The sequence below is a fragment of the Pectinophora gossypiella genome, chromosome Z, assembly GCF_024362695.1.
Source record: "Pectinophora gossypiella chromosome Z, ilPecGoss1.1, whole genome shotgun sequence".
NCBI lineage: Eukaryota > Metazoa > Arthropoda > Insecta > Lepidoptera > Gelechiidae > Pectinophora > Pectinophora gossypiella.
Genome location: NC_065433.1, coordinates 1,058,966 through 1,111,602, shown reverse-complemented (window position 1 = coordinate 1,111,602; position 52,637 = coordinate 1,058,966). Strand labels below are relative to the sequence as shown.

Here is a 52,637-nt window from a genome sequence, read left to right as displayed (position 1 = left end):
TAAAACTATTAAATCACAATCTTACAATTGCGACCCAAGCAAGCAAGCAAGCAAGCAAGCAAGCAAGCAAGCAAGCAAGCAAGCATTGCATTGCATTGTGGCCCAAGGGCCACCCCCGCCGCACCCTAACCTACTGTTATGCCTTGTAAAAATTATGACAAAACACTATTATTCTAAAAAAGAATTATGGATATCTATTTATTAATCCCAAAAATAAGTTATACCTAACAAACCAGTATTCCTAGATGTTATTATGGGAAAGTAAAACTATTATGCTAAAAAACGTTATGCAAAAAGGATTATGATAATTAAAATTATGACAAAAACATTTATGCATTTTAAGAGAATCCCAAATTAACATTATGCTCACTCTAATAGTTTTATAACTCTATGGTATAGCACGCGAGGTGCGTTTCGTATCACAATTTGACGGTTTCGCTTCGATAAATTATAATCTACCGAAAAATAATACGTTAAATTGTAAGCAATATGATACGATTCATAATTATTCGACAGTTCACAATCTCGCGAGATTCAAATCGATAGATTATAATCTAACGTTATTTACAATTTTACGGTGACATATACACATTATCAATGGCATAGGATGCAATAATTGCTATATAGCAATTATTGCATCCTATGCCCTGTTTATCAAAACTTACAAGCCCTGTATTACAAGAACATTCTTGTAAAAATTTTCATTATTACTAGAATGTGTTTATCAAAACTACACATTTAACTACATGTTACAAGTGTCAATATTTATTTCACAAGTTCACAAGTATATTTTACAATCTCTCTACTTTTTTGTTAAACATAATTTACACGCACTTGTAGCTTGTGAACGTGTAGACTTGTAAGTTTTAAACACGCACTGCTCACGATACAAGCTGACAGAATGATCATCATCATCATATCCATTATCGGGATTTTCACAGTGGCCGCTTATCAAACCTTAACATTTGCCAGGTCCGGTTTTTTACAGAAGCGATTGCCTGTCTGACCTTCCAACTCGCGAAGGGAAAACCAGCCCAATACAGATTAGGTCACATAGTTCCAAAAATGCATTCATCTCGGGAGTGAGGGTTTCCTCACGATGTTTTCATTCACCGCTGAGCACGTGATTATCATTTATGATCCAGACATAAATTCGAAAACAAATTCGATAATCGTTGGTTTAGGCCTGTGCTGGATTCGAACCTGCCACCTCAAAGTGAGAGACAAGCTTTCTACCAACGGGGCTACCGCGGTTCTCAAATCAAATCAAATCAAATATACTTTATTGCACAGAACTAAAAATTTCAACAATCAGACATAACACATGAAAACAGTACAATTTGGGCGGCTTTATTGCTCTAGAGCAATTTCTTCCAGGCAACCACCAAAAGGAAACAAACATTTACAAACAACTTGACCATTACCATTATTACTTTGCTCATGTCCTGGCGTCACCTATTCACATTATTTCTAAGGTATGTTTAGTCTGTTCCTTTTAACGTATTAAATGTGTATGTGCCGCACATATTATGAGGAGCGAAGAAGAGAAAAAAGAACATTATTATAAATCATCATCACCAGCCCATTAACGTCCCCACTACTGGGGCACGGGCCTTCCCTATGGATGGATAGGTATAGGGAGATCGGGTCTTAAACCACTACGCGGGTCCAGTGCGGATTGGTGGTTATTAACGACTGGTAATGCAGCCGGGACCAACGGCTTAACGTGAATTCCGAAGCACGAAGCACTCGAGATGAAAAGTTTTTTAATGTGGTCACCCATCCTATGACCGGCCTTTGCGAAAGTTGCTTAACTTCAACAATCGCAGAATGAGCGCGTTTACCGCTGCGCCAACGAGCTCGTCAATATTATATTATATCATATTATATTATTTTAAATATTATATCAATATCACGTGATTTCCAGGATTTGTGCCCATTTGGCACAAACAACAAATCCTATATGGCAGGTTTAGATCATATACAATTATACATGGTGATAGAAAACAGGCTCGCTCCTTTAAAATAGGACTTACCTAAACATAGCTGGCGAGTTGTGGGCGGATGTGGGGTATATATACCTCTGCCTACCCCATCGGGGATGCTAGCGTGATTTATTTTAAAATAAATAAATTCGATACTTTTATTCTATCATATAACAGCCTTCGTGGTCTAGTGGTTAGAGCGTTAGGCTCACGATCTCGAGGTCCGGGTTCGATTCCCGGGACATTGTCGAAATCACTTTGTGAGACTATCCTTTGTTTGGTAAAGACTTTACAGGCTTGAATCACCTGATTGTTGTGAGAAGTTGCAGTAGTTTTAGGCGGATGAGACGTTCGTTATGTAAAATTGACGATTCAAAGTGTAACTATGTTACCTATTGAATAAAGATATTTTTGAATTTGAATTTGTTTGAAAAAATAAGTTGATTCCGTGGTTCGGAGAGCACGTTAAGCCGTGGGTCCCGGCTATTAGCCGTAAAAATACCTCCACCAACCCGCAGTGGAGCAGTGCGGTGGAGTATGCTCCATACTGCCTCCGATTGATTGAGGGGAGGACTGTGGGGCGTATATAGGCTATTTATGTTTATTTTATCGGGCGTTCGCTACTAAACGAAAAATCTATTTGTATTTTAATCCGACAAAATTTCCGAGTCGAAACTGCTATAAAATTAAACTAATATCGATATACCCGCGTCGATAAATCAGTATTATCGTTCAAGGAATCTGTGGCTACCGAAAATCGCGGGCTATACCACCTTGTTAAAATTTCTGGACGATTTATAATAGGCTCTAATATTTTAATGAAGACCGTTGTACAACTATGCGGCTGGCTGTCTATAATGATTTATATTGTTTCTACTCTTGTATAGAATAAAGAATAACACTTATTTTATAGAACGGTAACTTTCCGCCCCTCACTAATGCGTATCGAGCGCCGAATTCAACCAAAGGCCCCTGACATGATTCATGTAACGACTACGTACTTACATCAGGAAGTAGTAACCGGGACCAACGGCTTAACGTGCCTTCCGAAGCACGGATCGTCTTACTTTCGAACAATCAGGTTATCAGCCTGCGATGCCCTAACCAAACTAGGGATAACAAAGTGATTTTTGTGATAAGTCCCCACCGGGATTCGAACCCAGGACCTCCGGATCGTGAGCCCAACGCTCGACCACTGGTCAACGGAGGTCGTTACCTAGTGAAAAAAGGTATTTTTGAATTTGAATTTAATGGTTTCTTAAGGGTAAAAAAAAAACAATAGTTCACTGTATTGTAAGTCAATATATTAATCATTTCATGTATAAATATGGTCTATAGTACTAGCACTAAACTAATTCTATAATATCCAATTATAATAGCGACTTTGGGTATATTTAAATAAAAATTCCACCGCTTAATTTATCGCTTAGTTTGTTTACTCTGCAATACATACAGGGTGGTGATGTGTTTTGTTATCAAAAACATTGTGAATTACGAATGCATTATGCTTAGCCAAAATGTTTTCTATTCATAGCTTGTGAATTCCATCCGATATTTTTCTGCTGATTTTAGAGTAAGTTTGCCAGTATTGGACCTTAGCAATGTAACAAAGTTTGAAGTTGGCAAGTGCCCCACTTAGTATCACGCCTGCAGGCGACTTTACACTTTTTTGTAGTCTACTCGTCTTGAAAATTTTGAGCAAAAAAGGGCTTTTTTGCTCAAAATTTTATTTTCTATGTAAGAAAAGATCCAATCCCATTCATTCTTCATTCGGAGTAAACTGACCCAGTTTAATGAAACCATTCAGGCGAGTAGACTACTAAAAAAGTGTAAAGTCGCCTGCACGTCAGTGGGCGATTTGCCACCTAACTCTAAATTCCATAAACTCGTTTTGACGTTTCGTAAAAAGTATTATCTAGGTTGTCAGCTATCCTATATTATTCAAGTTGTAAATTTTTCCATAAAGCTTTGCAAGGGAAGTTCGCTAACTTTTCAGTTTAAATTATGCCTATTGTTATTAAAATTCGATGAAACTTATCATACAAGGTACATTTGTGTACAAAACAATTACTAGGTGAGTTTTTAAAGTGCTTTCTGCGGCGTATTTTGTCTTGCCTTTTAGTTACTAATAGGAGCCTCATATACCACCGATTTCTAACACAAAAATGTACGCTAAAGCTTAAAATTATCAAGAACTAATTATTTATGTATTAGATACAATTTTTTCAGGAGTTTAGATGTTTTTTCCAAAAAAATGCACCTTGTACAATCTTCTATTTTGGCACTGAATACAATTAGGTAGTAGTGTGGTAAGTACAAATTATACAAATATTTTGTCCTTGAGACATGAGTTGGTAATGATTATAATTAAGAAAGCTTGATAACTATGGTTCTCCTCAAATTGGATTTACCGACAGTTCATCATATTTCACCAGCAAATTATATCACAAAAAATACATGTTACTCAGAATAAAACCGAAATAGGATAAGTCTATTTATTTATTTTTTGTCGTTATAGCAATATTCGTCGCGGATTTGGCCGGGCACTCTCAGGCCTGTTGTCTTAAATTTTATACCGAGTAAGAGCCCTTAGCGTTCCCAATTTGCCCACTTAGTATCACGCGACAAATGTACATTAAGTCACGTCAATAAAAAAGCGAGGATGTACCGATTAAACGCAGTTCTATCATGACCACTCCGATTCTGGTCAAATGTACGCTGGACAGCCACCTTTCACTGGATATAAGTCGACTTAGCATCATGAACTTACATCATTTCATTATTATTTGAATTTCAATTAACCCGTTCCATTTTACGTACCAACTTGCCTACGTCAGATTTTCATTAAAATTGTATACGTCTTGAAAAAAAATGTATTTAAGGTGCCAATTTTATCAGTCTCTTGACAAGACCCTCGCCAAATTTTAAATTTCTATAAAAAAAATACGATTTTTCATAAAAATATTAAATAAGTACCTTTTACGTACAACTATAACTTATTTTAAATACGAGATAAAATACTACTAGGCATGTAACTGCTACTGAAATAACTGATTTGATATTTCACACCCTATCACTAGACGATATTTACTGTTACTATGTTTGACTAGTATCACTTTATATACAATTCTTATTGATATAACAGCTCGATAAGGAATGGATGAGATTTATACTATTATTAGGTATACTTATTAAAAAATAATAGTGCGCTTATGTACAAAATCATCTTAAACCTACAACACTATTATTAGAAATAGTAGGTAAGTACCTACATAAAATTAGGCATTACAAATAAAAAAGCAAGTTTTTTTAAATTACCAAATACTAAAAATATATACACAATAGTATACACATTGTATACAATTGTTTTATACCTATAAAACAATATATAACTAGGGAGTCATCTGGGGTGTTAGCAAAGTTGAAAGGATCGATCGCGATTCGTGAACGTGTTAAGTCGCACAAATTGAGGTGCCTAGGTATGCATCAACCGTCTCGTAGAGTGTTATTTAATTCGGGTGGACTATACGCTTTCGCGTCGTGATCGAAATGTTCTTGCATCTATAATATAACCCCTCTTGTGTTGACACATACGTAATGGAGAGATATAGAAGGAACCTAAAGATAGAAACTATAAAAAGCTGAGTTATTTAACAAAAACAAAAGCGTTCTGTGGTCATATAAGCCGACAAGGATCTTTTGGCATTTGGCCATAATCGGAAATGCGTTGGCGTAGATACCTAAGCCAACTTACTTGACTTACTAAAATGTCTATTTTAGTTTTGAGTAAGTGCATAATTAGACCTAAGGGTGCTTTTAGTGGGCACCCGGAAAGAACATATTCATATGCGGGACGCGGTATGGCAGTCTTCTTCTTGTCGTGTCTCTCTGTTACTGGAGCTTGGCGATCAGCTCATGGAATGTGTGACGGAAGTACCTACGTACTTACATGAATTTTTACGCATACGGGCCAATCGTGCGTGGTGAACGAATCCGCATGACTCTAAAAGCGTCCTTGGTTCCGATTACATACTTACTAAAATAAGGAGGCTAACCTTAGGTCCGACACTAACACCGCCCTAACCCCGTATCCCATGAAAAATTTTTTTTTACAGTTGATATACAGAGATGATGCACACCAGTACCCTCCTGTTAACGTCATTCAAGTACCTTGACGAGATCCTTGCCGACCTACAAACACTAGCTTCTTCAACATCTACTGTCAGTACATCTCGTTGAAAGCCATGGGGTGAGGATGAGGGGTGTGGACTCTCATCTCATCCATCGGCTGCAGAGACTCCTGAAGCATCATGGAGCCGCCAGGAGGGATGACCCCGGGGATCATGCTGCCGTTCCCAGTGTGCGCAGGATTTCCATTCGGAGTCATCGGTCCGTGGTTCGACTCTTGACGCATTATGTTCCTACGCCATTTTGCTCTGGCGTTCTGGAACCAGACCTGGGAAAAGAGATATAATTGGTGAAGTACATCCATACTAGTACCTCAACTTGTAAGATAAATAGAATCACAGCTATTTCCCATTAGTGTAGGCACAGACCACGGAACTCCAGTTACCACGATCCTGACAGATCACTCTCCACAAGTTTTTTGTTTTGGATATCCATTATTTGATCCAAAGAGCACAGAAAAAAATAGTTACTACCAAGAAGTAACTAAAACAAGAGATAGTTGTAAAATATTATCTATGGCTTCTGTGATGGACTGGGAAAACAGACGTTCAGCTGTTGAGCTTTCCGAGTAATGATGTAGTAGAGACAGACAGACGGATTTTCTTCCAATTTTGTCTTCAGATTACTTCCACCACTCCACTCCACACCACTCAGGAATATCAAACAAATTATAAGTGTTCTGGAACTATTATTTATTGAAAATAATCGTTATTATTTGGCCATAGCATCTCACCTGCAAAACTCGTTTGGACAATCCAGTCTTCTGAGCCAGTTGCTTCAGGTCCTTAGCATCGGGGTTCTGATTGATAGCGAAGTAGGACTTCATTGTCCTGAGCTGATGGTGCTTGAAGCTGGTTCTCATACGTTTGGTGCGTTGGGTGTGGCTGGATACACTGCCTGGTGATGCAACCGACGAGTCATATGCAAGAGACTCCATGGAAGAAGATAGGTCTCCTCGATGCAGAAGTTCTGTGAACAATGAAGAAGATTTATTAAATTAATTGCATGAATTTATGCATAAATTAGCGATAGGCAAAAGTTGTTGGTAAGGCTAGCAGAAGAAGACTTAGAAGGACGTACATAAACCAAATTGGAGATTTCTTTAGAAACAGGTTTAATTAGTACGATCCATTCTGAACTGGCGTGTGTGTATAAAAAGAAGTGTGTCAGGAATCAGGAATGAATTTAATGGAATTACATCAGTCAATCCACACCTTGGTTAGAAATAGGCGTGAGTTTATGTATGTATGTAATTACATGCACCATGCCGATGAGAGTGAATAGGCATCGGCTGAACACTATCAAGTTGGTTTACCGCCAATCTCGATCCTATAAAACTATAGTAAATTCAAAACCGTGTTTTCGTTTTGACGTTTCGATAAAAGTAAGCAAGTATCTCAATTGACTAGGTTACCATCCAGCCCCTTAAGGGTCGTCAGACCAGAGATCTCGGCCCTTCTGTCCGGATCTGTCAAATAAATGATGAAGGCATTAGCAGAACTATAATTATGATCCTACTTATCTAGACTTCTTTGCCATAGGAATAATGATAATCTAGCCTCTGGGTCATTAGACTAGGTCAAACATAAATTATAAAATTCTGATCTAGAAAAAGTAGCCAGTGTTACGCCGGTGTAAATACTAATGAGTAATCAAAAATCAATCTTATTTTTCTTAATGACTTATTTTCGAAATTTAATTTGACTGTTGAACTTTTTCATACAAATTCCATAGAAAATTTTCATTTTAACGTTTCATAAAAAGTATCTCATTTGACTAAGTTGTCAACGATTGTACGGATGCATCGCCGTGACGTCACCACATCCTCACTTTTTCACCCACAGGAAGCTGATTACCTCGAGATGGTACATCCGGAGGCTGTGGTCAGCAAATTGCGTCTTCTCATAGTTTTGTTAGTTTTTGCTAACAACCCTACTTCCTGAATTTTGTGGGGTGGTCAGCTGTGACACATTTCAAGCTTGGAGAAATTGAAATAAATTGAGAAATGGTAGGTACAGCCAAAGCTTACGCCTGGAACTTTTTTTTTTATTCAAAGTAATAATAAACATTTTACAATCATAAACGGTGTCTCATAAACCTTTCGACAGGTTTTTCTGTACACCGCAACGACTCTTACAGGGATATGCAAAACTATGAATCACTCGAAGCGAAGGCTACTTGCAGCCACTTATGGTAGTCTGTTGGGCTCTTCGTCCTTATAGATTCTCAGATATGGATGCAGCTAGCTGTTTGACGAATAGTGTAAGACGAACTAACTAAAGTGTCATGAGCAATATAATGTACCCACTTTAGGACTCTGTCGCACTAACATATTTGACATTTAGTGAGTCTTACAGTTCAATTTGTCAAAAAAGTTAATGTGACATTATTAATGCTCGTGACCGTACGGAGACAAAAGTATTGAAAGAAAGAAAACATTTATTTTCATTGTGGTTTAACGGTACCGTGTTATAACTACTGATACCGTTAAACCACATCATCTCCCTAGCATTATCCGGTTGTTGATATGGACAGGGAGCAAATGTCTGTCTGACCTTCCAACCCGTGAAGGGAAAACCAGCCCAAGACAGCTTAGGTCGCATACCTCCGAAAATGCATTTCTCGGGAATGTGGGATTATAATATATCTGGATACCTAGTTGCCGCCTATTGTACTAATTCTATTTCTCTTTTGTTTTGTTTTTTGTTTTTTCCTGTTTGTGCAATAAAGTATTTGTTATGTTATGTTATGTTAATTTGTTAAAAAAATAATAATAGGAATTCTTTCGATTATCCAATATTTAGTTATCGTTTTTACAAGTTAAACAATAAAAAATATAACCTCAAAATCTAAAATAACAAGCTAACGGAAGTCGAGGATGGAAACAACTGCAACTGACAAATTATAAGAAACACAAGCCATTTGAATCATTACATGGCTGTCAAAACAAATAACACAGTAATGATAGATGTACCAGTAATTGGACATATTTTTCGATCTACAAGATATGGCATAATGGACGACTTACCAATGTCATAAAATAAAATAAAAAATAGGGATGTCCCTCAATACGCCCTTGTACGAATATACCTGACACCAAAATTCTAAGAATGATTTCACGTATAATAAAATGTATTCTCATTCATAATAATCAATTGCTCACTAATACCATTTATGATAAATTTATTTAACAATTTTTTACACTTAACATAACAGCATCATGGCTGTATTCGTGTCTGTGCGTGTGTGTGTATGTGTGTGTGTGTGTGTGTGTGTGTGTGTGTGTGTGTGTGTGTGTGTGTGTGTGTGTGTGTGTGTGTGTGTGTGTGTGTATGTGTTTGTGTATGTGTGTCAGCTGCTTAAGTTCCATGTAATAGAGGCCTATTGCCATTGACCGCTGCTTATTGCTGAAACTTCATTTCTTCATCATGACATCTCCTATAAACAGAGGGGCAGCAATATTGCAATTCGACATTTGCGCATATAAAAATAAGTGCACAATGCACAACTTTTAAGGTGAATTGCTTTTAACCCCCCGGGACATATTTTGGTTAATAATTTTTAATATAAATTCAGTTTTTTTTTTATATAGATTCTCTAAGTTACTAAAGACTGAAAATCGCCAAATATCCGAATTCTAGTGAACATAGGAACATCACTAGTCAAGCTCAGTGGCTTTACATTTTTAATTTATAAAATTCTCACCCCTCCTGGGTGGCTCGTCATCGGCGTGCGCGCACACATCGGTCTAATTATTAAATTCATAATTAAATATACTAGATACCTTGAATGATTTAATGGGGTCTCTTTTGAGTCAATTATTTTTTTCTTTCTGGCTTTGTGGTTTTTAGGCAAACGTTCTACTGATAATCGCATTCGTATAAACAGACATAATTAGGGACCCGTTAATTGTATATAACTATAGCCCGGCAATTATACATATTTAAATACTGTGCTCACACGCCCGCTATGTGCGAGGATCTTTTTCAATCTAGCTTTAAACCTTAAGCTTCGTGTTGCAGGGGTTTAGCTTCGGGCTCAGGGTCAAAATTCATCATCACCAGCCCATTACCGTCCCCACTGCTGGTGCACGGGCCTTCCCTATGGATGGATAGGGACATCGGACCTTAAACCACCACGCGGGCCCAGTGCGGATTGGTGGTTATTAACGACTGCTAATGCAGCCGTCACCAACGGCTTAACGTGCCTTCCAAAGCATGGATCTTTTTACTTTTTGGACAATCAGGTGATCAGCCTGTAATGTTCTAACCAAACAAGGGGTTACAAAGTAATTTTTGTGAAAGTCCCCACTGGGATTCGAACCCGAGACCTTCGGATCGTGAACCCAGCGCTCAAGCACTGGACCACGGAGGTAGTATGATTATGTTATACTTTAGTTACAGGACTCATGCGTTCTTGGAACAGGGTAAAAACAGTTTCTTATAAGGACGTAGTGTAGGTAAAGCGTTTTTTATGTAATATAAGTACTTAAGTAGGTAAATTATATTCTCAAACATATCAACCCGACCGGCTACCATGGGAAAATACATGGCAAATAAAAAAAAGGAAAATCTATCAAACAAAACTGGAGGAATTTTATTTTTATTGACAGAATTAACATGTTACCATCTTTACGTCAAAGGTTTTTTTTTTTGTTTTAAAAAAGCCAGTAATAAAGCATCTGGGTCGTAAAGGCTTCGATATTAACGATTGGTTATAAAAAAATAAAGAAGCAGCGACGGGACCCCTGTTTTATTGCGTTGATAGGCGCCGCTTACTTGTGCCGGCGCAGCATTCGGCGCAAGCGCACTTTGTAAGAGGCGGCGAAAAAATTTGAACTTTAAATTTTCCGATTCAGATTTGGATCTTAAAGTCACAAAATGCTTGGTGAAGGGAAACATAGTAAGGAAACCCATATACGCGACCCAACCTGTAATTGGGCTGGAAGGTCAAACTGGCAGTTGATTTAAAAAAAAACAGACCTTTAAGATCAGAAAAACGAGATGACGTTCGCTGAACACCCTCCCTATCAGTATGGTGTCCCGCATACCAGCAGTGGCTGCCATCAGACAGATTGCCCCGTAGCTTTTTTTTTGTGACGTGGCTTATTGCAGATTTGCCGCAGATGGCATTAACTACTTGGCTGGACAAATTGCATCGCAGCAAGCGCGCAGTCGCAATGCATTCGATGTCGTACTGTGCAGTCATGACTTCAACTTCACGCAGTCGTCTGCAGTCGCATGACATTGAAGTCACGACGCGGTTTACTTCGACTTCACACGACTGCAGCCGGCCGCGTGAAATCGAAGTCATGACTCTGCATTACGAAATCGAACGCACAGTTATGTCATCATCATCATCAGCCCATTAACGTCCCCACTGCTGGGGCACGGGCCTTCCCTATGGATGGACAGGGAGATCCGGCCTTAAACCACCACGCGGGCCCAGTGCGGACCAACGGCTTAACGTGCCTTCCGAAGCACGGAGGAGCTCGAGATGAAAACTTTTTTTTGTGGTCACCCATCCTGTGACCGGCCTTTGCGAAAGTTGCGTTTACCGCTGCGCCACCGAGCTCCTCAGTTCCACAGTTATGTACCTCTATGTTATTTCTGCTTCGGTGTTTTCCGCTACCGCTCGTACCTTACTCGGAGGTCAACAATAAAATTTTGGTAGACCTTGTAAAATGATAGTATAACGTGAGACCAAAGCCTCTGCCAGTGCTCAAATACGACTGAATTTGTTGAAATCGTATAATTGGGTAGTTTCCTAGGTCAAAGATAAATTATGAAATTCAGATTACTAAACAAAGACAGATCTGAAGGTGACAAAAACCGTTGCCTTTTTTCTATTTAACTTGTTTATGAATTTTAATAATGAGGAGCTCGGTGGCGCAGCGGTAAACGCGCTCGGTCTGCGATTGTTGAAGTTAAGCAACTTTCACAAAGGCCGGTCTTAGGATGGGTGACCATAAAAAAAAATATATTTCATCTCGAGCTCCTCCGTGCTTCGGAAGGCACGTTAAGCCGTTGGTCCCGGCTGCATTAGCAGTCGTTAATAACCACCAATCCGCACTGGGTCCGCGTGGTGGTTTAAGGCCCGATCTCCCTATCCATCCATAGGGAAGGCCCGTGCCTCTGCAGTGGGGACGTTAATGGGCTGGTGATGATGATGAATTTTAATAAAGAAAAATGTAATAATAAGTGCGACATTTTGTCACGTTTTCCTATGACGTCACAGGTTGCTTTTTCATACAAATTCCATTAGGCGAGTAGTTAATGCCATCTGCGTCAAACCTACAATAAGTCTAGTCAAAAAAGGCGTTTAGTAAAAAGTAACTGATTTGACGAGTTGGAAACGAAAGAGAAAGATCAATCAACAATGATTTTATTTAAAACCATCGTAAAACAGGTTTAAAGTGCTTTAGTGTTTGGCAGAAGTAACAACATTATTTATTTTTAACCCCCGACGCAAAAACGACGGGGTGTTATAAGTTTGACGTTTCTGTGTCAGTCTGTGGCATCGTAGCTACTAAACGGATGATCCGATTTTAATACGGCTTTTTTTGTTTGAAAGGTATATTAGTGGAGAGTGTTCTTAACTATGTTTGGTGAAAATCGGTTCAGGTCATCAAGGTCATCAGGTCGTTTGTTAGGTGTGATAGGAATGTTACCTACACGCTCAGTTTGCTTGCAAGCATATTATGTGGGATCGGATATTTGAAACACTAATGTCTCCTGGAGCCACTGAGCTGGTCTGTTGTTAGCGTAATTTTTATTCTGGTCGGTAGTTTTTTAAAATTTTTAGTTTTGTATTTTATACCTACCTACCTACTGGTCACTGGTCCAGTGGTTCAGTGGCTCATCGGCTTGCTTCTCAAATGTAGAGCACCAGTTCGAACCCCGTAAATAACGAACTTACACCAATGAGTTATTAATTTTACTAATTACCTCGACCTCGACCATTAGACGGCGATACGGCTCACCAAATATCACGGTGGTCTAACAGAAAGCTCGGTGGGGTGTGGGTACTTACTCTGACTACCCCAATTATGTTATGCTACCTACTAGTTTTCCACCCATGAGTCCTTCCGCGAAGTCTTTAAACATATTATCACGCCTGGATCCCTGACAGGGTGCGCAACGTATAGTATATACACCCACTCAGACATCTACGTTTAATTAACATGTACTAGGGGGGCAGCCTATTGCCATTAACCCGGCACAAATTCTGGAAACCACGTGATATCAATTTACCTTTGATCCAAACATAAATTAAAGTCAGAAAGTCGAATTCAGTGGTTTAGACATCGAGCGGAGATTCGAACCTATGACATTACGATGTTAGTCACTCGTTCTTCGAACTGGGCTATCAAGGGCTTTTTATATGCTTAGAGGTTTATGATATATCTACATATGGACTATTTTTTACTGAATTGTAATTCACAACAGAATGCAAGTTTTCAAAAAGGCGCTTGCGTAGTTTTCACTACGTATAATATGACGATATGTACTCATTTATTTTTGTCCTTACTTGGAAAAGAAAGACAAAAAATAACTAATAACTCCCGTTTTTTCACAGGGTCACACAGGGGGGGGGGGGGTTGATTGGGGGCACAGGGGGGGGAGTAGGGTTTATTCGGGGTTTACAGGGGGGGATGTGAGCAGAAACCTACTTTAAGATTTAGATACCTTTTATTACACAGATTTTAGAAGTCGGTTAAAACTTCCCGATGTGTAGTCCCTACTAAATTCATCTAGCATCTTTACGTCCACCATTCAATCATTCTTCATTATTCTTTAACGTATTAAAGAAATGCTGCCAATGTCTATAACGACAATAGATTCCGATTCAGTTTATCATTACATTGACACTAATACAATTTAAAAAACCTCCCCCATTTAGACAGCTAATTAAAAACTAATGTGTAAAAAAAAACAATAAACGGGACTAAACTCACCTCACCCCAAGATAATAAAAACAAAATACTATCCACTATAAACAATGGTAATCACTTAAATTCTGACCACAGACAAAAAAGTAGTTAAAAAAAAATTGATCGTTTATCTGCGAACAAAAGCACATCACCTGTCTATTAAGAAAAAGAAATGGGGTCAAATACATACGGTCACGCGAGACTTGTGCATGTAATGCCTATTGGGGTAGGCAGAAGAATGAGAACACCAGAAAACAAATTTACATAAACTGCCTATATACGTCCCACTGCTGGGCACAGGCCTCCCCTCAATCAGCCGGAGGGGGTATGGAGCATACTCCACCACGCTGCTCCACTGCGGGTTGGTGGAGGTGTTCTTACGGCTAATGGCCGGGACCAACGGCTTAACGTGCCCTCCGAAGCACGGAATCATCTTACTTTTTCGGACAATCAGGTGATTCAAGCCTGAAAAGTCCTTACCAAACAAAGGACAGTCTCACAAAGTGATTTCGACAACGCCTCCATCGGGAATCCGACCCGGACCTCCAGATCGTGAGCCTAACGCTCTAACCACTAGACCACGGAGGCTGTTAAAAAAAAAACAAATTTAAACAGCAGTAATTGTCGCCAATTCAATACTGAATTATTAGATTCATAACAACAGTGACGAACCGTTTGGTGAGAGCATTCAGCGCTCCCCATTTGTCCGGCCAAGAGTGTCATGTATAGGCTGTTTATGTATGATGATGTTGTCGAGTTATCAGTTATTAATCTATGCTATCCCTCCGGCCTCCGTGGTCCATTGGTTGAGCGTTAGGCTCACGATCCGGAGGTCCCGGGTTCGAATCCCAATGGGAACATATCATAAAAATCACTTTGTGATCCCTAGTTTGGTTAGGACATTACAGGCTGATCACCTGATTGTTCAATGTTTCGGACGGCACGTTAAGCCGTTGGTCCCGGTTACTACTTACTGATGTAAGCAAGTAGTCGTTACATGAGCCTGAGGGGACTTTGGCGGCTCAATAGTAACCCTGACACCAGGGTTGATGAGGTTGGTACTCCCCACACGATAGAAGAAGAAGAGAATCTATGGTCTAGTAATGGTATTTAGTAAATACGATGAGAGCCCTCAGCGCTCCCCATTTGTCCGGCCAAGTAGTTAATGCCATCTGCGCCATATATAAAATAAAACACCAAAAAAAAAGCATTAAATAGTCCCTGACTGCAATTTTACGGAGAACAAATACGCGGGTAGAAAATTCCATTAATATTATTCATCAAGACTTCGAATCTAAAATGGCTGAAAGTTAGGCAAAGCTCTCTGCCCTCCCCGATAGGGACTACGAGCGTAACGTATATACGTACTTAATATTTATGTGGTAAGTAAAATAAGTAAAGTAATCTTTCAGGATTACAAATCGAGTATTTTTATCAGTCGATTTAGACACAATTTTTTCTATTTCCAGATTCTGGCAACACAATTAATAAAATGAAAATACATTGTTTTAAGTTTACGCGGTTATTATCATAATTACAATATAATAACGGGTTCTTGCCGCGTTTAAATGGGGATATGAGACTCCCGATATTTCGACACTGTTGCAAGTGCCATGATCACGGGATGACTGATGAGATTGGAGTGGAGTAGGTAGATCCATAATTTTCTACGGGCAGACATATCTGTCTACCCTCTTTCTTTGCCGCTTGTTTATGTTTTTGATATCGGAATGTTCGGAACCATCTGAACTCGCACCAAACTCACTACGACAAACCGCACTCACTGTGTCCTCACGTTTTTTCACAACATTAGGCCGTTTCAAGCTTTTTACAACACCTACTACTGGATTCCACATGGTCGATAACCCCATTTAAACGCGGTATGAACCCGTTATTATGTGTTTTAATTAAACTGAAAATAATTAAAACTAAAATAACAAAATAATTTAGATATACAATAAAGCAAATTACAGTAAATTATCTTATAATATAGTGTTGTCGCAAGGTTCGTTACTCATGACGGTTTTAGTTTTGGGTCAGGAAATAGTTTTCTAATTAAATAAATAAATTAACACTCCGGTGGCATCAAGTCAGTTGAAATAATTAATGTGGAATCAACATAAATATAAACTTAAGCTCAAGGAAGTGTTAAAGAGGTGACCCATGCACAATCTACAGAGAAGGGTGGAAATAGGGGGGATGGGGGGGGGGGGTTGTCCAGCAGTGTGACACAGCTGCAAAGCGACGCCTTTCAGTAAAAACCAAGCACAGTTTTTGAAAAATTACGTTGTCATTCTGATATGTGATTTTTGTTAAGAGAACCTCGCGATATCGCATACGAGTTGTAATCGAATTTAGCAGTGGCAATATAAAAACGTACTTTTAAATTTACAATTTATCATAATGTCACGGGGAATTTCGGTTCGGGCTCTTAAAAACTCATTACACTTTGAAGGTTTGAATTTTTTATTATATGGAATTTAAACCTGGCGTGCGAGGTTTGGGTGTACACACTATAGACCTCTGCCTACCCCTTCGGGGATACAGGCGTGATGCTAAATGAGCTTTTACCGAGATATTCCGTGTTCGAGACATAAAAGCTAGTTTCCAACAAGTCAAATCAGTTACTTTTTATTAAACGTACACGAAATCGCTATGGAATTTGTATGAAAAAGCGTACTGTGACGTCATAGAAAAACGTGATAAAATTTCGGACTTATTATTACGTTTTTCTTGATTAAAATTCATAAGTTACTTAAATATAAAAAAGAATATGTTTTTCGTTAATTTTAGATCTGTCTTTATAATTCATTTTGCACCTAATACACGATCCAATTGCCACGCGCCCGTACGACATATGGAAAAATTCGAATCGAATAGTCGCCATGTGAACGTAGCCTTACTGTTGTTTTTCGTATTAAACGCACGAGGATTTGAATCGATACATTACATCTCGATAAGGCACGTAACGGAGTCAAGAGAGTTAGTTCGCGTTATGGCCGTCACGCGCGCTTGTCAAGTGGCGCTGTTGTGCCAACAACTTGGCGGGAAAATGCAGTGACAAGTTTTTTTTTTATGCATGAGAAAGCTTGGCTTTGGTACTTGATATATTAAGAGCATATTGTGATGAGTTTGAAAAAGGAATAGGGGCAACAGACGTGAATTTTTTATTTTAATAATTATGTAGATGTTTTTTTTTGCACCAATGACTTATTAAGTTAGTTCGACCATTATAGACGGCGATACGGCTCACCACATATCACACTGGTCTAACAGAAGCTCGGAAGATGATCGTCTCAAAGGTACATCAATCGCAAGATGAACTTGAAGACCTCTCTTAGTTCATATTGCGATGGACGTGCCTCTGACTACCCCAATTGGGATATAGTCGTGAGCTTAGGACATGTGCCAGAAATTTGTACCCAAAGTCTTCCGGTTAAATACCGAAAGCTCTGACTTTGAAAGCCGAAACTAAAACACCTAAATCGTTTCAAACTGATTTCATATGGTTATCGATTTCTTTATCTAAAATATGTACCTATCTATTAGTATTTATTATTTTATACTACATGTTGCACTGTCCCGCACCAAATTGTAATAATGTTTCCTATCCACTGGTTGCCTGGAAGAAATTGCTGCTTAGCAATAAGGACGCCAGATTGTACTGTATCTATCATCATCTGTGTTAATTTGTTTTGCATATTGTGTGCAATAAAGTATATTTGATTTGATTTGATTTGATTTTGATCTATTATCAAATGCGACTAACACGAACATCTGTAAGTTTTTGTATTTAGAACTAGCAAGTATCTAATAATCTACTGATTAAAAAGTTCCGATATATTTAACAAATTACTGCACGTCACCATTGACGATAAAGTACAGCTATTTGGTACGAAACTTTACACAATATAATTTTAAACAATGTACACAACACCATTGATTTGATATGACACTGCGGTTGTAGCCTAATGAAGTGACCAGGCCATTCAGAATCCATGATTAATCGGGTTGAGAGTCACAGAACCTGAATTCACCTCAATGACTACCTCGCATTTCGACGCTATAAAGAATAATCCAGACGGACGACCCTTCCCTGGCGGCCCGGCAGACAAAACCATCTCCGACTCACTCTCACTTTCGAGGCCACGGTGCGCGCGAAAGGGACGCAAGCAGATTTGGTAGCTCGTCGCCTATTCATTAGCAGTGATTACGCGCGGGATGAATTGACATCTGGGCCGGGAAGGCACCCGCTTTCCCTTCTGAGGTGTCTGCTAAGGTTCGCCGCCGTTTGCTCTAGTTCGATGAAATATGTATATTGTCACAAACGAGGCTTGTACGGAATAGTTTGAGTTTACACAGCCGGCTCGGCGGCAGAAATGTTACGTATTTCATTACTCTCCGTTGCATCGACCGGCGAAACTTCGTCCGTCATATTATCGCTAACTTTCGTTGAGGAAAAGAGGGTCTTTTCCTACAAAGCGCTTTTCGAGTGGAAAATAATTAAGGGAAAAAGATTTTTAATTACAGGAAGATTATTTATAAAATTCGCCCAATAATAATTATTTCGTTCGCTGTTACTTTCGCTTAGGCTTATGTTATTTATTGAGTGAAAATAATGAGTTTTTGTTTACTTACCTAGGGCTGTGCTGGCCATCCTCATGGTTTGGACTTGCATGTCTTCAGGGGAGCCTTGCGCCACCTTTCTCTTGCGTGGTCTTCCCTTAGGGCTCGGCCCTCCAGCGTAGTACTGCAATGGCGAATCTCCCTCACTGTTCATGTCTTGGCACCTGGGCATCATTAAAATAAATATTATTTTACGACTGTATTTACAATCGATCAGAGGTATAGCATCATCTGACGAACTAAAAACCCGCATTTTACCGAATTATATTACATCAAAGTAATTTTAGTGGTTAGTGAAAATTCAAAATATGAGATTATTTTTCCTTAGACAAGTACTATGAATATTACGACAGGGGGATATAGCTCATTGTCCAAAGAGACAGTAACTAATTTAGGTAATAAATAATGTAACCATATTGTCCTCGATTCCTACATGCACTCTAAATTTTAAGTTATAAGTACCCGTCATTTTCTTATCCGCCGAGTAGGGACGGATAATTTGACTGTTAATTTTAAAACGGATGAGTGAATGAATAAATAACGCGGAGGAATGAAATAGGCTTCTCGCTGGTAAGCAACCAGTTCGACATGTGCTGACTACTCAATTCCCAATATAAAATTTTTGGGAGGGTTTTTTAAATGTCTGCCTAAAATTGACGTTTGTTCCATAAATGTTACGTCTGTCGATTACGCGTCCCTTTCTTATTCGGTGGATAAGAAAGTGACAGGTATAAAATATAGACTTATGGTGTGCATTGTAACCAGCACAATTACACGTGCGCCTTTAAATACAACCAAATGTTTCGTATAGATATTATGTAGCTAGCTATAATACATCTCCAGCGCAAGAGGCACCCCCTTTAGGGGACGGTTGAGAGGGTGGGTTATATCTACCTTATACATAGGAATATCCCGATATTCTATACCCGGTTCAAATACAAGGTATCTATAAGCCGCGCAAATAACAAACATTTCCCTGTCAAGTGGGTTGCATATCCCCTAGATGTCTAGTTGATTCGCACGGATAATATCATTCTGACTATTTCAGACCCTATATCAATTCGACGATTAGTTAAACAATAATTATGTTATGTAAACAATAATTTAATAAACAAACAAACCTATTTGAAATATAGGATTCAAATATTTAAATTGTTTTTTTTTTTGTTGACGTAGGCGAAATCACTTTGTCAGACTATCCTTTGTTTGGTAAGGACTTTTCAGGCTTGAATCAGTCCTGATTGACCGAAAAAGTAAGATGATTCCGTGCTTCGGAGGGCACGTTAAGCCGTTGATCCTGGCTATTAGCCGTAAATACACCTCCACCAACCCGCATTGGAGCAGTGTGGTGGAGTATGCTCCATACCCCCTCTGGTTGATTGAGGGAAGGCCTGTGCCCAGCAGTGGGACGTATAATATAGGCTGTTAATGTTTATGTTTTTTTTTGTTAGATCTGTCCGTGCCTAAAGCACGTAGATTCTTCCGAATCGACACGCTGTCAGAATTGTTACTTTTATATGGAATTATAAATCTATCACAGAACAGCTAAGGTCGATTCCTGTTTCGTTAATTTGATTTCTGATCTAAGTGAACGGGATACAGGAATCAACAAATTCTTCGCGCTCTAGTTAATATAATATCCTCTATAAATCGTCTGTCTGTGGAATGTTCCAGAACACATTGTTATTTTAATAAGCTGAAGCCTTGTAAGTAGAATGCTAGGAATTCCCTAATAAGGTTGTGGAGGCAAATAGAGGAAGTTGTACATATAAACATAGATAATATATTAATATCTGTTATTGTACTATTACCATCAGTTTCGGGAGCGCCGCTTTGAACCCCGGTACCGAAATTGATCCAATGAGTTATTAATTTATCTAAAGTGCAGTTTTCACTAACACAGTTGGCTCGACCATTACAGACGGCGATACGGCTCACTCGGTAAGGTGTGGGTACTTAGTTCAATTTGCAATGGATCTATCTCTGCCTACGCCAATTGGGATATAGTCGTTATGTATGTCATAGTAATGTCTGTGTAGAAAGGACATTGCGAACTTAGTATTAGAGATGGTCCAAGTTGCCCGGGAAAGAAAATGCGTTTGTTTGGTTCCTGGCACTAATACAGTGTGTCAGAAACCAAACACACGTACCTTTTTTTGACATGATTTATTGTAGATCTGCCGCAGATGGCATTAACTACTTGGCCGGACAAATGGGGAGCGCTGAAGGCTCTCACCCGGTACAACGTTTAAGACAACAGTCCTGAGGGTGCCCAGTTGGGCGCGAACCTCGGCTCAGAGCGTCGTCTGAGAGGAAAAATATTTGAAAGAATGAATCGACCCTAGTGGGTCGATAGCGATAAGCGCTGATTGAGGGAAATCGTCGACCACCTAGGCGGGGTTTACACACGTGCCTACTCCCATTCCTGGGCAGCATTTAGACCGAAGTTGAGCAATGTCGTTTCTCTTCAAGGGTACTTTGTACTAATAAATTTTTACCTCTAACGGGAAGTACTATTAAAAAGGTATGAAGTACAAAAATAAAACGTTTTTTTTAATTAAAAAGTTTTAGGCCTATACCCAGCAGTGGGCGTCGTACGGCTGATAATGATGAAACAGTTTTAGCTAGGTTTCTTCAGCAACCGCGACAAAGGTGTTTTGGCACGTGGCTGTAATCGGGACTGACACTTCATATTTGACAGTTGTTATAAATAAAGAAAGTATCTATAGTAATAATCACGTAAGCACATTTTCAATAAATCACAATATGATGTGATTTTCTTTAAAAACACTTCGGTTTTATTCAATTTATTAATTACGGGTAAAATTAAAACCACATCTTTTACCTGGATTAAAACTAGCGTGTCTATTACGAGATTTTATAACCACAAGTCACATCCGAATGTGATTTTACAAAATGGTGACGGTGTGGAGATAGTGCCCATCAGCGCTCTCCTGCCAATATCATTCAAGTGACACAAGGTCCTAGTGGACCTAACCTTGTTGATACTTGTCAAAGTCTTACCTATAACCGCTGTTGACGTCTTCGTCGCAGTATTCATCCAAGCACGCGCTGTCGTAGTGTGGCCGACAGTAGACTAGCCCATCTCTCATTCCAAACACATCTCCTTTCGACAGCAGAGTGCCGCACGCGACGCAAGTGAAGCAAGTCAGGTGATATACCATCTCCCTCGCACGCATGACCAGTTCGTTAGCAGTTATCCCGTTCCCGCATCGCGCGCATCGTTTCACGCAGAACAATCTAGAACAATAGAGAGGGAGATGTAGAGCCAGTTGGCTCTTTCGGTGATGACTGTTACTTTAATGTTTATTTTTAAGTTGTAAACAGAAAACACAGCTTAGAATAATGAACATATAACTTTTTATAAATACTTGAGTTCATGCGCGTATTAAATCTGTAAAAAGGAAAAGTAGTAATGTGATATTAACGGTTTAATTAGGGCCGCCCCAAACTAGATTGATACTCTTAAATAAAAAAAAAATCTTCTTAGGATCGATGCACATGGAATTCCTTAGTCTCTGCTTACCCCGGTGAAAGATCGGCGTGAATTTAGGTATGAATTACAATTGACAACATTTCATTTTTACTAAGGTGCCTTAAATCGAAAACCATTTCGAGATATTTCTATGATTTACACAAAACACATTTTTTCAGATTTTTTAATTCAGTAATAATAGAAATATATTGAAAAATCCACGAGGTCAGAAGAGGAAGGCATAATAAGTTCAGACCTTTACATAAAAATTATAAAAAAAGTAAATGTCATACATAACATGACACTTTGTTTGCGACTTGTTTTAAATACGCATGCAAAGGTACATTACAGTATACTGCCTTCATTCTATCAATGGCAGAATCCAATTTTCAAAAAATATTTTTTGTAACTTCTAGTGGAAAAATCTTGAAAAGAAAAAATACGTGTCTTCTATTTAAACAAGTACTTTCGAAATAGCACAAAAAAACCACGGCTTAAAAATTTGAAATGTTGTCAATTACAGGTACCTATCACATAAAAATATTATTATAATTTGTAGGTATTTCAACCTGACTTCGTAAGTTTCGCCAGTAAAGTTTAAAAGATAAAAGAAAGAAACGAAGTTGAAGAAAACTATTTAAAAGGAAAATAAATGCAAAAACTTCCACTTAGCCATAGCGATGTAAATAATCAACTTTGAAATTTAAAAACAGACGTAAACAATTGTAAAGAACAGATAAAAAGTAAAATAATTACGTGCTTACATAACCTTTTTAAGCCGATTACCTGACTTGAATCAATGCTTAAAATTTATACGTTAATAAAAGTCATTTGAAAAAATATGTACTTATTTTACATTTTTTCAATGTTTCCGATGGACTTCAAAGCATTAGGTACGTAATTAGGATTACATCTGCCTATTTCTCCCATTAACACAGGTAGGTGTCGCTACTTTTGAGTGTTCTTAAATTTTGACAGTTCAGTTTGAGTAAACAAACATTAGAAAATCTTATTTATAATCAAAACTGCCTTTTTCCAACTGGCTGCTTCTCTTTCAAATTCAAATTCAAAAATATCTTTATTCAGTAGGTAACATAGTTCCACTTTGAATCGTCAATTTTTACATAGGTAACAAACGTCTCATCCGCCTAAAACTACTGCAGCTTCTCACAACCTGTATAACCGGGGAAAAGAAGCCGCAAGAAAAACCTCGGCACAGGGCCCTAGACGAAACAAAAACTTCGCTCAAAGGACGTGCAATCAGGCCATTAAATTAAAAAAAAATGTGTGGGGAAGCAAAATATTGATGTATGGAACCATGACAAGGGTGAACTAGACATTAGGTACTTGACGCGGTCACCCCTTGAATCGCTGACATTGCACCATAAGGTATAATTGTTTGCTTTCTGTATTGGTATAATTTGCCACATTATTATCGAACCATCAATTATATTATCGGAAATATAATATTTTTCTACGGTGCTTTCTAAGTCAAAGTAACACTGTATGGTTAGCTCTGCTTTTCACACCAGAATGATCAAACTTATATATACTAATTTTAACTTAGCGTTATATAACTGAAGCAAAACAGTTCTAAAACAAAATAAAATACCTAAAAAAATTAAAGACGCTTTCCCTACTTGCCGAGACCATAGAAGTGAAAAAGTTTTACAAAAACTTCAACAAAATTGTGTTTGTATTGTACCCGTAAGGAGGATAAGACATTTGACAGGTACATGTTGTCTTGTCAGGAGTTAAGCAGGGCCGGCGCAAGGTAATCATCATTTAAGGTCAACATTGTTTTAAGTTTACGCGGTTATTATCATACGAGTAATTAAAGCACATAATAACACTCCAATCTCATCAGTCATCCCGTGATCATGGCACTTGCAACAGTGTCGAAATATCGGGAGTCTCATATCCCCATTTAAACGCGGTAAGAACCCGTTATTATGTGCTTTAATTATTTAAGGTCAACTCTAAATAAGTAAAATATTGTAGAAAAGTTCTAAACACTGGCAGGTTTAAAAAAAAATAACTTGGAAAAGAAAAAGGATGTATTGTTCGACGGGAGATTGTTTTTTGTTTTGGATAGAGGATACGAAAAATACGTGGATGTAATTTTGGTTGTTATAGAATTATAAAAAAAATATTGTATGCTGATAAGCGTTTCATTGTAAAAGTGGAGATGTCACTAACACCCTGTATTAGCGCGTGGTGCTTCAAAACGCTGTCGGGTTATACTGCGACTCGGATTGACCGAGTGTACTTGTTTTTAGTGTAAGTATTTTAAACTAGAATAATAATTTTGGTGAGTTTTGTCATTACTAAATGTCATTACTTATTAGAAATATGATGTTCCATCCTTCTTTTTTTGCGTTGAGCTTTTATTCTTGGCAGTTTTTACCACGCACTTCCCCGTGTTGCCAGTTCGGCGTCTATTCGCGCACTGAGGTAAAGTAGCGTCAACGTCGCTTTATTAGCAGTAACTTTGCGACTCACTTTTTGAGCGATGATGAGCGGTAGTTGTATATCAATGATAGAGGCAGATGAGAGTCACCCAAATACGGCCCTGGGCGGCTCTTGACAGGTGTGAGAGCGGGCGGGTGCGCCTGACACACTGACGGACCAACGTGCTGGACTCACCGTAATTGCGACAACACCACACATGGGCTACCTGTCACTACTTTTTAATTGACTTTTCGAAGGGTTCCTTTAGTTCAGGATGGAATGAATTTGAGAATGGATTCTTTTTTTGTAAAAAATGGTAAGATAAGTATTCGGAATCATAATTATAAAATCATCATAAAAATCATATTGTGATCCCCCTAAATTAATCAGAATATTGCAGGCTGATCACCCGAAAATAAGATGATCTGTGCTTCGGAGGCCACGTTATTGAATTGGTCCCGATTTCAAGTAGTCGTTATGTTAGCCTTGTCAGGGGTCCGGGGGTCAGGGAGACGGCCCAATAATAACCCTGAGACCAGGGTTGATGATGTCGATCTGTGGTATTATAACCCAAGAGAACAGAAGGAAGAAGAAGACGTAAAAAGCTTTCTTTTTATATAGAGCGATAATTGGGTTAGTTTTTTAGGTCAGAGATAAATTATGAAATTCCGATTACTAAATAAAGACAGCCTCCGTGGTCTAGTGGTTAGAGCGTTAGGCTCACGATCTGGAGGTCCGGGTTCGATTCCCGATGGGGACATTGTCGAAATCACTTTGTGAGACTGTCCTTTGTTTGGTAAGGACTTTTCAGGCTTGAATCACCTGATTGTCCGAAAAAGTAAGATGATTCCGTGCTTCGGAGGGCACGTTAAGCCGTTGGTCCCGGCTATTAGCCGTAAAAACACCTTCACCAACCCGCATTGGAGCAGCGTGGTGGAGTATGCTCCATACCCCCTCCGGTAGATTGAGGGGAGGCCTGTACCCAGCAGTGGGACGTATATAGGCTGTTTATGTTTTTTTTTTATGTTAAATACACAAAACGTTTTCATTTTTTATCTTACTTGTGAATTTTTATAAAGAACAATGTAACAGTAAGTGCGACATTTTATCACGTTTTTCTATGTCACAGGTTGCTTTTTCACACAAATTCCACAGTAATTGGTGGTTTGATATTTAGTAAAAAGTAACTGATTTGACTAGTTGGAAACTAGCCTATTGCAAGGGTATTTTGGCACGTGGCCATAATAGGAACTGAGGCCGCATTACTACGTAAATTTAATTTTGTTCTATTTCCGATTTAAGACTCTTATTCCTGATATTTGACTAAATAATAAATGGATGAAGACAAATAATTAAACAAAAGAAATGGTTCCGGCCTTCGAAAACAATTTACTTGATTTACAAAGAAAACAAATTCAAGAAATGATACACGAAGAAAAAATTAATTTGACCAGGCTGTATGGCTGTGTTCCTTTGCCTGCTCCTTCTCGGGGCAAACCAAAAAGAAAATGTCGATGGTGCACACCAACTCCCTCCTGACAATGTCATACAAGTGACATAAGATTGTACTGAAGACTAGGCAGCATGGTCTTATGATCTTAGCCTGGCCCTTAAATGGGCAAAAGAAAAAAAATTACATAACATCCACATCGACAAAGTAAATTGAAGACAAGGCTTAGGACTATTTTGATCGTGATTTTCGAATATTATAGTATTTTATGCAACAGTTGTATAAGAAGGGTCAAAAAATGCGAGTGGCGTGAGTTGCGATGTGAGCCTTGGCGAACATCGCAATAAGAGACGCCACGAGCATTTTTTGACCTAGTTATACAACGTTGCATACAATACTTTTTCTACGACGACGTAATTTTAAACGAAACACAAAAATTTTCCAATTTATTTTCCAACGCGCGGGAAAATGGCGGCAAATGTATACTTTTTTTTTATAGTATATCTATGGCACCAAACAAAGTAAAGGTTCCAGTTTCCAGGTCAAAAAAAAAAACATCAACAATGCTTTTTTGGCGACATTATAGTACAGTTACACTTTGTAAACAATGCTTTTATAGGCCATAGAGCGTACACTTTTTCAAAGAGTTTAATTATGTATGTACTTATAATAGACTTTTTGGGTATTTAAATGCCAGATTAAAGTAGAGGAGTAGAAAAAATTACTAAAGTCAAGGCTGTATGGTCCTTAGATCTGTGCCTGCCTTATATAAGGCGAATTTAAACAACAACAACAATCAGTTCCCGTCAGATACATCAATTACAACAACACCGCTTCAAGTCAATAAACTTACATACCTACGTACATAAACTCACGCTTATTTCCCATCGGGTTAAACAGAGACTGAAATTCTATTTGCTTGGGTCCTGACACACGCACGCCTAAATTAATGAACTTAGTAAGAAATAACTATTGAAAAATGTGGTTGATAAAGTAATTAAGTATAAACTGTATTTTAATCATGGAAGCATTTAGTGCATTGCTACCTACTTATATGGTTTCGATTGAAATATCCTACAATTATCAACTAATATTTAACAGTTAGCGCAAGCTATGAAAGACTTAATTTGGATTTGTACAATGTTAAACTCAAATAAAATAAGTCAGGAAACGAATAGTAAATATTAAATAACAACAAATTACAATACAATATTGTACAGACGCTTCGTTAAACCCGAAAGAGGGTACATAAACAATTAAGAGAAATGGTAAATCATGAAAATTCGCGCGCAAACACACACCTTCGCAACGGCAGAGTTTCACTTCGCTGGCATTTTTTTTCCTATAGGTAAAGTAGCAGTGAAACAAGTTGTACTGAAAATTCCGAAAAAAATAAAAATGGCGCCCGTGAACTTTTTGGATTTATTGCGCTAAGCTGTGGATTCTGGGAAAACATACGATTTTGTAACTAATGTTACAGTTCTGAAAATACATCTATCTCTTTTTACACTCAGTTTTAGAGTCGTCAAAAAGTCTACGATTATAAATTTCAGTAGTACAGGAGCCAGTGTTGTGACTTTCTTTAGCATAGTGATGTATGAGTCGATATTGGGCCTAACGTATATTGGAATACTTATTCTTTTGTTTTTTTTTTTTTTGTTTTGGTCAGACAGGCAGTCTGTAAAACTGTACCAGTTGGAAAAACTGGATAACGCTAGGGAGATGGCTGGTCAGTCTCAGAAGCAAGTGCATCGTGGCCATCATTTCAGTGTCTCAGTTATAAAGGAATTGAACATTTTGAGGTAAGTTTTTTTCCACTACATTAGATGAGTTTTTTTTACAGATTTCGACTTTATGTGTTTGTATTTATGATTGGATCATAGATAAATTGATGTCGGGTGGTCTCAAAGTGAGTGCCCGGTTAAAGGCTCACCTTGCTCGTCCCCTATTACATGGGACTTAAGGATAGCCATAACGACCTCCGTGGTCCAGTGGTTGAGCGCTGGATTCACGATCCGGAGGTCCCGGGTTCGATTCCCGGTGGGGACATATCACAACAATTACTTTGTGGCTGATCACCAGTTCGTCCGAAAGTAAGATGATCCGTGCTTCGGAAGGCACGTTAACCCGTTGGTCCCGGTTACTACTTACTGATGCAAGTATGTAATCGTTACATGAGCCATGTCAGGGGTCTTTGGCGGCTCGATAGTAAGTAACCCTGACACCAGGGTTGATGAGGTTGGTACTCCACCTCACAACCCACACGATAGAAGAAGAAGAATAACTGGTGACGAATGGTGAATAATATAGTATTAAGTACATAATATACTTCTGCCTACTCTGGGAATACAGGCATGATGCTATGTTATGATAAGTTAGATTTTTATTTCTTCAAACGACATCTAGGAAGTCTTCAGTGTGCCTCACGACGAACTGCACCATACATTTTGGGGCATCTTTCTTTTGAGATTGAAATTTCTTTCTTGAATGATTATTAGGTACAATTATTGTTTCTCTGAGCTTACTATGAGCTCTGTGCATGATCATGTACAGAATCTAAGTTCTTACTAAATATGGCTTCACTTATAAGTACGTCATGAAACCGTACGAGAAGTGTGACAGTATTTGACACGTTTCATTTAAAATGTAAGCCTGTATAATTATTTCCCTGCTTCATTATGAACGGAAAATGTATAATTTTAAACATATTACATTTCACCTCAGGAGTAAATAATTATTTAATAAAAATACAAGCATTTTAAATATACAACGGACATTTGCGTGGGCTTTTTTGTTTAATTACCTTGAATGAAACTATGAAATACAAAATTATTTAACTGTTTTTAATTCATGAATGGGATTAAGGTCAGTGGGGACCAAACGGACCTTTTCTGGGAAATGAAGGAAAAAAATAAAATGAAATTAGATATTCTCAATACGTTTGGCCATAAAACGGTATTTAATTTAAACAAGTTGTAATTGTATGTAAGTATATTGTTAGATTGTTAAAGAGATTACTTTTATGAGACTTTCGTTTGCCTATTTACATTGGGAGTCCGTACTAATGATACGCTCTTGCCAACCAGCCAACTTGCAGTACGGTTGAATAAGGGGAGGTCTGTGCCCAGCAGTGGGACGTATATAGGTGGACGTTCATCATGTATTGCCAGCGACACCACGATACCGCATCACTGTGGTGTCGAGTACATTTTTTTTAGGTTACCACACCACTGCAGCAGCCACCGTGGTCTAGTGATTGGAGCGTTGGGCTCGCAATCTGGAGGTCCGGGTTCGATTCCCGATGGGGACATTGTCGAAATCACTTTGTGAAACTGTCCTTTGCTTGGTAAGGACATTGCAGGCTTGAATCATCTGATTGTTCAAAAATGTAAGATGATTCCGAAGGCACGCTAAGTCGTTGGTCTCGGGTTTCTAGCCCAAATACCTCCACCAACCCGCAGTGGATCAGCGTGGTGGAGTATGCGCCATACCCCCTCCGGTTGATTAAGGGGAGGCCTGTGCCCAGCAGTGGGACGTGTATAGGCTGTTTATGTTATGTAACCACACCACTGCCGGCTAGTGATGTCTAACGTGTATAAAAACAAATCACGTGTCAAACGCAAAACTATTTCAAAAATATTTTATGTGCAAGGAATAAGTAGTAAGTATATGGCAGTAGTTGACAATCTAATATCAATAAATAAACTTCATTATCGTGGTGTGGTTACCTAAAAAAAAAAACGACACCACAGTGGTGCGGTTTCATGGTGTTTTTCACATGAAGTTCATCAGGGGTGACCGTAGCTCAGACGAGTGCTACCGTTCTATCTAGAACCTACCTACCTAGGCCTGACCTATGAAGGTCATGATGCTAATGGTCGACCTGACCAACTCTGGTATCAGGGTTGTTTAAACAACTAAAAGTTAGGAGTCATAGTGAAATAAGTATCTTAGAGGCCTTTTTATCAGAGCCTACGAGCAGAGAAACATATTTGATTTATGCTTTCATTCACAGCAGCGACGGTCTCTGTGGTCCAGTGATTGAGCGATGTGCTCATGATACAGAGGTCCCGGGTTCGATTCCCGGTGGAGACAAATCACAAAAATCATTTTGTGATCCCTAGTTTGATTAGAACATTTCAGGCAGATTACCTGATTGTCCAAAAAGTAAGATGATCCGTGTTTCGGAAGGCAAGGTAAGGCGTTGGTCCCGGTTACTACATGCTTACTGATGTAAGTATGTAGTCGTTACATGAGTCATGTCAGGGGCCTATGGCGGCTCAGTAATAACCCTGACATCAGGTTGTTGAGTGTGGTAAGTCACATCACAACCCACACGATAGAAGAAGAAGATTCACAACAGCATCACATCTAAATATGATTTTTTAACAGATTTATTCAGTCTTGATCGATGGGGCTGGCATAACAAACTTTGTCAAAAGCCCTTAAATAAAAGAATAAAAAAGAGCACTAACCTGTAGTAATCTTCTTTGCAGTAGATATTCCCGTCGCGGGAGAAGCAGGTCAGCTCCGTGTCGAGGGGCAGGCGGCACTCGCAGCACCGCAAGCAGGCTCCGTGCCACTGCCTATCCACCGCCAGCAGGTAATATCTACGGAACACACAGGAGCATAAACTGAAGCTGTTATAGGGTTCTATAGTACCACGTATTCGCTTTAGCTTCGACCCCATACACAGGTCTCACAAAAGACGGGACTCTATAAGCGAACGGAAACTCTCCGCTCCCCACCAGCGGCTGAGCTAGGTTTACCTCACCCCCCCCTCGAACATAGTTTAGACTTGAATCGTATGGTGTCAGACGTCACACACACAGGCGCGTGTACGATAATGTCAATGTGTAGTGTCTGTGTAAAACAAGGTTGTTTGTAAGAGTTAGTGATTATTTAGAAGATATGAATGCATGGGATTAACTGTCTGAGAACTGATATTAGGCAGCTAAATTACTCAATTGTATACCAATATTTTATGTTTATTTTTATTTTTTTAAAGAACGTCTAGGGCCCTGTGCCGAGGTTTTTCTTGCAGCTTCTTTTCCCCGGCTATACAGGTTGTGAGAAGCTGCAGTAGTTTTAGGCGGATGAGACGTTCGTTATGTAAAATTGACGATTCAAAGTGTAACTATGTTACCTACTGAATAAAGATATTTTTGAATTTTGAATTTGAATTTGAATTTTGAAACGACTGCTAATGCAGGACCGACGGCTTAACGTGCCTTCCGAAGCACGGAGGAGCTCGAGATGAAACTTTTTTTTTTGTGGTCACCCATCCTATGACCGGCCTTTGCGAAAGTTGCTTAACTTCAACAATCGCAGACCGAGCGCGTTTACCGCTGCGCCACCGAGCTCCTCGGATATATCACCTCATCACAATAAATCTCGACAACGCCATCTATATTATTTTTGGCGAACGTAGCCTGGAAAGTCCCTTCTTAGATCTATTAAAGTTCGTGTACATTATCACTAGACTAGAAAGTAAGGTGATCCGTGCTTCGGAAGGCAGGTTAGTCCCGGTTACTACTACAGATGTAAGTACGTAGCGGTTACATGAGTCATGTCAGGGGCCTATGGCAGCTCAATAATAACCCTGACACCAGGGTTGATGGGGTTGGTAATACACCTCACAACCCACACAATAGAAGAAGTAGGTAATATAGTTACACTTTGAATCGTCATTTTTACATAACGAAATCTCATCCGCATAGAACTGCTGCAGCTTCACATAACCTGAATAGCTGAGGAAAAGAAGCTGCCATAAACCATACAAAACCATCCTTATTAATATAATAAAATAAATAAATAAAAATAGCCTTTATTCTCTGACTTACAATGTTTTCTCTTACTATTAACTTAAATCTAATAATTAGTCGACATCCACGATATCAACACTCTCCTTGTCAGGCTGTCCTAGGACATAGGCCTCCTCTAGGCTTTTCCAAATGTGGCGATCTTTGGCCGCTCTTCTCCAGCTTTTTGGGAGGTCGTCTTCCCATCTTTTGTTTTGCCTTCCTCTTCGACGTTTCCCATCTCGAGGGTACCAGTCATTAATATAGGTAAACTTCAATACAAAGGCTGATCAACCTTGCTGCGTCACAGGATACGTAAAGCACTCATTCCCGGCTACTATTTACGAATACTTACTTAAGTGTGTAGTCACGTGAGCCGTGACAGGGCTCTTTGGTAATTCAGTAGTAACCCTGATACCCTAGGTAGTTATTGACCTCACAACCCACGAGAGAAAATGACCATTGAATGAATAGCCAGCTTAAGAGTTGAAGACGAGTTACCTAACAATATTAGAGAAGAGTTAATAACCCTGACACCAGGTTTGATGGGGTTGGTAATCCACCTCACAACCTACACGGTAGAAGAAGATTGATAATAATAATAATAATCTTTATTGAACATAGGCTTACAATTTTACATTACCTAATAAAAATATAGACAACTATAATAAGACCAATTACTCTAGATATGCGGCGGTCCCTGCACTAAGCTCAGCTTGTATCGCAGGGGCCAGAGTACGATTTCCTGTCAGGTTTTACAAAATGGACACACGGACAGAATACAGAGCACTATGAAAAATTATAACTGCTTATATCAAAATACACAATAATGAAACATAATAAAAATTATAATAACATAATATAATAAAATTAACAAAAATAAAACTTCTAGGTATGGAGTAATGTGTGTGTGTGTGTGTATGTGTGTGTGTGTGTGTGTGTGTGTGTGTGTGTGTGCATGTGTGTGTGTGTGCATTATCGCGTATATTAAAATCGTAAGGCGCAAAGTTCATTTAAAATAAAAAAAAACCGTTGCTTAACTATTCAAGCAAAGCAAGGTCCTTCCGAGATAAACATCTTTATAGATTTCAAAACTCGCAACGCAAAACCTCACCTGTCCTGTATCCGCCCCCCGCACCCCGCACATTCATCGGGGGAGGACGGGGACCCCTCTGAGCTCTCTCGTTCCTTCAGCATCGTGTCGACGCCGTCCGACTCTGTGTCTCAAATAACAAGGTTTAAATCCTCCTGCGGTTGCGTCTCCTCGGTGGTCGATGCCATTTTTTTCTGGAGTACCCTCCGTTGACACTGGACCTGGTTCGGAAAAGGCTCTCGTTAGTTCGTTTCGGATATCAGAATTATTACATAACATTAGCTCACGACTGTAACCCAATTGGGGTAGTCAGAGGTACATCCATAATGATGAAATAAGTATCCACACTCCACCAAGCTTTCCAAGACCAACGTGATAGGTAGTAAGCCGTATCGCCGCCCATAATGGTTGAGTTGTGTTAGTGAAAAATTACTCATTGATGCGACTTCGATACCGGGGATCGAACCATGGCTCCCCGTTTGAGAAGCAAGCCGGTGTACAGGACCACATTTTTTTTGACGTATTATTGTAGATTTGCTGTAGATGGCATTAACTTGGCCGGACAAATGGGGAGCGCTGAAGGTTCTCATCCGGTACAACGTTTAAGACAACAGGCCTGAACTGAAGTTGGGCGCGAACTTCGGCTCAGGGTGTCGTCTGAGAGAAAAATATTTGAAAGAATTAATGGATAAGCGCTGATTGAGGGAAATCGTTGACCACGCCGGCGGGGTCGGTATTAGGGTCCTGAAGTGTTTGGTGTCGCGAGCTGATTGGCTGCCTCTATGGCCAAAGTAATCGGGTCGTCGGGATCGTATATTACGTCCTTCGGTACAGGACCACAGTGACTTCTTGTGAAAGTAATTGACGAAGAAGTTTCTACCTACATACACAACATGACAACATTATACGTAATATACCTACTTAGAACTGTAACTATATATGCATTGATCACATAGCTCCCAGTTCTACGTATCCCCGTCTCATATAATATTCAAAAAGGAACACAAACGTATAACAAATATACATTATTTCTATACAAAACCTACCTGGGTCGCATACATTATTCGACAGTAACGTCGTATACAATGGGTCTGGATTGGATAGGACTTTAGTACGAGCGAAGACAATGGATACAGTTTTTCCCTTTTTATCCCCTTGTGATGTCGCATATTTTATGTGCATAGATGTAACTTGTGTTATATTATATGGAAGATTATATCTCGCGACTCGTGTGTTTTGGTTCGTGAATACTTTTTTCTGATGCCCAGGCGCAGGCGCAGGTCACGCCTGCATGAAGTAGCTGAACAGCAAATCTTTAACGATAACCTATAGTCACACACAGTATTGAAGCTAACGATGACAATGAACGTTTATTTATTTTATCCGGTCCCATTTGTCCGGCCAAGTAGTTCATGCCATCTGCGGCAAATCTAAAATAAGTGACGTCAAAAAAAAGAACATCATGCTCAATGTTACACACTATGGCAATGTGTTACAAAATATGATACATTGCACCAATTACAAGACACAAATTTTATCATCGTTTTTTTTTAAGTTTCTGTGCAATCTGAATCTGTACGCACCATTAGCAAAGACCTACCAAGATTTCGTTATAACTTAAAAATTTGCAGTAAGAAATAGTTTAGTAATAAAATATTGTTCCTTTAAACAATAGTAGAGTCTCTTGGGAAAATCACGACGCAAGACAATGCTGATAGAGGTTTCGTAATTGAGATATAGAGTAAGTACTGAATTTCAAACCGCTTGAAAACGAAACGAGTGGAGTCGCCAAATAACTTTAAAAATCTATCTCTCTCTCTCTCTCTCTCTTCCTAAGCCTTGTCCTGCTTATACAGGGTCGGCTCTTCTTATCCTACTTCTATAGGTTGGTCGGTTTTGGGCCAGTTTGGCGTTCAGGTCTAATTATTTCAGGTCCTTTTTGACCGTCGTTAACCATGTGGCGGGGGAAAGGGGTGAGGGGGAGTTACCCACGCCCTCTTTTTGTTTAATTAAAATTCAAAATCTATCATAATTAAAAAAGAAATACAAATATTATGGGGATAATTTACGTTTTTAAAAATGTCACATAACATACTTCTAAAATATTATTTTTACTAGAAACATGTTATCCACTGAACGCATGATACGTAATCGAAATTCAAGACGAATTCGTAAACTAGTTCGGTAGTCTATATTTTATTTAAGTCCGTACTGGACTTGAACCTACGACCTCACAATATTAGTCAACAGTTCTACCTACTGGTAATTATTATTATACATAACTTACGCGAAAGGAAATATTACAAATAAATAAACCTCAAATTCTTTGAACGCAGATTTCGCGTCCACTGCTTTTGTTGTTTGCGGCTAGATGCGCGGACGCATATTTTTCGCGGTTCGGCGGCGACGACGGACGACGGTCGTGACTCGCCCGCCCCCCTCTATCGCACATTCGTGAGGTAAAAGGGAAGTATATCAACTAATATTGGCTCAAGTAAAAATAAAGTAGTAAAACTGTGTCCTGGAGTCAAATGCGTCAGTGCCTGGTGGCATTCATTCGCAGCAGAATACAATTTATGACAATAAAGACTTTCATTAAAATATTACATGACCATTACGATGTGTAACAATTAAAGGATAATTATCTTTAAATTCAGCAATATTTTTTTGACGTGACTTATTGTAGTTTTGCCGCAGATGGTATTAACTACTTGGCTGGAGATAACTCAGCAAAAACGATAATTTGAGAGGGCATGCGTTAAAGTTGTGCGCTAGTAACCCAAAACATAATTTCCTGCCAAATCGCGTAATGGACTCTTGGAATAATCTCCCAGAAACAATAATTAGTGCACCATCAGTGAACTCCTTTAAACACAGACTAGATATTTACTACAAGAACATTAATAATAATAATAGGCGCCATAGTACCCCATAGCCCCAATATCCGGTCCACTAACCCCCAACCCAATAGCCCAGTTCCCTTTGTTCCCATAATCTGCAATAGCAATAGTCCTACAAGAACCGGGGATTGTCTTTGGATGCACTCCCATAGTGCATAGAGGGATAATCACCGGTTGGTGTCACACAACATTCAGATTAAATTATCTTAAGGGGTCTCTACGTGTTGGCTTCGGCCCCACGCACGCCTTGCAAAAGTCCGGGACTCCATTAGGCTGGCGATATAGAAACGACATAAAAATAACAATTATAAACACAAGTGCAGTGACGCACACGCATCGGCTCTGAGCTACATAAACAAACATAATAATAAACATGGTTTTTTTTAAATAGGTGTAAGTGATTAGAAAAATACGAGTTTGATGACGAATTATAATCCCAATTGGGGTAGTCAGAGGTACATCCATCGCAAGATGAACTAAGTACCCACGCGTCACCGAGCTTTCTGTTAGATCAACGCAAGAACATGAGCCGCATCGCCGCATCGATCTATAATGGTCGAGCTAACAGTGTTGTTTATATTTTTTCATCGTACAGGGGGGTTAAAATAGTCACATCGAAGCAATTCATCTAATTACTATATTAGATGAATTGATTCGATGTAGCCAATAGAAGTATAAATTGCAATATTGCTTTCTTAGATGAATTGCTTCGATGTGGCGTTTTTAACCCCCCTCGTGTTAATTATAGTAACATATTTATACATCATATTACTATAAAGACCTATACTAGTGTGGGGAAATCAAAATTAAACGCGACTCATACCTACTTTCTTGCGCGACTGTACACTACAGAGAGAATCAGTTCTCGTGTTATATGCACACAAATATATTGTGTCCGTAGACATTTTTCTACTTATGTCTACTTACAATAGTTCCGAGTTTATTTAATATCAAACTATAATGAAATAACTCTAGATAATAGATAATTAATTATTCTAATTAGAGAGAGGGCGCGGTCAACAGAAAATAAAAAAAAATATAATCGTAGAAATAATTCACTTTTTGGTTCTCTGCCGCGTAGCGTGACGAACTAACATACTTTATAATTTATACTTAAACATAAATAGAGGGAAAAGATAAATTTACCTACCTACTCATTATACGGTGTCAAATTAAATTGGTCTGCAATAATAATTCTTGTAGGTATATGCTTACCTACCCGCCATGATACATTAAATTTGTTTTTACACTTTTGTAAGTTCATGTTAGATCCCATCAGATAGATGACTACAAATAATTATATAGTGGTGAACACATTTTTATGAATAAATTGTCATTCACACAGACGCAATTCACGCTCGTAATATCAAAAACGCCACGCACGCGTCACGTCGCCAAACAATTCATTTAAAATTTAGACTCACTTGGCGACGCTTTCGCAACGAAGCCATTTCAATATAAATTATTTGGCGACGTTGCCAGCGGCTTTGGTGTCTCGGTGAATTAACGGCCATTATCAACAAATGATCAAAAATTATAAAAGTTTGGTGACGACTTATACCTACTACTGCACATTTAGTTTAGTGCTTAAGGGGTTACAAAGGCCACATCGAAGCAATTCATCTAAAAAAGCAATTTGATATTTGCGCGTATAAAAGTAAGTGCACAATGTCAACAAATGTCGAATAGCAATTTTGCTATTTTAGATGAATTTTTTCTATGTGGCATTTTTAACGCTCTAGTTCTGAATTCAAATTCTACTGGACAATAAATCCCCTAGGTAAATACATAGCAGTCGTTTGTATTCGGATATGCGATAATTGATGAGCGGGATTAAGAAATTAGAAGCACTGTATGATAAACCGTCACTAAGCGACTAAACGCATACTTATGTTTCCCAACTCAAACAAAAAACTTTACTATTCCTCGCTTATACTAAAGAAGCTGCAATAGTTTTAGGCGGGTGAGACGTCCGACAAAAATAAATTTAAAAAGTATATAAAAAGTGACGACTCAAAGTGTAACTATGTTACCTAGTGAATGAAGATATTGTAGAGTTTTGTTTTATTAATATTCCAACAACAAGTTACTTTTACAATCCAATTTGTAAATTACAATACGCCGCGGCGTAAACACTCGTCACTGTATAACGAAACAAATGAACTAAGCCACAAAAGAGTCATTAATCGACATAAAAATAAATTGAAAAGTGAAATAGTTTTATTGCCTATTCGAAAATTGGTGAAAAGCCAATCAAAAACAAATGCTCACGTTGCCTTATCTAATCGGTACAATAATAACGTTTATGTATTTATCAACGGGTTTAACCACAGACTATAAATCGGTTTATAGTTGTTGTTAACTTTGATAAGGGTTTTGAAGGCTTTAAAGCAAAAAAGCTACGCAACTCCACTGCTAAACTTCGATCGTTAAGCCTTGGAGCGACGGTTACTTTGTGACCAGCAAATGGACTGCCTTTTTTTCTACTATCGTGTGGGTTGTGAGGTGGACTACCAGCCTCAGCAACCCTGGTGTGTGGATTACTATCGAGCCGCCAATGGCCCGTTACAACACTCATATAATGACTACTTACTTAAATAAGTAAGTAATAACCGGGACCAACGTTATAACGTGCCTTCCGAAGCACGGATCAGGCAATCAGGTGATTAGCCTGTAATGTCCTAACCAAACTAGGGATCACATAGTGATTTGTGATATGTCCCCACCAGGGTTTGAACTCGGGATCTCCGGATCGTGAGCCCAAGGCGCGTCCACTGCACCATGGGGGCCGTAATAATGATAATTGACTATCGTACCCCATACTTCGACCTCTATGATTATGCTACCCCTGATTTTAGTATGACAATCTACAGTAAGTATATTAAAAACATACACAAACTCACGCCCTGAAACCCTAACGGGCGAGCAGCGTCATAAGTAATCAAAGACAATTTGTAGCCACTGTTGGTACAAAGCCTTAATATGGATTCGTAAATCAAGAATACTTAGGAATGAAGGAAAAAATAACAAATACTGAGGGGGATGATTCAGACCATGATTCTGACTTGATATCAAGTGGAATTTTCCGTTGCAAAATTCATATTTTTTTTTTGTGTATTTATTTTAATTTGAATTCTATACTCATGCTTTTATTTATTATGCTTGTGACAATATTTCTTATAACATAACATCACGCCTGCATCTCCGAAGGGGTAGTTTGAAGAGTATTGTTTGTGTCATTGCCATTAACCGGGTACAAATTGTATAGACAATTAGTCATAGGATCCAAACATGAATTCAGGTATTAGAGAACGAGCTGAGATTCAAACCCGAACAGGAGGTTAAAATGGCCACATAAAAGCCACATAAATATTGCAATTTCACATTTGCGCGTATGAAAGGTGCGCAATGCACACAAATGTCAACTAGCAAAGTTGTTTTTCTTAGATGAATTGCTTTGATGTGGCCCTTTTAATCCCCTAGCGCTATCTCGGAATATCCTTCAAAATTTGTTTTTTTTAAAACAAACATAAAATTAGATACATCGAAAGCGGAATAAGCTGCCGTATTGTTAGGTATTACGAACGTGCAATCTCTGCAGGTCTACAACTATTGTTAATGTTTACGATATTTTTGGTCGTATTTTTTATGGGGACCGATAATTTTAACGATTGAACGGTTTCCGTATACAGCTGGAGTTTAGACTTGTATTATTTTATAGCTGACCCGATAACAATTTTTTATAGCACATTGTTTACGGCAAAACTATTTTTATGTTGACCCATTTTTATTACCCAAAGCTCGAGTAAGACTTGATTCAATGCTAGACTGGGAACTGTCCCAGTTTTTTTTTTACCTTTGATGGGTTTGCTCTTGACTGGGGTCTTCAATTCAAAAAATATCTTTATTCAATAAAAAATATCTTTACCTACACTTTGAATCGTCAATTTTTACATAACGAACGTCTCATCCGCCTAAAACTACTGCAGCTTCTCACAACCTGTATGCCGGGGAAAAGAAGCTGCAAGAAAAACCTCGGCACAGGGCCCTTGACGTTCTTTAAAAAAAATAAACAAAAAATATTGTTATACAATTGAGTAATTAAGCTGCCTAATATCAGTTCTCAGACAGTTAATCCCATGCATTCATGTCTTCTAAATAATCACTAACTTTATAATAACCTTTTTTGTAAAGCTTTTGTTAACTACTGTCTTAAAAAAGTTGAAACTATGATGTTATCTGCCTGAAGACTAGGTAACAAAGGTCTTTCTACATAACTTTCGCGCCTTTTTACTGCCCGGAATGTTCCCAGAAAATCACCGGGAACGTCAAACCACAGGTGTTATGGCCCCCATGTCATATCGAGAGAGCCTAAGCCACGGGATACTAACTACTTATGGTCCAAACATGAAATCGAACTCCGAATGTCGAATTCAGTGGTTTCCCTGAACCAGGATTAGAAATAGTCACTACTTTGCGAGTGACGCCTTCTACGAACAGAACTGTATTTTTTTTTTCTTGAAAACCACTCCAATCAATCTTTTTTTTTTTAAATAATCTAGAAACCATAATAAGCATCAAACTCGTGATCCAATTGGAAAAAAATAAAAAAGCAGCTTAGCTTCATGGAGAAAAAAAAAATTGCAAATTGCTACGCAAATACGGGGGTTGCCGAACGCCCTCTCGGAGGGGCGTCCCTCAGACCCCTCTGACTTGTCCCCCTCTTTAGGGGTTCTGGCCCTCGGAAACGTGAGTCTCGTTCGCTGTCAGATATCTTGAAACCCCTCTGTAATGACAGGCCGGGAAAGGTGTAGTAATGTTCAAAGACAACCCATTACCAGTTTACACTTTTTTTGAAGCTTCCCAACTGACGCGTTCTATTTCCAATTCGATGTTTTAATAAAAGTATAATTTGTCTAACTAGATGGCGCTAAGCAAACAAGTAGTGCAAAGATATTGAAAATGTTTTTTTTATAAATATGTCTTTTTTATGGAGTCTGGATACTATATTTTTAGGGTTCCCAACATCAAAAGGGAAACACGGAGCCTCCCTTACATTATCTTTGGTAATTTACGGCAGTTTGTATAAAACTCTCGGTGAGCTAGCCGGACTTCAACTTGACCCGTTTTTTATAATTTGTTAAATTGTCTCTCATCTGGAGTTTAAAAAAGTCCAAACAAACATTTTAGATGCCAAGTACGGCTCCAACTGCTGCAAGTGCTCTTAGAAACTTCTAAATATTAATTCAAATTCAAAAATATCTTTATTCAGTAGGTAACATAGTTACACTTTGAATCGTCAATTTTTACATAACGAACGTCTCATCCACCTAAAACTACTGCAGCTTCTCACAACCTGTATAGCCGGGGAAAAGAAGCTGCAAGAAAAATCTCGGCACAGGGCCCTAGACGTTCTTTAATTTTTTTTTCTCTCTTTTGTCTCTCCATGTGTAATTTAAACAAATTATATGTACTCTACTGTACTATAGCTTGACGGTGCCCGAGAAACGCTTGTCCTTCTCAGGGTCAGGGTAGTTCTTCAGACCAATTTCGAATTCTACAGTCTCCAAAAAGTTGCGTTTTTTTTTTGACGACTGGAGGACACCAACAATACATATATCGTAATGCTATAAAATTCTAATCATAAGGTCATGTTTGTAGGCATATGTGCCCTAATTACAGGTATATACAATATTTAAAATCACAACTAAAAAACGTTAAGCATATCTAGGTAATATTATACAAATATATATAAATTATGTATTGTATAAAGTTTAAATTTTTCTTCTAAAACACAGTCATAAATCTTCCATAAGAAACATAAGAATTAAAAACTTCTGTGGCTCTGCCTATCCCCATTAAGACGGGCGTGAGTCTTATCTGAGTGTATATCTTTATAATCCTCATTTACGAGTATCATAATAATTTGGAAATTAATACTTGATGGTTGATCAATAGTTAAATAAATAGTTAAGTAACAAAATAATTAATATAATAGAGATGGGCAATTGAGCAAATACCCGGAAAAATAAATACCCGGTAAAAACACATATGGTGATACATCCACGAAAAACCATGGAACCTTGTGGACTACATTGAAAACAATGTAATATTTTTTTTTAGTTTTTTAACGGGTTCCGCTATTTAGGTCACCTACGGTAACGCGAAAAATAACATAACTTTTTTATTTTATTCCTACCGCGATACAGTCCTTTGTGATACTTCCAATAAGTCACGTCAAAAAAATACACAGAATACATAGGTATAATAATAAAAATATAATTTATTTTAAATACATGTTATTTATACATACTGTTATTTCAATTTCGTGATTTGTACAGAATATAATATATTTTACAAAATAAAAACAAAATCAAAACTCATAATCCCATATTATATCATAGTTATTTCAATTGAATAATAAATAACATAAAAATAATTTCAAATGAATTAATGTAAACTACCTAATATCGAAAGGTCATTGAAATAATCCCAAACCTATAAAATATCTACAGTGGTGTGATGATATTAGGGCGCCATGTTTGTTATTATTAGTAGGTGGATAACTGCATATAACATACAATGGAAAATATCAAGAGAAAACTCCATTGTGACGTTTTCTTAGGGTCATCTTTATAAGATTATTTTTTTCTTATTGGTTTCCGTTTCCTATTAGACTGACAGCAGTCAAAATGGACTTGTGATTTTTAGTGTAGAGCTAAGAGCCACGTAAGTCCTGCGGATTTCAAAGGAACTAATTGACAAGTCGTAATAATTGACAAATTGGCTACTTGGCAGTTTTCGGATAAGTATTTTAAAAATTACAGAAGCTTATTTCATACATCTTAAAATATTTTATTTTCTCGAAAAAGCTTTAGGTATATAATAGGAAAAAACATATTTTTCTTTATTAATATAAAATTTCGCGCAAATATGCTTGGTCACGTGACGTTTTGCCTGGTGACGTCACATTTTAATAAACAAAAAGACTGTCAAACTATGGGTCATCTCAAATGACTTGAAATCTGACAAGTAGTTTTATGTTTACTTATTTTGTGGAATGTGACTTATCGTGTCTGGAAGCCTCGGCCGCAAGATGTTAAGTGATAATAATAATAACGTAAATTGATTACACCTATTATATTTTTTCTCAATAATAAAATTTAAGTCCTCAGAATGTTGGAAAATTGAAGAATCAATAAATACCAAACTTTGATGACGTCAACACTGCGAAAAAAAATATTTAAAAAGAATACCTAACAAGCTATCTTGTTTTTAATACCCACAATGGATAATTAATAATAACATTGATTATGCAAGTGCTTCATACCTACTGTAGCGCATTCTATGGTCTCTATATAGGGAGGCACCTACATACCTGCTTAATATCATTAACCGTCATCCATCCCTAAATCTCCACTCAAATAAATAAAAAAGAAGGTAATATTATTATGTAATCTAGGTATTTATTTGCAGGGGTATATAAAGGTGATATTATAGAAAAAAATGATAATCTTGTTATGATAGGCCTGTACCTATAATCGTGTGTGAGCGCGCTCTAATATTATGTTACCAATATCTATTGTTCGGAGAGTAGGTAGGTAGGTCTATCTACAGTAAAAAGTTTTATAGGTACCTACAGCGCCATCTTTTGATCAACATGGTACAGACACTCTATGAAGTGTGCCTAAAGCCTTTTTCGACAGACTGCTGCCAAAGGAGTTAGCCACAAAAAACACTTTCAACATCTTTTAAACTGTTTATAAAAAATATATAAGTATATTAAGTCCTGCAGCATGTTGTCTTTTTTGTTTATTTTTAAACATAAAACTTCTGAAGGAATCTACAAATAAAACGGAACCTTGAGTTATCCCTGACTCTTGAATCCAGACAGACACATCACACTAAAAACAAAATATTTTCATCACATTTGCATTAATTTACAGAACATACGTCGCCGCATATCAAAACTGTATAAACGAACTGTAACGTCGAAACGCTCGAAAGCTTGTGCCATATTATGTTAATATCTGCAATTCCAATAAATTTACCTCTAGTCCAGCGAAATCTGGCAACGTCGCGCGCGCGGCAACACGCTGTCAAACGTATACAATACGCATTCAACTGTTCCAAAATTGAACACGACACTGTTGGAACTCGGCGGACGTTTGAGGGGCGCGCGATGCTGCGCCGCACCACGCCTACTACCCACGGTGGCCAATCACACGCCCACGCTCCACGAACGTAGTTCAAATGTGTGCCCGCTCCTCGCGTATTCGGCACTCGGCGACTCTCAGACACACTCTGTCCCTCTCTGTGCGGAAAAAGAACCGGTTACGACGAACGAGACGACGAAAATCAAACTCCGAATATTTTTTTCGGGGAGCACTAGTGTAGCGTTTTGTTTAAACTTTGGGTTTACGGTTTTTGAGTATAAGGTTTAATTTAGGCGGGACTCGGCCGGCGAACGGTTCCGGTACCAACCCCGGGTAAACAGCGAGAGATCGATTTCTTGAAGCTCTAACTATAGCAGTCTTTAAGAAAATTCGGTATGATGGTGGATAAGAAATGTATACCTATCTACCTCTATATCAAAAAATAATGCTTAGAACCAGTACATCTTATACTTTTATAAAAACTGGCCACATTATCACCCCTAGCGATATCTCGTTTTTTACGGCGTCTGCTTACCTATCCTCAAGATTTAGCATGTCCAGGGTTACTTACATATCAGTAGGTAATGCTCCTCAGTTTGATGATACCAGTAGCAAACCACGAAGTCAAATGAAAACATGTTTGGCTTAGGCACGTGCTGGATTTAAACCTGTGACCTTACAATGAGGGTGGAGCGTTCTACCAACTAGCCCACCACGAGGTTTTGACATACAAAAAATACGGTGATGATGATGATGATGATGTGATCCAGCCGGTTTCGGCTACGGCGACTGCTTCAACTCCAACGTTCATGTGGCTTATATAGCCAATCTTATTGGAAAAGATCCTCGCAAAATACGGTACCCGTTACGTTACTCTGTAAATAAAAAAAGTTCTACTGAATTGACATTTAAAAAAATATAAGTACATACTTATCAGATATTAGTAGTTTTTACCTACCTCAGTACAGCAACAAGTATAGATACCTACCTATCAAGTGCCACCAACGTAGAACAACTATTAGAAAAGAAAAAAACTTTTTTTAGAACTTCACAAGAACCGACAAAGTAAGAACAGCTAATTTTACTTCATGATTATTATAATTTACTTTAAAACAAAAGAACGAAAATGAGATTAAAGTTTTTTTACGTTCGTATCAACGGAAGTCGTCGATATGTTATCGAGCAGGCGATCAGCTGTGTTTCTATAATTATTTATACTTAGTTTCATATTAACAGTCCACCTACTGTTAAAAATATTTATTAGGTATACGATATCGCGCTGCGCCTCTATGCGGCTGGCGGGTGTATCTCGAGCTGTTAATACCACCTGCATTAATAGCTACCGTCATCCGACATTACATTCTGTAAAAATTACTTCTTCTAACTGACCTTATCAACCCTGATGTGTTTTTTGTTTTAAATAGAAAAACGAAAAAAAACTTTTTTGCCACCACAAACTTTTTTTTTCCTTTGAATCGCGTAGGTATTATCTTTCATTTTATATTCATAAGAACTATTTTCTATACTGCTCTGAGAGCGATATTTCCGGGAATGTCTTTAAAACAGACAGACGGATTGTGTGTTTCTAACATTATGGACCATTAAAACGATGGAGGATCACCTGTAACTAAAGTCCATAATATCCATTTTAAGACTTCGCGCCGACCAAAAGTGGGCTGCAAGCTGTTTTCCGATTATGAACCTGTTGCTCTGCCTACCCCACTAAAGATAAATTTTTAATCACCCATAAAGGCGACGGTTTCATATGTATAATATAATTGAACGATATATGTCAAACGTCCTAAGTAAAGTCCAAGACGGGTGGTAATATCTGCTCTGTATAAATGAGCATTCTTTATTAATTTAAATTAAAACAAAATGTTGTATCCATATTTACAATACATTAATTAGTGTTATCTTCTTGTACATCGGCAAGTGTAGTTGGTTCTTACCCTAGATACTTGCATTTAAAGGCTCCGAGATGATAAATAGGTACTAATTAGTAGATTCGTAATCAACTACCAACGACTTGCAATCAACTACGGACTTTATTTAATAGGGTTCTTTCCAACTAGTCAAATCAGTTACTTTACTAAACGTCAAACGCGAAATTACTATGGAATTTGTATGATAAAGCAACCTGTGACGTCATAGAAGAACGCGACAATATGTCGCACGTTTTAATTCATAAATATGAAAACGTTTTTTGTCATCTTTAGATGTGTCTTTATTTAATAATCAGAATTTCATAATCAGGCATTTTTATCATTTCGGTAATCATTAATCTTATAATAAACTTTTTTACATAAAGTAAGCTTCACGTGAGCTTTAAATTTATCTTCTGACAATGTCAAAATACTGTCCTGTACTACATAATAATGTAATACATAACTCCAAAAAAAGATGAATTTCATTTACTTAACCTATAAGTAATTTATGTATCCAGAGTTTCAGAAGGAGATATAGATTAAGGAGTCGTAGTTTGTGTTTAAGTTTATGTGAATAAGTACACGAAATAAGTTCAGTAGCTTATCATTAAGAGCATGTCGTTAAAACCGACAGCGTGGTTATTATAATGTTCTTTCTGATATGATAGATGACTGGCGACAGATTATAATGTTGCTCTGCGCACTGCTTGAATTTATGTATCATTATTACTATTTCAAACACACACAGTCACACGGTCACAGGGACTGTAACCTGGAACCTGACAGAGCACAGCAGTAACTGTCAGCACTATTCAGAGGCGGAGGACAGGAGTCCTAGTACGGCTTTGAAATAGACTACTCTGGGCGCCATCCCACTCGCGTCAAACAGAGTACTGCGGGGCGGAAGGCAAGAGGGAAACCACTGCTCTATTTTTCCCTAAAACAGTAGCATGAAGAATGCTACACCGACAAGAGCGTGGCTCTTAAAATAGTGATGATTACTATTTCATCGATTTACGGGCTTATTTTTTCATTCATGTTCGGTCGCCAAAAATCTATTAACGCGTTTCGTTAGCCCCCGACACGTCTGAGCACGTCCTCTACTCGTCACGTAGTGACACGTCGCGTCGCGTGACACGTGGCGTGATTGTTAAATCTCGACGTGCCTAATAGGCGTTCAGTGATGAGTGACTGGCATAGATTAGCTTGGAACAGATGCGATAACCAATCATTATTAGTGCCTATTAATCGCCTACAATGGCTGTTCACAATGCAGTGCTTGTCCCTACGCTGAAGTACGGTAGTGAATGTTGGGTATGACAGAAGAAGCATGAAAGTAGGATCAATGCCGTAGAAATGAGGTCTTTGCGTAGCATCTGCGGTGTGAAGTTGAGTGATAGAGTGAGAAACAGTGTGATAAGACAGAGATGTGGTGTAAAAGAGGATATAGTGACTAGGATTGAGAAGGGAATGTTAGGTTGGTTTGGACACGTTGAGCGGATGAAGGATAATAGAATTGCAAAAGCGGTATAGGGCTGGCAGAGGAAGACCGAGAAGGACTTACGATGATCAAATTGGAGATGTCCTTAGAAAAGGTTCAATACGATCTACTCTGAACCGGCGTGCGTGTATGAAGCGATTGATGAGAGTGGAGGAGGCAAGAGAAGTGTGTCAGGATCGAAGCAAATGGAATTCTATAGGGTAATTCCGGGATAGACGGCCGTACGGGAGAGTTGGCCAGTGCCTAAAAATTGTACAAAGAATCGCTAGATGGCATAACCACGTACTCAGCTTGCTTGCCGAGGTGCGTAAGAACAAACGTACGCCAAAAGTTCCGCGAAAAAAAATGAAAATGTTATTAAAAACCTAATGTTTTGATTTGACTAATGCTAATTCTTTTTTAAGAGTTTACGTACGAAGTTGTGGTCATATTAGTTTTCAAAAATAACATGTTTTTTTTTAGTATTTTTACCAGATAATGAACCGTGCTACATAATAAGCTCAAAACTACGGCATGGTTTTGCGTTTTTTTTCACTTGGATGGTATGGCCATCTCTCCCGGATGATTAGGAGAGATGGCCTTGGTTTGTCAGTGACAGATGGCCATATGATTGTAGGGGATAAATTTTAATATTTTTTTGTGATCGTTATTTTTTTAAATTTATTTCGTCAAAGAATGAACGCATATAACTCCAACACAAATTTTAAAAAAACTTTCTCCGATTCCTGAATGGTTAGAAGAGGTACGCAAACGAGCGAAGCAAGTTGGCAAAGTTCTCACTTCTGAGAATCATATTCATGTAAGAAAGTCTAAAGAAGAGGCTCGACTGCTCAAGGAACAAAAAAAAAAGATTAAGAAGGAACAAGAAAGTAATAAAAAATACATTTAAAGGAAGGAAGGATCAAGACTAAGAAAGTAGAAAAGACTGATGATAGCAATAAAATGACTGACAAACCAAAAAATAAATTACCTCTTAAAAGAAAATCGACTAGGAAAATATCTAAAAGCAGCGATGACGAAGAAGAAGAGATAGTTTTAAATGATACAGATGAAAAGAGCGATATGAAAGAAGAAAACAATTGTGTAGGCTGTGGAAAAAAATATTAACAAACACAGCTAATCGAAGATTGGATTCAATGTGCCATTTGTTTTCAATGTGAATTGCACAGAATTTGATACCGTGTGCTCTAAATGCGGTCGATGCAAAAAAAGTCAGATGACACAAAGTAAAGCTGTGTTAAAAATAAAAAAGTGAGATTTAGTACTGGCCATCTTACCCGTCCTACTATGGCCATCTCACCCTTAGTATACGGGAGAGATGGCCAGAGTTGTTTTTTTTTTAAAGTTAGTTTTAAGGTTGAACTCTTTAAAAAATATCAATATTATATGTCACTTCCATAAGTTAAATGTTCAGAGTTTAATTAAAAGTACTGATTATCATAATGCATATTGTAGTTTAATTTTTATTAGGCTTCAAAAAAACTATGGCCATCTACCCCGGCTTTACCCTAGTCTCTGCTTACCCCAGTGGGAAATAGGCGTGAGTTTATGTATGTATGTATGTAATCGCCTACAGTGGACGGATGATGACAAACGTGTCAGGTCCGTTGCTGGGCACAGGCTTCCCCTCAATCATCCACAGGGGGCGTCGGTGATCCAGTAGTTGAGCGTTGGGCTCACGATCCGGAGGCCCCAGGTTCGAATTCCGATGGGGACATATCACAAAATTCACTTTGTGGTCCCTAGTTTGGTGAGCACATTACAGGCTGATTACCTACCTCATTGTCCGAAAGTAAGATGATTCGTGCTTCGGAAGGCACGTTAAGCCGTTGGTCCCGGTTACTACTTACTGATGTAAGTACGTAGTCGTACATGAGCCATGTCAGGGGTCTTTGGCGGCTCAATAATAACCCTGCCAGGGTTGATGAGGCTGGTATTCCACCTCACAAATCCACACGATAAGAAGAAGATCCACATTGGTGCGGGGCGTACACCACTGGGGGTTGGATGTTGAGTATTCAAGCCGTCTGAAAGATTTTGATTTGGTTATATGTATATTAACATTGGTCCCAATATAGCCAGAACCAACGCTTTTACGTACCATCCAAAGCAGCCTGAAATTAAAGCTATATTAACAACAGCGCAAATAGTAGGTATTTCTTTATTTTTTGACGTGGCTTTTTAGCTGGACAAATGAGGAATGCTGAGGGCACTCGCCCGGTACAAAAAAAAACAAGACGCCTGAGTGTGCCCAATTGGGCACAAACTTCAGGTTTGGACGACTTCTGAGATAGTTTATAGGTTTATTAGGGTTCATATTTGAAACAACTACCTAATCGACCCTAGTAAACTGATAGCGATAAGATCTGAATGCCTATCTCCCATCGGGTTCTGAATCTATAGGCCATCATCTACAAATATGTAATACTGACACATAATAACGGGTTCTTACCGCGTTACCCGTTATTATGTGTTTTAATTATGACAATAACCGCGTTAACTTAAAACAATATGTAATACTGACATCTCTGAGGTAATAATCAACATGGATGGTACATATTTTACCAAAGTCCTCCACTGAACATCGTTAGACGAGCACTAAAATGGAATTTGGTATAACACAACTTCTGTCGACAATAGGCTTTGAGTTAAGTAGTATATAATGCCACAAAGAGCGGGCAATGGCCATGCAAAGTATGGTAACATGACTAACAGCGTCGTAATGAGAGTTATTGGAGCCGAATAGTGTCACATGGTAGAATTTGATATGAAAAAAAAATATGCGGAAAATGTGTATTTATGGAGAAAAAACTAAAGAAGGAATTTAATGTGTCTTTATACTCGTGTTGATTTTGCAAATTGACGTATCTGTATTATTTTTGTTAAAATAATTTGTGTCTTATTAACAATAACAAAAGGTACAAATCGGATTCGTTAAAAATTTAAAAAGCGTCAGTAAGCGACGTCAGCGACGTTATTACAAGAGCGTGGCTCTTATAATAGTGATGATGATTACTATTTCATCGATTTTCGGGCTCATTTTTTCATTCATGTTCAGTCGCTAAAAATCTATTAACGCGTTTCGTGAGCCCCCAACACGTCTGAGCACGTCTTCTACTCGTCACGTAGTGACACGTCGCGTAAGTAATCGATTTCATGCTCGTTTCTAGATGGCTAAGGTAATGTGTCCCAGAACGTGTAACCACAGATTTTGTCTGTCTCTGGCCGTCCACCTGGTTGAGAACTACTTCAGAACCCCGATACCGACCCCGCCGGCGTGGCCGACGATTTCCTTCAATCAGCGGTTATCGCTTTCGACCCCTTAGGATCGATTAATTCTTTCAAATATTTTTCCTCTCAGACGACGCCCCGAGACGAAGTTCGCGCCCAACTGGGCATCCTCAGGCCTGTGGTCTTAAACGCGCTCCCCGTTTGTCCGGACAAGTAGTTAATGCCAATTGCGGCAAATCTACAATAAGTCACGTTAAAAAAAATGGTTGAGAATTAGAGAATTTTTTGTATGTATATCTAGCCTCTGAGAAGCTCGTATCCTGTAACCTTAATCTTTGACCGCATGTAAGGATTTTTGCGTACGTAATCTTTGCGAAGCGCTGGCGGGGCGGGGACGGGTGCGCGGCACAGATCAATGGAGCCACAGCGCGGCACGCGTTTGATCTCCACTCATGCACGTAGTAGTGTGAATCCACCTTTACAATTATTTCTTGATCGATAATCAAAATTTACGGTAGTTATAATATGACACAACATAAAGTAACTGCATCTCGCAGTCTGGGAGTGGACAAATCAAAGGGAGGCCTTTGCCCAGCAATGGGATCGAATAGGCTAGATAGGATGATGCTGTATCTCCGAAGGGCAAGACAGAGGTGTACAGTGTGTACGGTCACGAGCATTAATATGTATACACTTTGGTACCATGTCACATTAACTTTTTGAAAAATTTAACTGTAAGTCTCACTAAATGTCAAATATGTTAGTGCGACGGAGTCCTAAAGTGGGTACATTATATTGCTTATGACTGTACCCACTCTTCGCCATGACTGTATGTTTAGGTGGTGAGCCTTGGGCCATTAACCGGGCGCAAATCCCGTGATATCAACTGTCTATGATCCAAACATGAATTCAAACGTCGAATTCAGTGGTTCGCGCGGAACCCGTGGAAGTACAACGTTCGTAAGTCATTATTAGCTTTTTTTTGACGTGTAGATTTCCGCAGACGGCATTACCTACTTGGCCGGACAAATGGGAAGCGCTGAAGGCTCTCACCCGGTACAACGTTTTAATGATTCCCCTCGATGCTACAAAAGTAAAGTGCTAAATCACTTTGGTTGTCGCTATAAGCGTTAAACAGTACTTACATTAATATTTTGTTAAAAAATGTGTTAATTTATATATATATATATATACTTTATAATTTATATAGTTTAGTATTAATATAGTTTGTTTGTTTTCATTTACGGTGAATGCTGTGTACGCATGTAATTGGCAAGCATATATACCAAGTATTTCTTTCTATTTATAATGTTGTCTGTAAAAGTTTAATATGTATTGCTGTATGTGTACCTAAATAAATAAATAAATAAATAAATAAGACAACAGGCCTGAGGATGCCACCGATAATAATGAAAATATTGAGTAAAATATAAATAAAAATGAGAGTCAAAACAATCCAGAATTAACGGGACAACGTTGGATGAATCGAGGCGCAGTATTTGGGACATAATCACCGGCGGTAACACTTGTTCCTGTGAATTTATTCCAGAAAATAAAACTACACAATGTTCCAACTGCGGAGTGAGGACAGATTTATAATAATTAGGAACGATACACATGGTCGTCGCCAACGCAGATCCAGGATGACTTTTGGAGGGGGTGAATAATAATTTTGCTATTGAACAGGCGACATCTTTTTTTTATGTGCCTCCGTCCAATTGAAGAGCGTTGCGCTCACGATCCGGAGCTCTCGGGTTCGAATCCCGGTGGGGATATAATCACAACACTTTGTAATTTCTAGTGTGGTTAGAACATTGCGAGCTAATCACCCGATTGTCCGAAAGTATGATGATCCGTTCTTCAGACGGCACGTTAACCACTCGCGCCCATTGACGATT

The 52,637-nt window shown here is 38.5% G+C and overlaps 1 protein-coding gene across 2 annotated transcripts; it reads right to left on the bottom strand.

The window, feature by feature from the left end:
- Window positions 1–5,965: 5,965 nt before the first annotated feature.
- LOC126380127 (LIM/homeobox protein Lhx2-like) lies at window positions 5,966–44,059 on the bottom strand. 2 transcript variants are annotated; one of them, XM_050029378.1, is made up of 7 exons: window positions 43,975–44,059; window positions 33,045–33,244; window positions 30,605–30,739; window positions 21,757–21,993; window positions 18,745–18,896; window positions 6,907–7,142; window positions 5,966–6,441 (listed from the first exon to the last, which is right to left on the bottom strand). In XM_050029378.1, the coding sequence occupies exons 2-7, from the start codon at window positions 33,125–33,127 to the stop codon at window positions 6,208–6,210; spliced, it is 1,077 nt and encodes a 358-aa protein (XP_049885335.1). In that variant the 5' UTR covers window positions 33,128–33,244; window positions 43,975–44,059; the 3' UTR covers window positions 5,966–6,207. The 2 variants fall into 2 exon arrangements, with proteins under 2 accessions (XP_049885335.1, XP_049885336.1); XM_050029379.1 differs by lacking the exon at window positions 43,975–44,059 and adding an exon at window positions 37,957–38,082.
- Between the last annotated feature and the right edge of the window lie 8,578 nt (window positions 44,060–52,637).

Coding starts and splice junctions, on each gene's coding strand:
- LOC126380127 (XM_050029378.1), bottom strand. CDS start 33,127: ATGCTGAAGGAACGAGAGAGCTCAGAGGGGTCCCCGTCCTCCCCCGAT. Junction 21,994..30,604: donor TGCAAAGAAGATTACTACAG/GTTAGTGCTCTT, acceptor CTATTGTTCTAG/ATTGTTCTGCGTGAAACGAT. Junction 18,897..21,756: donor GACGTCAACAGCGGTTATAG/GTAAGACTTTGA, acceptor AATGATGCCCAG/GTGCCAAGACATGAACAGTG.